Source organism: Sciurus carolinensis, chromosome 7, assembly GCF_902686445.1.
Source record: "Sciurus carolinensis chromosome 7, mSciCar1.2, whole genome shotgun sequence".
Classification (NCBI taxonomy): domain Eukaryota; kingdom Metazoa; phylum Chordata; class Mammalia; order Rodentia; family Sciuridae; genus Sciurus; species Sciurus carolinensis.
The window spans coordinates 138,382,602-138,454,690 of NC_062219.1; the positions used below are offsets into that span (position 1 = coordinate 138,382,602).

Consider the following 72,089-nt stretch of genomic DNA (forward strand, 5'->3'; position numbering starts at 1 on the left):
AACTTGGAATGGACCTACCATTTGACCCAGCTATCCCACTCCTCGGCCTATACCCAAAGGACTTAAAATCAGCATACTACAGAGAATCAGCCACATCAATGTGGAACCAACCTAGATGCCCTTCAATTGATGAATGGATAAAGAAACTGTGGTGTATATATATATATATATATATATATATATATATATATATATATATATAATGGAATATTACTCAGCTATAAAGAATAATAAAATTATGCAAATGCAGGCAAATGGATGAAATTGGAGACTATCATGCTAAGTGAAATAAGCCAATCTCAAAAATCCAAACGACGAATGATCTCACTGATAAGCGGATGATGACACATAATGGGGGGTGGGAGTGGGGCAAGAATGGAGGAAGAAGGGACTGTATAGAGGAAAAGAGAGGATGGGGGGAAGGAAAAAATAACGGAATGAATCAGACATCATTACCCTATGTAAATGTATGATTATGCAAATGTATGTTGTTACTCCATGTACAAATAGAAACAACATGTATCCCATTTGTTTACAATAAAAATAAATTAAAAAAAAAAAAGAATTAGCCTCAAATGTCAATAGCACCAAAACTGAGACCCTGGTCTAACCATTATGCTTTATTATGTTACAATTCTTTTTTCTTGTTGTAATAGCTTTGTATTGGTAGGACCTCTTTGTTCTAATAGTGTTTTTTGTTTTTCTTTTCCAGATTTTCCCTTGATATATTAAGATAATATAGTTACCTTCACCTCTTGTGTTTTCCCTAAGAGGCTATGAAGTGATAATTGACTGCTTGGCAGAGCAGTTACTCTGTGAGAAAGTGTGTCAGACTCGGATCTTCTGTGACAAGCTCTCTGGTTCCGGGGGTTGATACACTCATTCAGGTTTTCTGATACGTGCGTGTCTGTGTATTTTTTAAATTATCATATGAAGTTGAAAAGCAAAAAGCAATTCTTCTATGATTTCTCTGGCTTTTCCTACACAATCAAATATCATACCAGTTCTACAATAGCTTGAGAAAAGTTCAGGAGCTGTATTTCAGCTTCTATAAAAAGTTTTTCATGCTTACTCTTTTCTCTGTTGCTATTTTTTAAATACCTGATACCAAGTCTAGACTAGAAATGTATGTGGCTAATGATTCTGGAGGCTGGGAGGTCCAGGAGCATGTTACTGGCATCCGTGTGGCACCTTGAGGCCGTCTTGCTGCATCCTGACTTGGTGAAGGGACTCTCCTGGCCAGATGGAGCCGGCTGCTAGCTCAGGGCTCTCTTCTTCTGACCACTGATGCCATCATACGGCCCCATCCCCATGACCTCATCTAATGCTAATGACAATCCAGAGGCCCCACCTCCACACACCATTAACATAGGAATGTGGGGATTGGATTTTCAACACATGAACTTTTGCAAAACAGGTTCAAACTTTAGCCGCCACCTAGAGTCTCGCTTATTTGGGGCATATACCTTGCCTTTGGGTATCAGGCAGGGAACACACAGCTCCCAGACATCAGCGGGTGGCTTTTCCTTCTCTACAGGTTTGTTTGTCTGAGGTTAATATCTTACAGAAAAGAAAAAGACTTTCTTTTTGTACCGTTTATGAATTAAGGGGTGCTGGAAGACTAAGTTTTTGAAAAGATTTCACTTCCTCCTCACCACCATCCCTCCAAAATGAAAGCTAGAGACAAGTTTAGAAACTTCTAGAAAAGTAGAGTGGGGAAAATTTGGAAAAATAAAGGTCAAAACCAAGATTGCAGGATGCTGGAGAAATCCTGACAGAACAGAGAACTATGGGAACAGGTTATAACTTCCAATGAGACCTGCGGCTGAACAATGATATCTGATAATGATAGTTCCAAGCACTTCATGGGCAGAAGTATCTTGAAACTTGTCTAATAAATACAAAGACCCTGACAGAAGCACCAGGATGGGCTGTCCCAGCCTTCCAAGCACAATAGCCCTTCAGGCAACATCTCGCCTGAGCAATCTCAGCTCTGAAGCCCTGTGGGATTCTTGCTCACTCAGCTCAACTCAGGACCTGAAGATGCAGCCAGTGACAGACAGTCTCCAGGCTCCCCATGCAAGTGATCCACCCCCTCGGGATCTCATTCCAATGCAAATGCTGGTTTAGGTAGGTCTGGAGAGGACCTGAGATCCTGCCTGTCTAAGAGGCTCCCAGGCCACGCTGCCCCTGCTGGTCCTCAGACTTCACTTTGAGTACCAGGATCTAGTCAGGAAGTGAGAAGGACACTGATCCCTGCCAATCAAAGAGCCTCCTCTGGGCTCCCTGAGCCCTGATTTCTTCCCCACTCCAGTATCTTCTCCAATTGCTGTGAAGCCAGAGAATCTCAAGAGATTTTTCTGAGACACAAAATGGGATCACATCTTGTCCCTGCCCTCTGCTGCCAGAATGAAGTTCAGACTCCCAGCGTGGGGGTTCAGGACTCTGAGCAGCCTGGGGTGGGCTGGACAAGGTGGCCCTCAGTTTTGTCACTTCCTGCTCTGGCTACTTGGCGGCTGGCACCTTCTTCAGTCACTAAGCAGCCTGGGCTCTTCCTCGCTGTCTCACCTTCTCCTCTGCTCTGTCCTTTGTCCTCCCCCGCCAGACCCCACCTGCTGACCTCTTGCTCACCCTCTGACACCTGCCCCTCCCCTGCGGCGGTTTCTTTCCCTGGCTGTCTCCAAACACCTCTAAAACATAGTCCCCCCTTATCCGAAGTTTCCCTTTCTATGATTTCAATACAGGCCATCAACTACAGCCCAAAAATATTTCATGGAAAATTCTAGAAGTAAACAATTCCTAAGTTTTAAACGGCGCGCCGTTCTAGCAGCATGATGAAATCTGCCATCCCGCTCTGGACTCGGTCTTCTTCTTGTCTTTAGCCTCTCCATGCTAGGTACTCTACCTGCCTATCCGTCACTCTGCAACCATCCTGACTGACCACCCTGCAGTGTCCTAGTGTTTATGTTCCTATGACCCCAATTGTGCTTACAATGGCCCCAATAAGCAGGAGTAGTGATACTGGCAATTTTATTATAGTATATTGCTATTTTATATAGTAACTGGGTTTTTAATTTTTTTTTTTTTTATGTGGTGCTGAGGATCAAACATGGCGCCTCACACGTCCAAGGCTAGTCTCTACCACTGAGCTACAGCTCCAGTCCGATAAATATCTCTTAAAATGGAAAGAAGCAAAAGAGAAATGATCCTCCTACCAATCATTATCAACAGATGGTGTGTGTGTGTGTGTGTGTGTGTGTGTGTGTGTGTGTGTGAGAGAGAGAGAGAGAGAGAGAGAGAGAGAGAGAGAGAGAGAGAGAGACTGACTAGGTGGGGTGTTTGTCCCTCTCCAGTCCTTCTAACACTGACAGGTGGGTGAGGCAGCAGCAGAGGGAGGGATGGAGGGACCTGCATTTTTATTCTAGCTCAGCTGTCACTTGGCCTGCATCTTGGGTACTGGGATTCAGCTGCCTACCTGCAAAAGAAGGGAGGGGAGCCTAAGTTTCAAGACAGCTTGCCTCCTTTGAGAAAAGCGGATTCTGACAGGGATCTGGAGCACTAGCTTGGCCACAAGCTTTCAAGGGCATAGCCTCCTTCCTCCCCGGGGTGTCCTTTCCCTGTGGGTCCCGGGTGGACCGGGGTCTTCCTGTCTTCCCCCGGCAGAACACTTCCGAGTGGGAGCACATCCAGCCCCAGGCCTCCGCCTCGCCACACAGGTTTACTGGAGTCAAGGATGTTCAAGAGTGCCTTTTTTCTCTGTTACTTCTGTTTTTTTTTTTTAATTTTTTGCTTGTTACAATTAGTTGTACATGCCACTAGAATGCATTTATACAGTTTGATAAATCATACATAAATGGAGTGTAACTTCTCATTTTCCTGATTGTACATGTTGCAGGATCACGTGGGTCACGCAGTCATACGTGTTCATGAGGTAATAACGTCTGTTTCACTCCACTCCTTCCTGCCCCATACCCCTCCCCCCTACTCCCTCTACCTAAGGTAACTCTATTCCTCCCGAGCCCCGCCCCCTTTCTTGTGTTGTAACTGTTCTATTGTTAGTAATTGTTAGTCTCTTACTGTGGCTTGCTTAACAATTGAACTTGAACATAGGTATGTTCCTATAGGGAAAAAAAAACAGTGTACACATAGGGTTTGGTATGATCCACAGTTTCAGGAACCTAACAGGGGTCTTGGAATATACTGCTCATGGACAAAGAGGGATGCTGTATAGCAGAGATGCCATCATACTGGGGTATTTTATGTTATTCATGTATCCCCCACTAGGCTGTGATTCCTCTGGAGCAGGAAATTAAGGTAATCCCATTTCTGCACACAGTACCCAGCACCTGGAATATATTACAAAAAATGTCACATAAGTGAAAGAATTAATGTCACATACATTCCCATGTTTCCTTTCTCATCACACCCTCTTTTCTTCTTCAAAGGACTCTAAGGTCTTAAATGTCTGTGGTTATGTGCTTTAAGTGGTTTTTAAATCTTCATTATAAGGGATAACTTTACAGGATGCTTATTGTGTTAGACATCATTCTAATTCCATCCTCCATGTGTAACATCAGGGTTCTGCACTTTGCAATCCCTCAACCACACAAAACTACTGTTTGTAGCTGGAAAAAAAATAGATATATATATATATATGAATTTCTGCATGTTCTTGCTATAGCTCATCAGTACTTCCCTTACAAAAAATATTCTTCCCCTCCCTTCCCCACATCACTATCCACCTGGTCACCTTCTAAACATCCAGTATGACGTTTTAAGCCACTTTCATCTTAAGGCATTTAATCTTCATAACAATTTCCACAACTCTACAGAGTTATTATTATGATTACTACTCCCATTTTAAATATGAGGAAACTGGAGCTCAGAGAAGTGAAGTAAGTTGGCCAAAGTCACACAGCAAGGAAGGATCCAAACCCAGGCAGTGAGGTTAAACATAAGGCTGAGTCTTGGACCAAGACCAGTAAGCCCATGGAGTGACAACTCTGCACGGTTCTCCCTGACAGTCTTCAGACTTACCCACCTTACACCAACCCTCATTGAAGAATTTTTGTCACTGTGACCTCACAGTGGAGCTGTCCTGTGCCTTGCTGTTTCTTTCAAGTGCTGCTCAAAGACTTTCTTATGGATCAATGGAGTGTCAGGAGTGGCAGCCCAGTGACTGAGCCATCAGAGGGCGGAGGGAGGTGTCCACGACCACGCCGAGAGTGTGCAGGTGCCCACCTGCATCCTGACGCACAACTCACCCTCCTGCCAACTGCTGTGCCATTGAACCAGGACAAGCTGGCTCGCGGACTCCACAAGGTGGATCTCTTGAGCACACTTGGGGCTTGGTCTAGGTGCAGCCCCAGGCCCAACAGAGGGTTAACCAGAGCCATTCTTCCTCAGATGCCCCACCTCAACAAGGGCCCTCTCAGACATTCTGAGCTGGATTCCCAGAATACTTTTAGATGGCACACTCTCCCAGTGACATAGGCAAAGCGGGACAAGGTTCCCGTCCACATCGGCTGAAGATCTGGTGGGCCAGGGGACTGGGGGTGGCACATTGGCTGAAGATCTGGTGGGCCAGGGGTCTGGGGGTGGCTCAGCTTCTCCCTCTGCCCAGCCCTACCTCCTCCCTCTCCTCTGGCCTGGACTGCTAATAAGTACCTGCTCCCAACTCCATCTCAGCATCTGGACAGCCCGAGCTACAGCAGACGGGCCTTGGAATGGGATGCATCCTCCGCAGCCCCACCCTCTCCCTCTCCCTCTCCTCTCTCCTTAGTGAGCCCTACACTTCAGAATCTCTCGGTCATGCAAAGCTACTGTCTCTGCCCCCAAAAGAACATGACTTCCTGCACATCGCGCTCTGGTGTTGGTATGCTGCCTGCATAAACTGTTCCTCCCCGCCTTCCCCTCATGGTCCAGCTGGGCCCCTTCTAACTGTCCCGCATGGCTCAGTTCAAATGGCCTTCCTCTCTAGCTGCCTACACAGGCCCTCCTCCAGGCACCACGTGCTGTTCCTCACCTCCCTAAGCTGCACTCAGGTGCTAACTGCACACTTATGTTCTTGCTGGTCTGTCGCTCACTGCAGAGGAGGTCTGGACTCCTGTTACCCGTCTAGCCCTAGCCCTTGGCACACAGTAGGAGCACATGATAGTCTGCTTTCTGTTGCTGACACTGACTGCCTACCATAGACTGGGTGACTGATAAAGAATAGAGGCTTCCTCAGCTCACAGATCTGGAGACTGGGAATCCCAATAGCACCAACTTCCCTTCACATCTTTCAAGGGCCTCCTTGCTACCTCCTAACATGGCGGAAGGCATGACACAGTAAGCAGGAAGCATGCTAGCTCAAGTCTCTCTTCCTCCTTGAATAAAGTCACCGAAGCCATCACGAGGGCCCACCCTCGTCTAATCCCCATGACCATTCTGAAGGCACCACTACTGAATATCATGAACGTATGAGCATGGGAACTGTTTCCGACACATAAACTCTTGAGATTCACATTCAAACCATAGGAGAACACAACAAATGTTTATTCAACTGAATACATCTAAATTCACAATAATCAGAATTTATATTCTTACGTAAATAACTAATGCCAAAGCCACCCGTTCCTTGAAACCTCTCCTAACCCCACTGTAGAACAGGAGATCCACCGTGACACAGATGTGACCAACACACAGTACATACAACCTCTAAAGAGAGCTCAAGGTCACACACACACAAAGCTCAAGAGGGTGCCCACAACCCCAAACCTGTCTGGGTAGATTTCCATGAAGAGGTAACTACTACCACCTGTGGCCCTTCTTGCTCTGCACTCATGATGGTGACCTGGGGCCATTTCTCCTCTGCATTAGTTCATGTTCTCTTCCAAATCATAGCTTGGCCATGGGCTACCATGCATCTCTCTTCCTCTGGGACTTTTTGTGGGGAACACTGGCCAAGCCAAGGAAAATGTAAATATTCCTTTGGTTCCTGACCAAATATCATGTCTCAGCCTCCAGTGACATCACCTCCCCTGTCACGTAATGAGGAGCCAAGGTCAGAAAGAATAAGAGCAGGCTGCCTCTCCCTCCTGAGATGGCCCGTGTTCTCCTTTCAATGCCTTCGCTTTACCCAAAGGCTCTGCTTTTTCAGATGGTCCCCATTCTCCCTTGAACACGTATCTACTTTCCTAAAGTCCTTCCCCTCTGTTTATGCCTCTGGAGAGAAAAAACAATGAAGAGCAGACAGGAAACTCAAAGAGAGATGATTTCTGGAATATGGATTTGGGGGGTGAAATGCAGGCACTGTGAGCTGAATGATGGGGTCTCCCACAAAATTGACATCCCAAACCCCAGTGTGATGGCCCTGAGAGGAAAGAACTCTGATAAGTGATCAGATCATTCAGGTAGGGTCCTCATGAACAGAATTAGTGCCCTTATAATGCACTCGTTTTGCTCCTTCCACCACCTGAGGTTGGAGTAAGAAGGCGCCATCTCTGAACCAGGAAGTGGTCCTCACCAGACCATGAATCTTCTAGTGCCTTAATCTTGAACCTCCCAGCCTCCAAAACTGAGCAATAAATTTCTGTCATAAAAGGTCATCCAGCTGAAGGTATTTTTGTTACAGCAGCCCAAATGGGTAAGACAATGGGGAAGAATCGAGAGAAAAAATATGCAAAAGTTATTTATCATTTGATAATCTACAGCAGGTTCATAAGATACATGCCTGGCACCAGACGGTGGAAATGCTTTTAATGAATGTGGGTGCACTTACAGTGTGTCAGGCACTGTTTAGGCACAGGGACAAAGCAGGGGCTTGTCCCTTACAGTGGTGGCCCCATCTTGGTCCATGGTAGCATTGAGCTAAATACCAGTTCAACATTCAAAGATGGATTTAGTTCTTTACTATTGTTTCTCATAAAAGCACCAAGAGGGACTTTCCATTCATTATGCACAACTCACTTTTAACTCCTCCTTCTCACTCTCCCATTAATCACAATTATCACAGTAACTGGGCCCCAAATCTCTGTCCCCCCAACTGCAAGTGCCAACTCCCTGTAGACAGCTCAGTCCTCCTTTAGTGCAAAGCAAAGGGTTGTAATGACAGAGTGGAAGAAAAAAAATCCAAAAAATTCTTTCTCAAAGTTGGCTTCCAAGTCAGAAGGAAGGCATCAAAATCCAAGGCCACAAAAGAGGGAGCCCTACACATTATTGGACTTCTTCAGAAAGAAAAAAAAAAAAAAAAAAAAAAAAAGCGAGTCCTTGGGAGGTCACCGACTTTGTCCGACATCATGGCGGCCAGGATCCTGGATGAAAGCAGCCTCCAGCTGGTATTTATCAAGGAAGATGGTGAGAAGGAGCTCCAGTGTTTACTGTGAGGAGGGAAAAGGTCCTTTGTCATTGTTTATTGACCATTTCTGACACACCAGTTGACCAGTGTGTACTCCATCATTTTGTTGGATGGAAATTAATTGTTTAAAAAAAAAATCTTTCATCAAGCTCTGAAGAACTGCCTTCTGCCTAAGGCATCCTGCGAAGACAAAAAGTTGGTAATAAATTTTGCCTGATGTTTCCATCCCTCATGAACCAGTGAGCTGGACAGACAGATGTTCAACACTTGATTCAGACTTGCAAAAAAAAGGAAAGGTGATCGTTATTCAGCCCTCTACCACCATCGAGAAATATTTTTCTGGGGGCTGGGGGTGCAGTTCAGTGGTAAAGCACATGCCTATCATGTACCAGATCCTGGGTTCCATGCCCAGCTCCACAAAAAGAGAGGGAAAAAAATTGTTTTCACAAAGGTTCTGCATCTCAGAAGAGGGAGGGGCAACCTTTCTTTTCGCACAGGGAAGTTCCTCCACAGCTCAGTCAGGCCAGGTCCACATGGAGAAACTTCCAGTAGAACCTAACAACTGGTCACTTTCCTAGGGAAAGAATATCATTTTTTATTAGTAATACACCAAAAAGACAAATGGGCTAGATGATCTGGAAGTTTCCTAGACAGTCCCAATTAGAAAATAGGATTCAAAATCCAAATTCTTCTGTTTCTAGATTATTCTTTGGCACTCAGACCTCTGAACCTCTCATGAAAAACTTCAACCCTTTCTCATTTTGCAAGGCTCAAATCAACACCATTTTAAATATTCACTACCCACCCCACAACTTCCTATTTAAATTTTAAACAAAGAATTCTGCTTTTTTGTTGTTAAACATGTAAGTAAAAGATGAACTACTTAACTGGTGATGGGTTATTCTGACATTGTTGTAACAAAACTATAAATCATGGTTATTGTCATTTTTCTAAAATTATGTTTTATTTCCAACCCTTGACTCTAAATCTTTCATTGTTTGGGAAATAGTGTTGTAATTTAGTGTGGAACATGCAGACAAGTAGATCTTATCCATTACAGTTCAGCATTCACTTTGGAAAAATTTTCAAAACTTGTTAAAACATTAGTATTAAACTGAGGTCTTGGGGGAGTGCTTTCCCTTTGCTCTTATTTATTTGAAAACAGAATTAGAACAGTAGTTTAAATAATCAAAGCATAAAAACATCTGGAATGGCACCAACCTAGCAAATGAGTTCTTGCTGTTTTCTATTCCAGATGCACACAGAATTTCACACATCTGCAATACTGCCTGGACATTTTCAACCCTGCTGGATACAAATACAAATTGTTTTTTATATGAATTATTAATGAGGGTTAATTTGTTCTTTCTTCATCTAGTAATACCAGTGACTGGGTATTTATGCACCTGATAGCCTTACTCCATATTAATTGAACCATGAATATTTACATATGCTTTGAACTTTTTCAAAATGCTTTTATAGGGTTACAGGTGTGGCTTGTTGGTAAAACATATGCTTAGCATGCATAAGGTTGTGGGTTCAATCCCCAGCTCCCAAGAAATGCTTGCATATCTGTTATCTCACTTCATTCTTCCGGTAATTTAATGAAGTTTTGCTGTTTTCATAAATGCCAGAAAGAAGTTACGTCATGCCAACAGCTACCTTATCAGTGCACTTTTTCTCTGAAAGACCAGAGAGTGAACCAGTGTCTGCAGGTCATGTAAACTGTTGGAACCACTCCGCTCTGCCATGGAAAAGCAGCCACAAACAATATACAACAAATGAAGGCGCAAGCTGATGTTCCAATAAAACTTTATTTGTGGATACCAAAATTTAGTCATAAAAGCAAATAGAGACGTTATACAAATGAATGAGCATGTCAGTATAACAATAAAACTTTATTCGTGAACACGGAAATTTGAAATCAGATCATTTTCATGAATCAGAAAATATGATTTTGCTTTTGATTTTTTCAACCATTGAGAAATGTTAAAGCCACTCTTAGCCTGTGGGCAGTACATCGACAGGCAGTGAGCCCATTTGGCCTCACTCTGGACATGGTTTGCCAACCCCTGGGCTGGAACACAGACTCCTGAATTAGGAAGGACCATTAACGAGCTCTGATTTAATCGCCTCTGCTTTCACGGATGAAGAATCGAATGCCTGCGGAAGGTAGGGGTGGTTTGCTACCCCTGACTCTTAAGTTCAGTGCACTTTCCACCAAAAAGCAATGCTTAAAATAAAAGCAAATAAGATGCCAATTAAAAACTGCAAAAAACTGCTCAGCATTATGCCCCAAGAGGAGAACACCCCGTGCTGGCTGCTCAGCCTGTTGCTGCTTATGCAGACAGCTTTTGGCACACTTTCAGAGGGCTTGAGAAACGATAACTGGTTAGGCAGAAAGAGTTCCAAGAAACAGCACAGTGACTTTTGCTCTGCTACTTCCTTGCACTACCGCAATTTAACTCCTCTTCTGCCTGAGTCGTGAGATCCAGAAAATAAGGAAATCGGTACTTGCCATTTTAACGTTTATAGTAGTTTCACTTTTTGTACCAGCTTGGCTAGTCCAAAAATAGAATACAGCCATCAGGCAGAGCTTCCAGGTAGGAGTTAGCAAAGACTTCGGTTGCATAATGACCACAACAAAATAGTTTGGCTCTGTCTCCCTCCCTTCTCTTTGCTTGAACTCTGGGATTTTCCTTCCCTCATTTTCCTTTGTGATCTACTGTTTCAAGAGAAATAAAATCTCCATCATGAGAGATGGTGAGACAGCTGCCCCACAAGTCACAGCTGAGTGAGAAAAGCACTTCCCCACGGAGGACATCTGAAGCTGGCATGGAGCTGTGTGTGTGTGTGTGTGTGTGTGTGTGTGTGTGTTCGTGCATCCATGTACCCATGTGCATGTACAGAAAAGGGAACTGGGGCTAAACTCTTCTGTTCTCTGGGAGAAGGAAACAATGAGCCAGGCAGAGCTGAGCTTTAAATTTCAGTCAACTACCTGAGCTCTAAATTTCACCTTGCCACGTGGGCAGACAAAAGAACACTCCGCATATTCCTTCCTCTTCTCTGAATTGCTTCCTGCATCAGCCTCTGCCCTTGGTTCCTTGTCAGTGGCTATCTCTGTCTCTCTGGCCTGGCTACCCTGAGTCATCAGCCTGCCTGACCCAGGGGCCAAGTGACTCTCCAGCCTTGGCCCAGCCCCCTCCTTTGAGCTCCTGTTGTTCTGGCCTCATGGCAGAGCATGCGCTTAGGAGGAAGCTAGGCTTGGGCCTACCAGGGAGCACCTGCTGGCCTCCACTCCTGGCCTGAGAGCCCGTGAGACCAGAGACCCTGTGTCTTTGGCCCATCACTGGGTGCCAGACCCTAACAACATGCCTGGCACACAGCAACAGAAACTTTTCTAACTATTGCTGAGTGAATGAGCCTCATTCCAAGAGGTGAGCCTGGTCCCAACTGTCTCATGAAGGCTTTATGACTGTCTCATAAGGGCATGCTGCCCCCATGGGAGCTGGACTGAGGAGGCGTCCACTTTGATCTCCTGGGGCAGAGACAGATGTGGGACCTTCTGGGGGTGGCGAAAAGTGCTGGGAGTCATCTACCTGTTTGCCTCTGTTTGATAAGAGTGGATATGCTCACCTGGCAGGAGCCCTCAACAATCCCAGGATCCTAAGAGTTCTCTGAGGTGGATGAGTAGGGAGTAATGCCATATCCACTGAATTCATCAACATGACCTTTGGTGGAACTTTCTAAAATATCCAGAGAAATGAGTAAGGAACAAACTGGACAAATCCAAGAAATGTGCCTACAACATGTCCTCCCTCTTCTTCAGTTTCTTCACTTTGAAAATAGGCAACATGACCATCTTCCTCCTGCCTTATTCCCTAACTTGAAATATCACCCAGTATCTAGTAGTGAGGCTTGATTCGGAAATTTTCTCATGTTTTGGCTTTTCAACATTTATTGAGCATCAACTATATGGCAGGTGCTGAGTTAAGTTCTATGGAGGGAAAAAACAAAAAGGAGGAAAAACAGAATCACTGCCCCGGAGATACCTGCAGTCAACAAACTTTTATTAAGCATCCATTAAATGCCAGATGTGGAAAATAGGTTATGTGAATCAATTAGGTCCATAACTCAATGAAAAAGATAAGAAAATAAGCAAAGAACTGCAGCGTGTTTTGTACGGCACAAAAAGTTTGCTCTGTATGGAGGTCAGAAGAACCATCACAATGTGAGTTTTTAATTGTACCTTGAAGAATGAATAGGAAGCATGAGGGTAGGGTGGGAAATAGGGCCAATTTGGAAGGAGAGATCTTTTGGACTAAGTATTTAGAGTCCAGCCTAAAATACTATTACTCAGAGAAGAACAAGTACAGCCAGCCCTGAGTATCCGAGGGGCGTTGCTTCCAGGACCCCCACAGATACTCAAATCCTCAGATGCTCAAATCCTTTATACAAAAGGGCACAGTGTTAACACAGAACCTATGCACGTTCTCCGGGACGCTTTAAATCATCTCTAGATGACCATGATCCCTAATGTAATATAAATACTATATAAATAGTTATCTTGCAAATTGTTTAGGGAATGATGACAGGAAAAAAGTTCACGTCTTCAGTACAGAAGCAGTTTGTTTTGTTTTGTTTTGTTCTGACTACTGTATTTTCCATCCACAGTGGGTTGAATTTGTAGATGCAGAATCAGCAAATGCAGAGGGCTGATTGTACACATGGGCTTAGGGGGAAGCTGACCGAAAAGAAGGGAAGGCCATGCCATGCTAAAAATAAAAATGGTAACGGACCCCACATGCACGGAGACCGTGGAAGGCTCTCAAGCCACAGAACGTAACCACATGCTTGGGAAAGAAGAATAAAAGGACAGGGCACAGGGAAAACGGAGCTCAAATTCCAGCGCCCGCATTTTGACTCCCGTTCAAGTGCCCTTTGTATCACACCCAGCAAGCAGGGCAAGACCCAACAGGAAGCCACCGAGGAAGGTAGCTGGGACCTTCTGCAAAGCAGAAGTAAGGGAGGGGCTGGGAGGCAAGACTGTGAGCACAGAAAGGTGGGAAGTGACGTGTGTTCCCAGATGGCCGGGGGTAACCTTCTCAAGGGCAAATCTGTGTTTTATAGATCCAGGCTCCGGAAGGTCTTGCAGAGGGAAGGGGTGTGCTCCTGGCAGCTCATAGAACGAGCACACCCAGGCACCCCAGAGCCCTGTAGTGGGTGAGAGCTACAGCGCCCTCCCCTCTGCTGACCCTCCTTCTCAGCACCATCCGCATAAAAGTCCTTTGCAACTTCCAAAACTCTGCCCCACATTTTGTCACGTGCAACTGACTCTTGGAGCAGATGTGGATGGGGAAGTCTGCTGAAATGACTAATTGCTGTAGAGGACGCTGGAAAGAGAACCCAGGCGAGAAATGAACGACGGCAAAATGATGTCACAGCAGCTCAGAAAAGAAAGGACCATTCATGGCTGACAGGTGTGCGACATTTGCAACTCAGAGGTTTATTAACAATGACGGCCCCCAAAGCATTCCTACTTGTCCATCAAATAAAAATCTCGAAACAAATGAGTTCCACAGCTCTTATCAAATACATACACAGGCTGTAGTTATTAGGAAAAATCAGAATTTACATTTTGCTTTTGCATCTAATTCTTTTTCTTTCTTTTTTTTTTTTTTTTTTGGTACTGAGCATTGAACCCAAGTGTGCTCAACCACTGAGCCACATCCCTAGTCCCTTTTTAAACTTATTATTATTATTATTATTATTATTTGAAATAGGGTCTCACTAAGTTGCTGAGGCTGACTTTGAACCTCAATCCTCCTGCCTCAGCCTCCAGAGCCACTGGGATTACAGGAATGTGCCACTGCATCCAGCTTGCAAGTTCTAAGTTTAAATTGGAAAAGATTTCCATATCATTGTTAAATGCACTGTAGGTTCTGGTGTTTTTTGAAACTACTGCCCAATACAATACAGGTATGAGTATTAAAAAAACAAATACAATAATGCCAAATCCAGGGGCTGGTGATATAGCTCAGTTGGTAGAGTGCTTGCCTTATAAGCACAAGGCCCTGGGTTCAATCCCCAGCACTGCAAAAAATAAAATAATAATAATAATAATAATAATAATAATAATGCCAAATCCAGTATCACAGATTTTCATTCAAAAGTCAAGTACCAATAAAGCAGCTGGGTCAAAAGATTATGATGTAATTAGACTTCGGTAGTTTGTTATAATGACTATAAATTATTAATATGATTCAATTTTAAGAGTTAGTTAAACATTCACTAGACTATTTTAAAAACAAAACAATCTCAAGGCATAAACTTGAGTTATCAAAAACAAGTTGGTAAAATATTCTAAAATAAGGAGGGAAATCATTTGTTCTCTGCTCTGGGCATGCATGTCCTTAATTGCTAAGTGGTCTTCTGAGGTTTTTCATTTATGCTTATTGGTTTTTCAGTTATTTCACTGAATGTCAATAAAATCAATGACTAGTAGGCAGACTGCAGCAAGAGGATTTCAAGCTCACGATTTGTAGACCAACCTGGGCAACTTGGTGAGACTCCCATCTCAAAAAGAAAAGAAAAGAATAGTAACAAAACAAAACAAAAACATAACTCTTACTCTGGTCAGGAACATTTTCTAGAAGGAGTATTGAATGGAGAATTCTGTATAACGAATTAGACTTGTTCCAAAATTTCGTCATTATATCGTAACTAGAATTTTCCAGGGCAAATGTGAACATTTTTATAATTTTTGACACATTGACAAACAACTCTTTAAAGTTATGCCTATTCACATTCCCACCTGAAACATAAGAGAGTAATCTCACAGCATTCCTGCCAGCACTAAGTATTATCATTTTTAATCTTTTCTAGAAGATTTTTTATACTTTTCAAAATAGCATATATGCTTATTTGAAAGTGGAAGGTCCTTACAATATTAGTTTGCATTTCTTTGAGTCTGAGTGACACAGGACATTTTTAAACCATTTGTAGTTCCTCTGTGATTTTTTTTCCACACAGGTTCTTTGTTCAGAATTTTTTTTTGCGGGGGGATGTTTTTTTTCTGTTTTGTTTTTTTGTGGGAGTGGTAAGTTTTCTTCCCAGTGTACTTGAACTCCATGATTACTTCCTTTATTTTGCAAGTGTTTAATGAACATCACAAGGTATAAGACAAAGTTACCTAAGCACTGGAAAATATAGAAGAAATGGTCTTTCCTCTTAATGGAGTTTAAATTCTAGTAGTATTTGAGATAACTAATTATGTTAAGATATAATTATAGTGCTGTGTGTTTTTTAATGGCACATGTTACATAATGGCTTCATGCAATGAACTCTCAGCATGGGGCTTAGCTCTATGTCAGCACAGCACTATGTGACTGAGCACACCACACACACACACACACACACACACACACACACACACACACCTTTTCCTTAACCAGTGGCTAACCTGGACTGCCATCCACTCCAAAAATCCTGCCTAGATCAGTTACTGACCTTCAGCCACACCTCTCAAAGATTTTTCACAAAGCTCCTACATGCTTTCCTCTGTGAAGCCAACCCCAGAGCAAGATCAGTCTTCAAGAATCTAAGCCTCAGAATTAGTCAGAGCAGAAGAGAATTCAGGCTTTAATATTTTGGCATAAACAAAAAAGCAAATCAGAAACTGGGAGTCTTCCAAGGCAGCCTGGGGTACAGATTCTGACCATAATAGGCCTCAAGGGCCCAGTCGCATCCGAGCCCCCCAAAGAATTCCAAACCTTCCGACTCAGACCGGGCATGCTTCCTGGCAAAGGGTCTCTCTGATACAAGACCGAAGACTCCTCTTGTTCCAGAACCCTGAGCCACCTCAGGCAGAGCCAGGTGTGTGTGTCTCTCTGTGACTCCTCCTGCCTACAGCGCAGCTCTGTTCTACCTCCACCAGGTGCTTCTGAGACAGGGCCCCATCTGACACCCTGGCTGCCTTCACGATCTTCCCTCCTGTGCCCACCTCCCTGTCATCTCCTTCCTGCCGCACCCTCCTCCTCCTCGTCCCACGTGCTGTGGGCCAACTTCCCCATCTTTCCATGTTGCAGACCCCACCCACATATACACACCTCTATCTTCGGCCCCCTTGGTCTCCTTATCAAACACCTCTTCCTCTCCTGCCTTTTCTCACTCCCCATGGACCAGTGGCAATGGTGAATGTAGCTGGCCTTCCTTTTGAAGCCCAGTGCTCCTTCTCATCCATTACCTGGCCTTCAGTCCCCTGCCACCCACCTGATTGGCACTCACCAAAGGGTAAGCTCTGCCACAACCCAAGATCTCACCCACGTCCAACCCGACACCTGTTCCCCCACCATCTCACACCATCTTCAAGTCCCATCTCTCCCCAGGGCCATCTTTGTGCTCTGGTAACCCCTTAACTCCTGATCTTTCCAGAACCTTCAGTTACTCAACCCCTTTCTCTATTTGCCAGCCCTTTGCCTTCTCCTACGCACCCTCCCTGGAATTCATCGTCTGTTCTGTCCTTGGGAACCTTGACTTCTTCAGACCCCTTCCAGCCTTTAACCAGTACAGGCAGCTCCAGCTATAGCGCTGTTAAGGGCCGCAGCCACTCGGACACGTTTTCATTTGTCAACACCCATTCCAATCTTTCCTCCTACAAATGTCTATCCTTCCTCCACCCACCATTTCTACTTCCAGCTCTGCCCCTCACCATCTCAGTCAGAAGGGTGATATCCCACCATCTGGCCTTGTCCTCTGGCCACAGGTGACTGGACATATGGTAGACACCTGCCTTAGGAATGCCTAATGGAGTCCACCTTGTTGGAGGTACTGAGTAGCCTGTTGGAGAGTAATGTTGAGTCCTAGGCACCACAGCCCGAATCCACACACCCAGGAGAGAGGCCTTGGGAGGACTCAGTCTTCCAGGAAAGAGAAACCAAGCCGAATGCCCGAGGGGGAGAGAGCAATGGTCAGAGCGGGAGGATCTGCCCAACAGTCCTCCAGTTCCCATGAGGTCAGCCTGAGATTCCCCAACAGCACACGACAAATCCCACTTTCCTTAAGCCAAGCAGGCTTTTGTCTCTCGCCACTGGGCCATCCTGGACTAAGACACCTTTCAACACAGCTGCTGGTGTCCCCCCCCCCCCCCCCCCACCGCCCACGTCTTCATCCTTTTCTTCTCCCGGAATCTGTTTGCCCGTTTCTATTGATACAGTCACACAGCACACAGAGCCTGATTTTCCCCTTGAACAAATGCTTCCTGGCTTCGTCCCAAAGAGAACAAGCGACCACCCCATGACTTAATCACTCGACAGGTGAGCCGGTCTGTGCCAGCATTTACACCAACTTGTCTCAGACCTGCTCGAATTCTCTGCCTGCTAGAGTTTCCCAACAACAGTCCACTTGGATGACTTTGTGGAATATCCAGAAGTTTGTCGCACCTGTGGCCCAAGAGCTGCGGGAGGCTTTCTGGCTGCCAAGACAGAGTCGTGTGTAGGAAGAAGGGGACAAAATGTGTTCAAGTGAACATTCTTCTTCTCAAATCACTTAGAACTTCAGCAATGAGATTAATGGTTTCCATGGCAACCAGTAAGCCCAGAAGCCTAAGGAAGTCTGTAGCTTTTTCAAAACTCCTGGGGACAAGGGTACCCACCTTCTAAAATACCCATTCTGCCACAGGCTAGGAAAAAAGTTAACTTTTTTTCTTTTTTGGCAGTACTGGGGATTGAACCCAGGGGTGCTCTACCACCTACATACATCCCCAGCCCTTTTTATATTTTTAGTTTTTATTTTGAGGCGCAGTCTCGCTAAGTTTCCCAGGCAAGCCTCCAGCCTTCTGCCTCAGTTTCCCAAGTAGGTGGAATCACCAGCATGTGCCACCAGGCCTGGTTTCAGTAACCTTTTCCTTACACATTTTATGTCATAGTCTAGAATGATCAGTTCTAGAGAAAATTTGCTTTTTTCTCTTGGGGCTTCTGATTCTACACTATTCTGTAGCACCCAAAGATGGGAAGTTCCCAGCTGTTCTGGAATTGCTCTGTCAGATGTCACAGTTCCGGGGTATGGAAGATGGTTCCGCCTGCTTCGTTGGGTCCTGCTCACCATCTTTTTCCCTCCTCCCTCCCTCCCCCGCCCTCCTCTCCCAACCCATGTCCTGTCACTCACTTTTCAGATAAAACACTAAATGTCACATGACTGTGGATTTGAATGTAGCCTTTCAGGGGCACTTCCAAATGAAGGGGACAGACTCTGGCAAGCGTTCAGCTCCAACAAATGGCAGGTACTTTTCCCCCTTAGATAACACACTGGGCTTTGGGAATCACAAATCATCTTACACAGACCTCCACCATCCATGCTTCCTGGCAGCCTATTCTTGCAGGGACAATATTTGAAATAAAGAATGGTACTCCATAGTAGAAACAGCAAGAACACATTCTTTTGGTTTGATTCTTTTTTTAAAAAACATTTCTGACTTCTAAAATTTTTTCAACTGATACAGTAAAACATAAAAAATGTACATATTTAAGGAGTACCATGTGATATTTCCATGTATGTATGCATCATGCAATTCTTAAGTCAGATTAAACCTATCTATCTCTTCAAACGTGTAATTTCTTTATGGTGAAACCTGAACTCTTTTCTTCTAGTTTTTTTTTTTTAAATATATAGCCCATTATCATTATCTATAGCAGCACTACTGTGCAACAGCACACCAGAACTTCTTGCTCTTAGCAGTAACTTCAGTACCTATTGATCTCCTCTTAAAAGAAGAAAATGTTCATTTTGGTCAGTTGGGAGATCTCAGTCCATGATTGATTGGCCCTGTGGCAAGGCAGCACATGGTGGCAGAATCATGCCATAGCAGAGCTATTCACCTCGTGGCCAAGAGATGAGAGAGAGAGAGTGCCAGGCACAGGGGTGCACACCTGTAATACCAGTGGCTCAGGAGGCTGAGACAGGAGGATCACAAGTTAGAGGCCAGCCTCAGCAACTTAGCGAGACCTTGAGCAACTTAGTGAGACCCTGTCTCAAAGTAGACAACACAAAGGGCTGGGGACATGGCTCAGTGGTTAAGCACCCCTGGGTTAAATCTCCAATTTTAAAAAAAAGTAAGAAAATAAGAGAGAAGGAGCTAGGGGGGTCCCATAATCCCCCCTGAAGGGTATACATCCAAAGACCAGAAAACCTCCCCACAAGGTCCCACCTCTTAAAGTTTCACCACCTCCCAGCAGTGCCAAGGCAGGAACCAAGCCTTGAACACAGGGCCTTTGGGATCATTCTGGACACAAATTATAGCAGTGGGCGAGACCATCACAACGATCATTTTGTAATTAAGTTTTTAATATCACAAGGTTTCTCAGGCACACACCTGCAATCTTATTAATAAACTAATGCAGGATGAGCTCTAGCAGCCAGGTGGTGGCTTCTGGTTGAGCACATTTGACTGTATGCACAGGTCCCTGGTCAGGAGTCGATACTCGTCAGGGCACCACTGCCGAATGACTGTGTTCCCTGGAGACTTTGTTCCTTTGGTTCTAACTCTCCATATGTCAAGTAAACACCTGCTCTTCTCTTTGGTGCAGTACATCAAGATCCGCCTAGAGGAAGGACCTTGGGCAAATGATTGTTCTTGAATTTCAAGCTCTGTATCTTCAGTAAAAAATAATTCCCCTAACACAGAAAGATATTCCCAATCTACTGTTAATTAAAATATTAGTTTTGTGAAGGATGCACGTCAGGATTGACTAGAAAAGGAGGGTAGGGTGGCAAAAGTAGATGAGGAAAAAAAATACAAGGAGCCTTTTGCAATAATCCAGAGGTAATAGTGGCCTGGACCAGTGCACTCAAAGGTAGTGAGAAGCGTATATGTTAATTGAATTCTGATTAGTTGAATCATAAATCATTGAAGTTTTCATGTAGGTTATTTGGGTTCAAGCATACCTCCCTTTATATGCTTGAGACTGGATGTTAGTTATTGTAATCTAAGAGGGAGTGACCAATTTACCATATCAGTCAGGATAGGTTAACATAGGTTTATATAACAAACAATCCCCTCATCTCTAGGGATTAATTAGCAAGTTTATTTGTGTCTCCCTCTTCTGCTCAACACAAATCAATTCACCTGTCATTCAGGCACCCAGGCTGATGGACACATCTCAACACATCTTCCACAATCACCATCAAGGGGGAAAGGAAGAAGCTTGGTGAATTACATCACTTCTCACATTTAATTGGCAAAGCAACACCTACCTGTTTGATCAGCTGGCTTGATTAACTTGAGTCAGTCCCCTAGATAACATTTGACTGATAAAATCCAATTTCAGAACAAAAGAGTTTAATGGTTCCATTAAGGAGAGGCACCCTCTACCTACAGTAGTCAACACATCTGCCCCTGGCATTCCTTCCCACAGACATAATAGGAATATATGTGCACAGATGTATGTGTATATACACATAGGTGTACAGTACTGGAAAAGCCATAGACTATTGAGTTAAAATGTTTATGGACCCTGTAAGAAAGTTTTCTGAATAAACACTTCACAAAAAGAAACAGACTTTGAAATCACACAGACCTAGCTCTGTGACTAGGCAAGCTAAATGACCCAGCCTGTCAGTTTTAGCATCCTCATACGTAAAATGCACATGATATCTACCATGACCTGTTACCGAAAGCTCAGTCCTAGTCCCCCATGCCAATCCAATAACGAGGACACAGTTTTGAGAAAAAGGAAAAAGAAGGTTTACAGCTTTGCTAGCAAAGGAGAAGTACTGGGGACTCCTGTCCCAAAGGCTGTAACAGGGGGCTTTTAAAGAGGTGACTCACAGGCTACATTCCAGGTGTTCTCTGTTGGAGTCGTAACTCACTTGTTAATTTGGGAGAGAGTCATTTCTGAGAGCTTCTGGTGCCATCCCTAAGGTCTGGATTACTTTGTTCCTATGGTGGGTGTGTCCTCAAGGACAGATTAACTCTGCCTAGGATAGAAAAGAAAGGTAACCCTGTTTCCCTGATATTAGAGAGGGGGAGAGATGAGGGAGGAGCAGGGAGAGAGGAAGAGAAAGAAACGTGTCCATTTAAAAAATCAGTTGATTGTTATATCTTGCTGATGTAGGGGCTGCAAATTAGTGCAGCCACTCTGGAAAGCAGTGTGGAGATTCCTTAGAAAACTTGGAATGGAAACACCATTTGACCCAGCTATCCCACTCCTTGGCCTATACCCAAAGGACTTAAAATCAGCATATTACAGAGATACAGCCACATCAATGTTCATAGCTGCTCAGTTCACAATAGCCAGATTGTGGAACCAACCTAGATGTCCTTCAATTGATGAATGGATAAAGAAAATGTGGTATATATACACAATGGAATATTACTCAGCCATAAAGAACGATAAAATTATGGCATTTGCAGGCAAATGGATGAAACTGGAGAATATCATGCTAAGTAAGATAAGCCAATCTCAAAAAACCAAAGGAAGAATGATATCGCTAATAAGTGGATGAGGACACATAATGGGGGGTGGGAAGGGTTAGTGTTGGGGTTGGAGTTGGGTTTAGGGAGGGGGGCAGGAATGGAGGAAGGAAGGACTGTATAGATGGAGGGGAAGGGTGGGAGGGGAGGGGGGGAAGGGAAAAAATGGCAGAATGAATCAAACAACATTACCCTATATAAATTTATGATTACACAAATGGTATGCCTTTACGCCATGTACAGACAGAGAAACAACATGTATCCCATTTGTTTACAATAAAAAGAAAAAAAAAAAAGAAAACCCAAAAAAAAAAAAAAAAAATCAGTTGAGTGATGGAGCAGCAAGGGCTGCCTGCAAAGCATGAAGTGGACCACGGTTACAGTCCTGTTGTAAAATAAAGTACCTACAAACCAACAAGCTGGTAGTTATTGTTTATTTCATTTTGTTAACTAAAAAATATATATGTTGAACACTTGCCTTATCTTGTTAAAAAGGGGCATCTATAAACATTCCTACTAATAAACATTTCTGATTAAATGGATACTGGTTAATAAACATGTTCTGACACTTTTGTTAAAAATGCATGCTAGTGTTCAGGAATACATTCTCTGATTTCCTTAAACTGGGACAATTCTGGCTGCATTTGAACCAGAGTAATTAATTCTGTTGAAATATCAGAGATAGCATTCTGCTCTCATCAACTCAGCCTTGGAATCATGAATAAATTTTTACTTTGGGAGTTATTTATGTAGTTCACTAAAACATTTCACTTTGGAAACTGTGAAGATTCTAACAGATCATAAAATCATTCAGCAACATACCGAATTACTACTCTAATAAGATAGTAAAAGATCATATATCCTGTTGTCCCTGCAACTAATATTTTCACTTAATTTCAATTAGTCTTTTTTTGAAGTGTCAGTCTTCATTCATTGGATGATGCAAGCTAACCTCGCCATCCAATGGCCCCCCTCATCTCCTTCCCTCTGAATTCTGTAGACAAATGTTGCAACTGTCTATTCCAATTTTAATTAGTCCATTATGGGTCCAGGATAAGTGTGTGATTGGCATATGGTGATGTATATGATTACACATGATTCTTCAAAGGACATTTAAAATTGCATCTGTCATAAAAATGGATTCTTTAATCTGATGATGATACATATGGAACCAGTCCAAAAGAAAACAGTGCTTTCTGCTTTGGGCCTGTAATAGTGTCTGCTTCAGTGCCTAGATATACAAATCTAAATCTAGAATAGCATTTACCTACCCCACCCCAGTCAAGACCTATGCGTATCCGCATAGAGCTGGAAGTTCATGGATCAAAATGATCCATGGCCAACTGTGGGCCAGACTAGATTTTTTTGGTCTCTGATATTCTTGTTGACAAATAGAACGTGTACTAGTCACGTTATGAATTTGTGAGAGATTACATATGACAACTCCTATTTAAAATAATGATTGAAACAAACAAAATTCCTCTGATCATAACATATGTGAGTTCAAATTTCCTGTGACCTTGTGGAGGTTTTCAGTGAGTGCACATCATTGACATCCAAATGACACCTGATCAATTAGGCCAGAGAGAGAAGGCAAGAGGACTTATTTACCCTCTCAAATCCACCATTTCATTTCAGTCTGTCACTATTCCCAATGGACCTCCGCTCTTTCCACCCTGAAATTTTGATAACGGAGGCCTGCGTGTCATCTGTTGGTTTTTATTAGCAAAGTTTTCTCTGGCTGATCGGAACTTTAGCAGGTGTGCTCCAGGACCGCGTTCCCTTCACATTCTTCTTAGTCTTCTGGGAAGAGGAAGAAAGATGCCAAAGACAAAAAGGTTCAAACCTAATTTAGCTTAGTGGTGCCCTGTGTCCCTCTGTCAGATTAAGCCTCTCAGAGGTAGGAGAAGGGGCCCTGGATCAGCTGCTATCTTAACAATGGGAAAGAAATGCCTAGGTCCTCTGCTGGGAAGGGGGGGCCCATAACACTTTAACAGGTCCTCTGTGTTAGTTATTTATTTATTTATTTATGTACCAGGGATAAAGCCCAGGAGCGTCTAACCACTGAGCCACATGCCCAGGTTTTTTTGTGGGTTTTTTTTTTTTTTTTTTTTTTTTTTTTGTATATTTTATTTAGAGACAAGGTCTCACTACGTTGCTTAGGGCCTCCCTAAGTTGCTGAGGCTGACTTTGAACTCAAGATCCTCCTGCCCCGGCCCCCAGAGCTGCTGGGATTACAGGTGTGCACCCTCATGCCCGGTGGTCCTCAGTTTCTTTATCCCTCCCGATCAGCAGTCCCAGCTGTATCCCTGTAAACCTGCGCTGGTCACCGTTTTCTATCAGATGTGGGAGTCTCCGTGGTGGCGCGTCCACTGACTGTCCCCTACCACATAGACATCATCGCATAATGAAAAAAGCAAAGGATTTTTTTGAGACCAGAGGAACTCCGAAGTTCCCCATCCTAAGAACACACCTGTCTTTCTTTTTATCCATTTTTTTTTTCTTGTTGTCGTGCTATCAATAGACCAAGACTGACTTCACCCGTGGAGCATGGCATGACTTCCTTCCTGGGAAACAAATTCCTTTAACCTCTGAGCCTTGCATTCACCACCCAGGAGCTGAGGCAGCTCCTACCTACCCTGCCCACCATGGGAGAGGTTGTGAGCATCAGTCGGATGTGAATGAGCTTCAACGTGAGCAGCCGGGCGAGCAGCTGGGCGAGCCGTCATCCCCACCCTGTGTCAGCCAGTGCAGCTTAGGCTTCAGACAGACACTGGCATCAGGAGCCATTTGAGTCAATTAGAAAAGATCTTCTGGGGTGCGGGGAGGCATGGTAACTTCCATGAGGCAGAGGGGCAGGGCCACAGGGTGAGGCCTCGAGATCCCTCCATTTGGGATCTGCCCATACCAGGTGCCAACACAGTGAAGCCTCCTGCCCACCCTCGCTTCCTCCCACTTGGCCCGCTGAGAGCGTTAGGACCGCAGGCCTCCCAATGCTCTGCCCTCCCCTGGCCTCTGATTTGTCTACCTTGAGACTTAAGTGATGGATCTGGTCCTCTCACGTGGGCTTCAGACAAGTGGCCCATGATTGAGCAAGGACAACCAGTAAGAAGAAAGAATTTCAGAGCCTCCTTCAAATCACCAAAGCAGAGCTGGGAAATAGTCCCCTGTACCTCCTTCCGTCCCTGGCCTCACCTGGCACACTGTGACGTCCCCATCTTTGAAGGAACACAGCCTGGATTCTGCGCGAACCGTCTACCAATGAGGTAGACCTGATTTTCAGGTGCACTGACCACACGGTGTAAACAGTTGGCTTCTCATCTGTGCTCTGTTTTAAGCTCAGCATCCCTGGAGAATCCAAAACCAGGGCCTCTGGACCAGGAGGAAGATGAACACATGTCCATCTTGCTGCTCCTTAGCCAAAAAGAGGGCTTGACCCTAAGGAATAAGGGCATCCTCTCCTCCCTCCACCTTTTGTAGGGGGTATAGAGTTGGCCCTTCACATCTGTGGGTTCCACAGTCATGGATTCAACCAACTGTGGATCAAAAATAATCAGGAAAAAAAATTCTGCATCTGCACTGACCAGTACAAACTTTTTTTTTTTTTTTTTTTTTTTTTTGGTGCTGGGGATTGAACCCAGGGGTGCTCTACCACTGAGCCACATCCCCAGCCTTTTTTACTTTTTATTTTGAGACAGAGTCTCACTAAGTCATCTAGGACCTTGCTAAATTGCTGCGGCTGACCTCTAACTTGAGATTCTCCTGTCTCAGCCTCCCAAACTGCTGCGATTACAGGCGTGAGTCACCACACCTGGCCAGACTTTTTTTTTTTTTAATCCTTGTCCTTATTTCCTAAACAATACAAGATAACAACTGTTCACATAGTACTTACCTTATTCTAGGTATTATAAGTTTTTTAGGGAGGATTTAAGGTATATGGGAAGGTTATGTAGGTTATATGCAAATGCTATGCTATTTTGCATAAGGGACTTGAGTATCTGTGGCTTATGTGTCTGCAAGGGTCCTGGAACCAATCCCTTGTACACCAAGGGAAGGCTGTAGAAGATCGAATTCAGATTCATACACCTCACTGTTAAATGCAGATGGATCACCATTGACCAAGGAGGGTGTTCATTGATTTGAGATAAAGAAAAGACCCCAATTTCTGAAGTACTGGCCCTAAGAAGGACGAAAGCTCTGCACCGGGAGCCATGCGCATAGTGAGGGTCTCTGCCCAGGAGAGTTCACGGATTAACATACCTACAGCAGAAGCAAAACGCGTTTCTCCCATACGGCATGTTGTTGAGATCTTGCTCTTAATGGTATAAATCTTTGTAAATCCTCTAGATTGAAAGATGAATTGAGGGAAGCCGGTGTGTGGAGCAGGAGGCATTTCAGGATGCCTGAGGATAATGTGACAAGCCCAGAGACTCATGAGCAGAGGAACCTCGTAGAGGGTCCTGCCAGAAGGGGCAGGTGCAACTGCTGCTGAAGACTGTCCCTCAGACTGTCCTCTCTGATAATCACTAAGTCAGGCAGCTGCCCAGCCCAAGCCCACCTGTGGGCATCTGTCTGCACTTCCCCAGAGGAGCCTGCAGATGACAATGGGGCCCAGTGGAGACTGAACTTGACCCACAGTTGTGATCCCAGTGCCTGACACCAAGCCAGGCACACACATCCACTGCACGAACAAGTCAATTAACTAAGGCACCTGCAGAAAAAGAGCCCCCGAAAAGAGTTCAAATTACAGGATAACCAAGAGAAGCATCCTTGGTCGCCTTTACAAATGTGTCTTACTTAGGTCACCCTGGAAATACGCAATCACTGAGTCCTACTGTGTCCAAGCCGGGGGGGAGTCTCAGATATCAGTTAGTCTAACCAATTCCTTTGAAAAATATGATCTATTCCACTGAGCATCATCTTAACTACTTATCAAAATAAGACCTTAGCAACCTGAAAGGAAATCATTTCCACAGGTAACTGAGGACCAGCTAGACATGAAGGTCCCCATTAGGAGATCTTTTCAGATCTTGACATTCTAAGTCCCTATCTTGTAGTGAACTCTACTAGTTTCTGGAGTATATTCATGGATGGGAGACAGATTAGCTTAGATTTTTTTAATCATATTTATTCTAGGTTACAAAGCTCTATGTAGCAATAAGTAATTCTTTCAAACTTCACAACATTTAGGAGAAGATGTTATATGCAAGACCCTCCCACAGGTCCTAGAGGGATCCAAAGGTGAACTCAGTTTCCCTGCCACCAGAGACTCTCATTTCATGTGCAACCAGATAACTAGGTGCAGATGATCCTGATGCAGGTTGGACCGCAGCACCCACCACATTAGGGGAACATGGCTCAGAGAGAACAGGAAATGGAAGGCCTGGGCCCAGCAGGTGGAGGGAAGGTGTAACTAGGCCTCAAAGAGGGGTGGAAATTCAGCAGGTGGACAGAAGAAGGCAGGGCATGTCGCCTGAAGGAAGTTTTTATCCTGCATTAATCACATGTTGGACATTTGAGAGACGTAACATCTTTTTATCCTCATGACAACCCAGTAAATTAGGTATCACTACTTCCATTTTTCAGAGAAGGGAACTGAATCTAGGGAAGATTAATAATGTGCTAAGTGAGGGTCAAGGTTATATATATCACGCCTGAGGCAGAGCCAGGTTTAAAACCCTGCAGGAGCCAGGCAGAGGCACACATGCCTATCATTCCAACGACTTGGGAGGCTGAGGCAGGAGGATAGCAAGTTTGAGGCCAGCCCCAGCAATTTAGCAGAGTCCTAATCAACTTAGCAAGATCCTGTCTCAATCTAAAAAATAAGAAGGTCTGGGAATGTAGCTGAGCAGCAAAGCACCCTGGGTTCAATCCCCACTAACAAATAATAAAACAAAACCCTGCATGACTGATTCCAGCGCCGGGGTTCTTCCTACTTACTGAGCTGAGGGCAGATAGAAAGTCATATTTTAGGGACATCAGCTCAGTTTGGCCAGTGCATGGGACCAAGGGGGAGAAGGTAGAAGAGGAAGGGGAAAGGGTTGAGAGAACAGGAGAATGCTAGAGATAGGAGGGAGGGAAGAGTAGGACCAAGGAAGGACTTTGTTTCTGGTTGTTTCTTAAGAAAGAAAATTAGAGGAAGGCGTTAGGAACACAGGTGGAAGTATTAGCTTTGAAACTATAAGAACAAGCCCCAAAGGGGATGGAAGAAGAGATTGAGAAATTACCCATGTTGGCGGGGGGACTATAAGAAGGAGGAGGAGGAAGAGGAGGAGGAGGAAGAGGAAGAAGAAAGAAACGTGATGTGGAGGGATGACTTTCTTGGCGGATCCAGGGAAGAGGTCTGTTCTGCAGGGAGGAGAACAGGTCAGCCAGGACTTGAGCAGAGTGGAAAAGATTCAGAGCAGCTGTCGTGGGAATCTGATAGGGAGCTAAAAATGGAGTTAAGGGAAGATGCCCTGGGGCTCTGGGAGAGTCCGCGGCAGGACCGAGCAGGGGGTCCAATTACCACCGGCGCACAAATCTCTTCAACGGGATTCAGCAGTTTGGGATCAGGAGATGAAAGTGTGGTCCAAGGAGAGACTGCGCAAGGTCAAAGGGTAAGGAAGGGAGGTGCTTTTGAGAGCTTGGCCAAACCAGCTCACCAAGCCATCCAAACTGGAGAGGGAAGGAGGCGTCCATACAGCCAGGATGAGTGCGAGATGCCAAATAATAATAATAATAATAATGATGATGATGATGATGATGATGGGCTCCAGGGTCCTCTGTGAAGGCAAGGAAGCGGCTGAGCAGCCATGAGTGGAGGGAGCGCAAGTGGAAGGGCAAGGGGCGTGGCCGCAGAGGGCACTTCAGAGATGGAGACTTGGAAGGTGGAACCTCCCACAGGGCGGGGGGGGTGGGGGTGGCTGTGCCTGAGTGACAGAGATGCTCAGGATAAGGACGTTCCTGGGACTGAGGAGGTCAAGAAAGTGAAGGAGGAAGAGAACTTGAAAGGAGGGCTGCCCTGATTGAAAGGCAAGCTCAGCTGGATTTCTGGTGAAATGCAATCATTCCCCAGTGTATGTGGGGGATCGGCTCCAGGACACCCCAAGAACACCAGAATCTGCGGATGCTCAAGTTCCTTATGTAAAACGGTGTCGTTTGCCCATTGGTGCTGACCCCCACCCACCCCTCCAACAGAAAAGGCCAATGAAGCAAGCTCCGTAGAATTTTCCCACAGTCTGCACAGGGGGAGGGAGGCAGGAGCGAGGACAGAGGGAGACAGAGGAGGAATGGGGCCATGTGTGTCACAGGTGAAAGTGTGGGGCCAAGGTCTTCAGGTTTAGAAACCTCTTTGATCCCATGCCTTAAACGAAGCCAGCTGCCCTTCTAGCCTATGTCCTGAACTCTACAAAAGGCCTCTGGGCATCATGACCCCTATTTACCGCTAAAGTCCTGGACCCACCCTGAGGCTGTCTTCGTCATTAGCTCCTGATCCAGGTTTGGAGGACAGGTTTCCCCACCCATCCCTAGGTGCACCCTCCCCTCCAGAATAGGTGTGACTCCAACTCATTGGACCTTGGGACACAGCGTTAGACCACTCATGACCCCCACCACCCTGGCCAGGACTGGCCTGCTTCAAGAGAGCATCTAATAATAGCTATGATCTAACAATGCCTGGTCCACACAATGCATGGGTTAGAGAGGGCCACAGAGGTCGATCCGTTCCATTCCAATTTTTCCTATAACATTTCCACCCAAAACTGTCCTGTTGCTGCTTAAATACCCCTGAAGCCTGAGAATTCACTCCACGTGGCATAGACAGGTGGCTCTGCGGGAAAGCTCCCAACCCCATCTCTGTTCTTTCCCTCACAGTCATGCAGAAGAAGCTACGTTCCTTTCCTATCTGACAGGACTCTGAAGACAACCGTGATATCTCCACCACGTCGCCTCCTTTCCAAGACGAGGACCTCCAGTCCTTGCCTTCTGCTCCCCTGCGACATTTGCTGGACCACTCCCCGTGTCAGGCTCCCTCTTAAGATGTGTCCCTTGGCACTGTAAGAGGAAAGTGCCTAGAGGATGCTGGCCCACGCCTGCCCGGCACTTTCTAAGCCCTTAGTGGATATTAATTCATTCAATCCTTACAATAATGCTGTGTGCTGTTTGCACCTTTATTATTATCATTTTGTATATCAAGAAACTGAGGCAGAGTGGGAAAAAAACTGGCCCAAGCCCACTACCAGCAGCAGAGTGGAAAGTCAAGTACAGGCCATCTGGATGTGCTCAAAACCCCCATGCCAGCTCTCAAACCTGGCAGCTCCTGGAATCACCCCAGGAAGTTCTAAAAACTACTGAGCCTGCGAGCCACCCCTGGAGATTCTGATTTTATTGTACCACATGTCATCTGGGCATCCAAACTTTTCAAAGATGTCCAGGGGATGCTTCGGCACAGCCAAGACTGAGAACAACTGTTCTAGCTGTCAAAATACCACACCCCCAGGGCAGTCTGATCTGTGCAGGATAGAGTTGGATTAGAGGGGTGCAATGGAAATTTCCAAGTTTGCCTGGTAGAGGATAACACTGGGACAGGCTCAGGCATGGGTGACGAGAGCCAGCCTTGCAGGAAGGCTACGTAAATAGAACAGTCACTCAAGTGGTGTGAGTTCCGAGGCACTGGGGGGACCCCATTCTCAAAAAAGAAAAGAAAAAGCAGACACCAAGGTCTCTCCCTACAGGACACTGGCTTCAAGGACTTCTTCTGCAAAATCTTCCACTAATCACAAGCCCACCTTGGGCGCAGGCCATCATTTCCTCAAATTAGCAGTGCAGATTCCTGACCTTTCAGGAGCTAGAGGTGGTCGGAGAAGAGATGCCAGCCCTTCCCGCTCCATACTCTCCTCTGGGTTGGTTGTGTGGATGACTGCAAGGAAACCCTGAGCTGCTGGGTCTACAGGTGAGGACAGGGTCCCTCTGGCTTCTAACTGAACACATTCTTCTGCCCCTCCCCCTAAAGGGCTCAAGGGACACTTCCAATCCATCCTGTATCTGAACTTGAATTCTCCTGTTGTGCTGCTCTTCATGATCCTGTCCCTTGCCTGCTGAGTCTAAACTCGACGTATTACTTTTAAAACATGAAGGTGTTCCATTGGTTAAAGAGAGATCACTAGATGTCCTCTGATTGTTGCTGGAAACGACTGTCCAGTTTCTTGAACTCGCTCTTAATCTGGTGCCAGGGCACAGGCGAGGACCTGACATTGAGCTACTTAGGGTTGCTCTTTTTCCTGCTTCCTCTGCCCAGAGACAGCTCTGAAAACCCCAGACAGCCATGGCAACCTGAATGTGAATAAAAGGGAAACGCCCCTCGCCCCCACACCCTATTAATATTTAATGCAAACATCTGAATGCAAATTGGCTTCCCTTTTGTTTTATCCTCTTTCCTCCACGCCCCTGTCTAAGGTACAGGGCTTTTCATCCAAGACAGCAGTGGTCCTTGATCGGCTAGAATCTGGGAGCCAGGATCAGAACGGCCACGAAGTAACAGAATGGCACATGGTTGGAGTCGATCGGACAGTTTCAAGCTCTGTGTTTCCAGGACTTTTCCAAATAAGAGTCTGTCTCAGAAGCACTTTTACTCCACAGGGGATTACGGTGACTTGCTGAACCTGTAGGAGGAATCTTGGAAACAGAGAGAGAATATTAGTAGCCCAGAAGCCCCTGAAAGATAATCTTGTCCTCAAGTTACAAATCCTGTCTTTTTCTACAGCTAAGGAAAAGCAGATCGATGGGTCGACCAATAGCTCTGTTCCCATCTCTCCGTGGTCTATGAACCCAGCTATTTCCTGGTCTATGTTGCAAGACTGAGGTGCAAAGGATTTAGTGGGATGGGGGTGGGGAAGTGCATTAAATCTTAAAAGGAGAGCAAGGAAGGCAAAAGTAGTTAGAAAAATATTCGATGGCTTGGGATGGCAAAGGATTAAAGTAAGTGTCTAAGGATTAAGAAAATGGAACAGATCTGGGAAATTTATGGAGTCGTTTAAATTTCTGCTGAGAACATGTGGCTAGTTCAGAGTTTGCTCACTGTAAGGGTATTGTAAATAGAAGGCCTGGATGGTAGCTATAATTTTTGCAGGGAGTGATGATGATTCCAGCAAATGTCTACTTACTGTTGGGTACATTTCAATTTTTTGTCTCTCTGTGTTTACACAGAAACACAGTCAGTGGCTGTGAGAGTCGGACCTATCTCACGCAAGAGGTGTGTGTTTGTATACACAAGGCAAAGGACTTGGGGCTGGAGAACAAGTCCATTAACACAGGACTTCCTAAACCCTCACAGGATACCTGTAAGGACAAAGATGCTGGAATGCTTAGAAATTGCATTTTAGATTTAAAGGGAAGATGTGTAGTCCAGAGCAAAGGGATAAAAAAAAAAAAAAAAAAAACCCTAGTGGCTAAGCAGTGAATCCAGGTTCACACTATGTGTCGGGGTACAGCCCTGGAGAAAACCACTATCCCCCAGACTCACACCTGGACAGCTGTGCTTGAGATTAGGATGTGCTCACCCATTATGAGGGCAGGAGATAGTGACAATCAGTGACCACCAGTCAAGGAGACCTGGACTCCCAATGGAAGGTGTTACTCCTCTAGCTGTCCTTAACAGTCCAACAGTGACATCAGGCTGGGGGAAGAAAGCAGAAGGAAGGGGGACCAGGCAGGCAAAGGAGAGTTGCCAGAGTTGCAGGGGGTTATTCTTAGATCCTTGGATCTAGAAATTAATTGCAAAAACCCCAGCTAGAGAGCATAATTAGTAGCAAAACATACTGAAAGCAAATAGGAACTTGATTTACATTCTTAATACTTTTTTAATAGGAAGAAAAACTGAAAACACCTTGACTGTAACCATAGAAGATATTGAAAAAGTAAGATGTATAATAGCATCAGGGAGGATGGTTGGCTGCTGTTTCCCTCTCCAAGGACCATTCTACAGCAAGACTCAACTAAAGCAGTACCTGACTCAAGCTTTGAGAGTCATTGAAACAACCAACAAATGCCAACTTCTGTGGTTCGGATCTGGAATACCCCAAGAGTTCATGTTAAAAGCTTGGTCCTCAGCTTGGTGCTATTGGAAAGGGGTGGAACCCTTAAGAGGCGGGGCCTGGTGGGAGGAGTTTAGGTCACTGAGGGTGTGATTGTGGGAATTCAGCCCCTTCCTACCTTTCCGTCTATTCAGCCACCATGAGGCAAGAAGACTTGCTCAGCCACACCCTCCCCACCATGATGTGCTGCCTCACCACAGGCCCAAAGAGCAAGAACCAATCAATCATGGACTGAAAAGATGGTGAACCAAAACAAACCTATTCTCTTTATAAGCTGATTGTCTCAGGTATTCTGTTAGAGTAATGAAAACTAACCAACACACCAGCCTTTGACAAGGGCCTGTTTCAGCTGAATCACACTAGCTCATTCAACATTATTTGGAATTCTACCTTATCAAAGACTTGCATATACTCCATAAAGTTGCTGGAGGGAGTCATGGAGAATTTTACCTTTCTCATATGAAAATAGTGTGAGAGATATGAAAATAACTGTCAAGGAAGAAGAAGAGTGGGAATCCCATACAGTTGGAAAACACCTATTCAACACTATATATGTTAGGAATACTCAAGGTGATTTTTAGGAAAATTTCAAGCAGTTCTTTTTGGCTGACAGACCAGAAAATGGTGGTAGTCTCAATCAGAGGCCTTTCCAAATATGGAGGGGGCCAGTGACAAGAGAATGTCTGCATATTTAACAGCAGCAGATAAAAAAGATTAAAAAGCAAACAAACAAGAATCTCACTGACTAAAAGCTGCTCAGGCTATAGTCAGCTCCTTAGGGAGCTTGTTAGAAGCAGGGGGATCTCAGGCCCCACCAGGACCTGGAGAATCAGGATGTACATTTCATTAGGATCCCTAGGGTATTCATATGCACATCCAAGTTGGAGAAACTTTGAAGACTCTTTTCTGCATATCAGCAAATAAATTCAGCCCAAACCCACCGTAGTGTATTAGAAAAGAAGTTTCATATCCAATAAGACTATTGAGGTGTTGGAGGAATTGCTGACAAAAGCCATTCCACTTTGTCCAATGTAATATTTGTTTTTATTTTTGGTTCTTTTTGGCAGTGGGGATGGAGCCCAGGGGTGTGGAACCCCCGAGCTACATCCTGTCATCCCCCTTTTTGATACTGCACACAGTCCTCAATATTCAAGTTACTTGATGCTCATTCTCATGACAAATTCTCAGTGAAGTCTGCTATTATCTCTTAAATTATGGGAGTTGACATTTGGCCCAGTTTTTCTTCACTATCATGAACATCTATGCCTTGAATCTCTTCCGATATAGGACACCTCTACACATGTTCACAAACGTGTCATCACTAGGATTTGCTTTTGCCGCTTGTTACCCTGTGATCCCATTTTGCATTTGTTAAGAATCCACCCAAGAATTTTATTATGGCTGTTCATAAATGACCCATCCTAACTTGGCTTGGCTTTCCGCTCTCCTTCCTTATTTAGGTGGTTGGGGGGAACATTTCTAATTCTTCACTTTTATAAATACAGATTTTGTGAATATTATCATCCAAAGTCCCAAATTTTCCTGGGACATATTCTCCCAAAGAAATAAGGCATAATTCCCAATATGAGGGATCTTTTGAGAACACGTGGGAGACAAAGATGGGTCTGATCAATGGCCATGAGGACATGGTGGTCTTGCCGGGCAAGTGTCTGCAAAGTGGAACCTAAAAGGCAAGAACGAGTTAGCCCGGCATGGACGGCAGAGGAAGAAGCAAATGACCAGTGCACAGTGGGAAGGTGTGGAGAACCTTCTAGAGACTTGGGGTGGTCAAGGCATGGAAAACACATGACTAGAGAGAAAGGAGAAGGTTGCCACAAATGCTTCCATAAACTAGGGCATCCACAGAAGAGGAATTTCACATAGCTAGCTGTGAAAAGTTCTGTTCACAGAGATTTTTGTGACTTATTACATTCATTCAGTGACACCATTCCTTGTATATAGGCTAAGCACGACGGTAGGTAGGGTGTCAACATATTTCTGATCAAATGCCTAATGACTCTAGAAAATGCCTGTGGGTAAACACAGCAAAGAAGAGAAAAAAAAAATTTTTTTTTATCCATAGAGATTCTCTATGATCTCAAATCATAGAAAAAAGACTGGAAGGAAAAGAACTAAAATATTTACTGAATTTTTCTTTAAAAGATGCATTTTTAGTCATATTTTTCTTTGTATTTTTTTGTGTTTGCCAGGTCACATTTTTATCAATGTTCTGTATTTCCCTTTTTTTAAATGCAAGATTATTCTCAGAAGTCTGAGGCAGGAGGATGGAGAGTTCCAAGCTAGCCTCAGAGACAGCGAGGCACTAAGCAATTCAGTGAGACGCTGTCTCTAAATAAAATACAAAAAAATAGGGCTGGGGATGTAGCTCAGTAGTTGAGTGCCCTGAGTTCAATTTCTGGTGCCCCCCCCATAAAAAAGCAGGATTATTTTAAAATTTTGGGCTTAAGATAATATTTCCTTCATAAAGGAAGAAAGCACCCGATAAAACTCAGAAGCACTATGACATATGTTGTTCAAATTTTTCATCATGCATTTTATTCACAGATAACCTCTCAAACTATCTTCAAGATAACCCACACCTGTTGTCCCAGCTACTCGGGAGGCTGAAACAGGAGGATCACTGGAGAACAGGAGGATCACTGGAGACCAGGAGTTTGGGCCCAGGATTTTGAGGTTAGCCTGGGCAACACATCAAGACCCTGTCTCAAGAAAAATAAACAAATAAAAATGTAAAGCCTAAAAAGAAAAAATACAATAAATAAAGACCCAAAAGATAACAAAGAAGCAAGTTCTTGAACCTTCCACAGTAGTCCTAAACCCTGGGAGATTATACTGGATTGTTGAAGTACCTGCATCTACTCCTCAGCCTCTGTTTCCAAGCCTCACTCACCTGGTCTGGCTCATGACCTGGGCTGTCATTCACATCAGACTTGAGTATCTGCTCCACAGGTTTCTTGAGTTTTCTACCCAATGCTTAGTGAAGAATCTTAGGGCTTCCACCCTCCGCCCCACCCTTGCCTCAGGTTCACACTGTCCTGTTGATTGATAGCAGCTGGTAATCAGCACTCCTCACCCTGCCCCTGCTTCCTGGTCTCCCCAGCTGCTTCAGAAGGAACATGCTCACCTCCACCCTTACTGTAAGTTCCTGGTTTCTGTCTTGCTGTGCCCTGCCCTGCCCTGCTGAATGCAAATTACATCTTCAAGCTGACATCATCCAGAGCCTCCACAGGATGTGGCAAGTTACCTAAGTTTGACATCCACTGCTAACTGTGAAATTTTCAGTTGCCAGCTAAGAGCACCAACTTTTAAAGTGGGGCCCTTAGGGAGAGGTTTATTTTTAAAGATGACAAATAATATTCACATTGAAGAAAAACAGGCATTTAATAAAATCCAGGAGACAATCCTAATTTTGAAAGGGTGACCAAAAGCTATGAAACGAACGAACATCATATCAGACTAGGAAATGGCAAAGTTTTTTCCCTTAAAATCCAAACTATGACATAAATGCTTTCTTCACCAAAATTATTCAATCTACTTTGGCAAGTTCTCACTAACGTAATAAGACAAGAAAATTTAAAAAGGAGTATAACCATCAGAAGACTAATACATTTACATATTTAAATGACTCTACACATAAAAAGGGGAACAATTCTATCTTTAAAATCTATTGTAAGAACTGGGGCAATTTGATAAGGTAACTACATACAATAAATTTATGAAATTCCAAAGCTCTTATTTATGTTAATGATAAGCAGTTTAAAAATGAATGGTGCTGAGCATGCCCATATAATCCCAGTCACTCAGAAGGCTGAGGCAGGCAGATTAAGAGTTCAAAGCCAGTCTGAGCAATGTAGATAGACACTGTCTCAAAAACTTGTAAAAAAAAAAAAAAAAATTGGAAAAAGGAAATTGAAAAATAATCTCATTCAACATAGTAAAAAACACAAAGTGTCTGTGAATCAATGTAACAAGAAATAGATATGACTTATACAAAGTAGGCTACAAAATTTTATTAAAAGACAAAAAATGCCCCTGGATAGGAAAAGTTAATAAAATAATATAAGTCTTCCAAAATGGATATGATGATTTGTTAAAAATTCCAATCAGAATACCAAGAAAATGTCTATGTGCTAGATAAGATAATCTTAACATTTCCATGGAAGTTACCAAAAAAATTTAAACTAAAATGATGGGAGAGTTTGCCCTTCCATACATCAACATTAATGATTAAAGCCATTGTAAACTCTGTAGAATCACCACAGGAACAAGTAGATCAGTGGAAAAGAATGGATCCCAGGAAATAAGAACACATACCATATGGTAAAGGAAGCACGTCAGTTTAAAGAGGGGGAACTGATTATTTCATACACACTGTTGACATAACTGGAAACTCTCTGGAGAAAATAATTCAATTATACATACCACTTTTCCCATCTCCTATTTATAAATAAATTTCAACAGAGAGCAAGGGTTTGAATATCAAAAATAGGCAATAGAAGTTTTAGAATAAAATGGGGAAGAAGGATATCCTTGCCTGAACTAGAGAAGTTGTTTTAAGCAAGATTGTCAGAAGCCAAAAAAGATCAAGAGATTTGATTGCAAGAAAATTTTTCTGTGGTGTCATGGTGTCCACATGACAAAAGCTGTGGACACCATGTGGTCTTTTGACCACAAAGTCAAAAGACATGCAATCAGCTAGAAGAAAACACTACATGTTATGGCAGCTGGAGCTACTATTCCTAATACTTTAACTCTACTAATCAATAATTTAAAAAGAAACAACCCCCTCAAAAAATATGAAAAATAATAGTCCAGTCCCAGGAGAGAAAATGCAAATGCTTTAAGTGTGAATTGCTCAATTTTTTGGAAAGTAAACAATCAATATGTATTCAAATTGGGCATACCCAGCAAACTCACTGCGAGATATCCATTCTCTAGAAGTAAAAGCTTTGTTTGGTGTTTCTGTGTACAGAATTTCTGTTTCAGCATCATTCATGGTAGAAAAATCTGGAAACAAGTTGAGGGTCTCTCAATCGGGTTTATCTGAACAAAAAATAGCACATTTTCATATGCAGTATTGTATAACTCTTAAATGAGTTAGGTCTCTATGATGATCTGGAAAGTTATCCATGCTATACTTGAAAGTGAAAAACATTTACAAATATATGTACAGTAGTCCCCTCTAATCTAAGACCTCCAGCAGATGCTTGAAACTATAGATTATGTCAGGCTCAGTATATTCTGTTTTGGGTTTTTTGGGGGGTTTTTGGTGGCAGGGTATCAGGGATTGAACTCGGGGGCACTCAACCACTGAGCCACATCCCCAGCTCTATTTTCTATTTTATTTAGAGACAGAATCTCAGTGAGTTGCTTAACACCTTGCTGTTGCTGAGGTTGGCTTTGGACTCATGATCCTCCTGCCTCATCCTCCTGAGCCGCTGAGGTTACAGGTGTATGTCATCGCACCCAGGTATATATCCTGTTTTTTATTCCTATCCACACACACCTATGTTAAAGCTTATTTTCTAAATTAGACACAGTAGGAGATTAAAAATAGCAATAAAACAGTTATAACAATATACTGTAATGAAAGTTATGTGAATGCAGGTATTCTCTTTCTCTCCCCAAATATCTTCTTATATTGTACTTCTTCCTGTGACGATGTGCGATGACCTGGTAAGAAGTACTGAGGAATAGACACTGAGACATAGCTTAGGCTACTGTTGACTTGCTGATGACACACCAGGAGGACCATGCCTATTGACCATGGGTAACTGAAACCCAGAAGCAAAGGCAACTGTACTATGGCTCCAGCTCTTTAAAGTAAAACCACCTGATATGCAAGTCATGTTCCTATAAAATAGGAACACAGAGGGTTCATGTGCAATTCCGTGATTCTGGGAGCCTGGGGAGAAACCAGGGGGGAAGGGAGAGGTTGAAGCATTTTTTTATTTATTGTTCTGTGTTGTTTTAAGTTGTTTCAATCAACATGTGAGGTTTTTATAGTTTTATAAAAATTATAATTTTTAAAAAATTATAAAATTATTGTTTAAGAATTTTTTTGTACCAGGGATTGAATTCAGGGGTACCTAACCCCTGGGTCACATTCCCAGACCTTTTTTTGGTTGTTGTTGGTTTGTTTTTTATTTTGAGACAGGACCAGGGTCTAAGTTGCTTAGGACCTCACCAAGTTGCTGAGGCTGACTTTGAACCTGTGATCCTTCTGTCTCAGCCTCTTGAGCCACTGGGATTAAAGGTGTGCACCGCCACACCCTGGAAAAAATATATATTTTTTTAAAATTTATAAAAGGCTAAGAGAATTGTGTACCAGTAGAAAGAAGACTGTGCTTTTTTTAATATCCATGATCCGAAATATCACCATGCACAGAAAAGGGGAAATCCAGTCATTGGTGTACGTGTGGGCAGAGGGAGGAAGGAATACCTTCCTTGGGTTGCAGGGTGGACATCCACAGGCAATCTGCATGGTGTCATCGCCCCACCAAGCCACCAGGCCTAATCTCACCGGCAGCACCTCCCTGTGTTACCTGTCCTGCTTGGGGCAGGGCAAGAGTCCTGAGACGAGTGCCAGCTCTACGTCTCCACTCCAAGGTCACACTGCAGACCCCTGTGCCCTTGACTCCTGAGTCTACCTATCCCTTAACCTTCCTCTTTAAAGAGAAATTATATCTCAGCCTCTTGTAATTATAAACTTAAATTTGTGTTATGAAATTCCTTTTAAGAAAGAAGTAATATAGCCGGGCACAGTGGATCAGGCCTGTAATCCCAGAGGCTCAGGAGGCTGAGGCAGGAGGATCTTGAGTTGAAAGCCAGTCTCAGCAACAGCAGAGGCACTAAGCAATTCAGTGATACCCTATCTCTAAATAAAATACACTATAGGACTGGGATGTGGCTCAGTGGTTGAGTGTCCATGAGTTCCATTGCCAGTATCCCCTCCACACCACCCTACCCCCTCCCAAAAAAAAACAAGAAAGAAAGGAGTAATACTTATGGAGGGACCCCGTAACATTCTGCTTACTCAGTGCTGTGTGTTGGTTAATGACCTTCAGCTTACCTTTGACTTTCCTTCCTGAGGAATCACCCGTTAACCTGCTGCATATTTGGCTAATCATAAACTAAGAATAGTGGTCAAATTCACAACAGTGCTTGTTTAAAAAAAAATCTTTTTTTTTTTTTGGTGGGGGAATTACAGCTTATCTCACCCATTTGATTATTCATTTGTTGAATTTAAATTAAAGAGGAATTTGAGAGAGGCACAAAGAGAGGAGACTTTAATGGAGACTTCCATCTGGGGAGCAGATTTACGAGGCCTTTTTGAGACCCGGAATAGCTTTCCTGTGACGAAGCACAAGGCAGAACTAGCCCACCAAACTGAGTGTGTGGGCCTCAGGGAAACTGAAAGGCAGAAAGATCCCCAGAGAGAAAGGCCCATGGGGTTTGGGGGCATCAGACCTGAATAAAGTCAATCTTCTTTTTACAATGAGTTAGTAGAACTGAGTTATTCTTGAAGTGCTGGGTGGTGTGTGTGTGTGTGTGTGTGTGTATTGTTGTTGTTGTTGTTGTTTTGTTTGTTTTGCTTTGTTTTGTTTTGTCTAATGACTTCTTGACCAGGCATCTGCTCAGGACTTTGAAAGCTCAATGTGAAATACAGGGAAGGAAGTGACAGAGAGTGATGGAGCAGGGCAGGTGCCAGTCTCAAATGAACATGTGCAGAATGTTTTAAAGGCACAGAAGAGCTGGCAGGAGCCCCAGCGTCAAGCCAGAGTGGGTCACTCCACTCTCCACAGCCTCCCCTCCAAACCACAAGTCAGCCCGTAAACAGAAAGAGCAACTGCTCAGCGTGCCCTGCAATGGGATTCCAAGTGGGTACTCTGACAGCAAGGCTTGTCCAAAAGAGAGGTAGCTTTTCCTACAAGTTTATAATCACAAACATTCTCTGATAATTTTTTTGCTTTGCTTTATAATATAGAATTTAAAGAGGACCCCAAAGTGCTCCTCTGGGAGACTGGAAAGAGTTTGAATCCTCAGAGCTAAAGGTGACACAGGACATAAAGATGAGCAAGACTGAAGCAGGGACTTGAACAGATATTTGCACACTCATGTTCATGACAGCACTACTCGCAAGAGCTTAATGTCTACACTGGCAGATGAATGAAGAATGGGTGGTATACACCTGTGATGGATCTTAGTCATTCTCTTTGAGAAAGGAAATTCTGATACCTGCTATGTCATGGATGAACCACAAAGGCATTGTGCTAAATTAAATAAGCCAGACTCAAAAGACAGCTGCTGTATGATTCCACACGCCTGGGTACCTCATGCAGTCAGATTCAGAGATGGTGGTCAGGGGCTGGGGGAGAGGAAATGAAAAATTAGTATTTAAAGGATACAATTTCAGTTTGAGATGATGATGAAGTTCTGGAGATGCAGGGTGTGGTGGTTGTACATGACTGTACCTAATGCCACTGAACTGGGCACTTTAAATGATGAGTGATGAGGATGGCAAAATTCAAGCTATATATGTTTTATCACAATGAAGCAAAAAGCGATCGAGGTCACACTGTGCATGAATTCACCAAACCCCACTCGAGCGCCAATTCCTTGTGAAGCACAAGCATGTAAGCAAAGCCACTCAGGAGAATCCAGAATGATCCCTCTGTTTCAGGCCTTGGAAGTTGGCTCAGTGGCTGAGCCATCCCCAGCACCATCAAATAATCTGATTCAGGGTTTGCCTCATGTGCTGTCAAATAGCTCAATAAAAAAGAAAGAACGTATACTCAATTCTTTGAATATGTCCCTCCCCAAGTTTGAAGTCCTGAAGACAGAATACATACTTCCAAAACTCTGATTTGCTTTTGTGCTAATTTTATTTCCAGACTCTCATCATTTTAGCCTGTGGCCCAAAGACACACTTGCAAATAATCAATTTAAATGTTTTCAAGGCAGCAAGCACATTCCTTTCATAAATGTAACCTTGAACCCACTTACCTGCAGAAGACACTGAGCCACTGGTCCTTCAAGCTTTCCCACTTTGGTCCAAGAGAACAAACCAGATGCAGACAGGCTTCCTTCTGCCAAGAGAGAAAAACTCAAGAGTCTGAGAAGGGAAGAGTCATCTCAGTGACTGGATAAGTCCAAGTTAAAGATAAATCCAGTTCTCTTTCAGTTGCAAGTCATGAAAAATTATATGGCCGTGTGCAATAATCTTGGGCATGAACAATTTTCTCAAACTTGCAGTTTCAAACTTCAAGTCTGGGAAATACATTCATCCCTTGGTATCAGTCCCGTGGATACCAAAATCTGAGGCTGCTCAAGTCCCTTAGAGAAATTAGCATAGTATTTGCATAGAACCTATGTACATCATCTCTAGATGACTTATGAAAGCTACTATAAGTGCTATGTCAATCATTGTTATAGTATATCATTGAGGAAAAAAGACAAGAAAAACTTCTGTATGCATTCAGTACAGATGCAACTGTTTTTCCAATGTTTTTGATCCACAGTTGGTGGAATCCACAGATGTGGAACCTGTGGATATGGAAGGCCAACTGTGATCAGAAGTTCACAGGATGAGTTCCCAAGAGGCGGGGGCTGGGGAAGGGAGGCTGCACTGTCCCTCTCCCGGCTGCTTCACAGAAGTTCTGCAGAGGATGGAGAGGCGGGCTACAATTGACGCCAACGCATACACATTTTTAATCACCTCTAGTAATTAGAATACCATACTCTGCGTCTATCGGAGGATCTCTCTCATTGTAACTTCAGAAAGATTTAATGAGGAAAGATGTTAAATACATCTGCAAGAGTCTCTAATGATCAGCCCATATTATTATATGAGCTTTTTTAAAAGTTCCTGAACAACACACTTTCAGTTCTGGTTGGGGCCTATAATCCATTTTGCATCCCTTTAAATCTGTCCCTGCAAAAAGTCCTTCCACATACGATGCTCAAAGAACGTATTCACTCACGGGAGACTTGGGGAAGGGGGTGCCGGGAATCGAACCCAGGGCCTCCCACAGGCTAGGCACCAGCTCTACCTCTGGGCCCCACCCCCAGTCTCCACAGGTGATTTCTTCAGCATCATCTAAGTGCACGTGAGCTGGGCCCTGGTCACCTGCTGCTGGCTGAAGCAGTGGGAACCACACAAGGGACAAACTTACTTCCTAGAGGGTGGTTCACAGGCCTGCAGCTGTGGCCAGTCCCTCCTCTAGCAGTTGGAAGGTCCCTTATCTACTCTGAGCTATGCTGGCCACCAGTCTTGAGGCATCCTCTGTGTGGGAAGAGGAAGGCCCTGAGAGCTCAACCACCCGCTTTTTCTAGCCATAACTCATATCGCCTTTACACCCTTGAGTGACTTGGAAGTAAACCAAGCCAAAAGGAACATGGGCAGAGCCTCAGAGGTTGTTTTTGCTCCTTTGAATCCAGAGCTGAGCTCAGGAGGGCAGAAGCCAAAAAACCTAGGAAGGCAACTTGGGGTCATGGTAACAAGTATAAACATGCATGTTAGCAAGATGTGGCTGTAAATACTGGCTGTGTCACTTAGAGCTGGGTGTCCTTAGTAAAGGAATGTCACCTCTCTGGGTCTGGGTTTCCTCAATCTATAAAATAGAAAAAGAAAAAAGAGTTCATAGGATTTTGTAAAAATGAGCTGAGACAAAGCACACAAAGACCTAGCATCTAGTAATTGCTCAATAAATAATCATGAGTAATATCAGAAGAGGGAGAGGAAAACTTGCTGCTCACAGCATTAATACTACCACTCAGTGGGCATTTGCTCTCTGAAAGGTACTGGGCTAAAAGTTTTATATATGAACAATCTCAAGTCTCAAGGAAATTTTAGGAGGTATCCTTTTTGTTAATGAGAAGACCAAGCCTTAAAAAGGTCAAGTAGCCTGCCTAAGACCACAGGTGGAGTAGTGAACAGAACCAGGATTTGAAGCTGGTGTACAGTACCTGAAACCACTATCCTGTTCCACCTGAGGCAAGGTATTTAACCCTCACTGTCACATAAGTATATAATGACAGTGCCCACTTGACCTTCATCAAGTGCAAGGGTCAAATGATCTGATGGATTAGGAAGGAAGGTCTCTGGCAAGATAGGTACAAATGCAAGGTGAGGTCATTACTAACATAGATGGACCCTGCTTAATAACCCCATTTTAGCAGGGAAGACAGACGAGAACACACGTCACTATAACCCACGTAGGTAAGGATCCACCATTTGAGCAATGTCAATCAAAAACGAAGGGAGAGCTGGGCACAGTGGCTCATGCCTCTAATCCTAGCTGCTCTGGAGGCTGAGGAAGGAGCATTGCAAGTTGGAGGTCAACTTCAGCAGCTTAGCGAGACTGTCTCAAAATAAAAATCAAAAGGGCTGGGGCTATAGCTCCAAGGTAGAGCACCCTTGGGTTCAATCCCCAGAACTGCAGAAAACAAAGGGCGCTTAACATAATTGCTTTGGCTTCACTTAGATTCAGTAAATGAACAGAGAAACAGCTGTAACTTACTGACATGGAATATCCTCTTTGTATTTGTTTGAATTAAATTTTTACAACTTAACTGAGGTTAAAATAGACAAAATAGGTAAAATAAACAAAAAATTACATACACTTAAAGAATGTACATTTTAGAATCACATTGTGACTCTTTGGTGTACATTGACCCCCCTTAGCCACAGGTTCTGCATTCTCAGATTCAACCATCCTCAGGTGAAAAAAAATTTTTTTAAAGTGGATCCATATTGAACATGTACAATTTTTTTCTTATTGTTACCCCTAAACAACACAGTATAACAACTATTGACAGAGCATTTACATTGTATCATATATTGGAAGTCATCCAGGAGGATGTACATAGGTTCTATGCAAACAGTCTACCATTTTCTATGAGAAACTTAAGCACCTGAGGATTTTGACATCCACCGGGTGGGGATGGAGGCGTTCTGTAAGCAATCTTCTGTGAACACCAAGGGATGACTGTACATATTCATTACAAAATGTCTACCACAGTCAAGTCACTTAACACCTCCATCATTTCACATAGTCATCACTTTGCGGTAAGAACACTTAGGATCTACTGTCTTAGTAAATTTCAAGTACACAACATAGCATTATTAACTAGAGTCATCATGCTGTATATTAGGTCTCCAGGACGTATTCCAGATTCATTCCTCTGGAAGCTTGTACCCCTCACCAACATCTCCGGCATTTTCTGCCCCTCTACCCCTGATAACCCACCCATTTATTCTCTACCTCTGTGAGTTCAACTTTTTAGATTCCACATGTAAGTGAGACCATGCACTGTGGAACCATGAGACACCCCACATAACCAAAGCAATCTTGAGAAAGAACAAAACTGGAGGCATCAAACTTCCTGGTTTTTTTACTATTGGACAAATCTATAGTAATCGAAATAGTATGGAACTATCATAAAACCAGACTTGTCACATGGACCAAGGGAAGCAATGACGGAGCTCAGGAATGAACCCATGCATGTATGTTTAACTAAACATTGACAGTGGTGCCACCAACACACCACAGGGGGAAAGATGACCTGTTCAAAAAATGGTGCTGAGAAAACTGGATATCCACATGCAAATGAACACTATAGCCCCAAACCTACTGAATCAGGTTTCATTCAGACAATTTCGCATCCTGATTGACTTGCCATTTACCTGTGGAATAGCAGAGGATTGAGCAGGACAGTCTTTTCAAGACCCCTCCTGCTCCTGGCAAGAGAGGATGAGGCAGCCTTGTGAACAGTAAGGCAGGATCTGGGACCTTCTAAACCACAGCGTCAGAGTAGGGAGGACCATCAACCGAGGTCCATGTGGTCCAGACCCTGCCCCACCCCCCGTCAATGCTCGCGCCTCTCAGCAGGAGCACTGGTCTGCCATCCTTCAACCTCTGCTGGAATATTCTCAGGGGACCCACCAGGCATCCCCCCTTCTTACATGAAATTGCAATCACTGCAGCTTCTGACCATGTAACATAGTTAAACCCCGGGTATAAATCTCCTTAGGAGTGGCTTTGGGAGTATGGTCACAGATTAGGTGCTTTTACTGGCACTCAGGAATTTACAAGTAGGGATGGAATTCTCTTCACTTGAAAACAGGTCCCAACAACATGTGTTACGTATAAACACCCCTTTCCCGGGCAGACATGGTGTTCTGCTGTTTTGTAGCTTATGGGTCCTTCTGCACCGGTCCACTGTGGCCTGGGTCTGTACGTTGCTGTCCACAGTCATCCTGCTTTCACAGCTGAATCCCGCAGACCCTTCTTTGTGAGCCCAATTTTAGTGTCCAGGACCAGGCCGGATCAGCCTACGGCAGGAAGGTTTATGGACCATCAGCCCAACCCTCTGACACTTGGCACCCTCTCCCTCCTGCTTTGTCCGGCTGTTATTCTACCCAGCTACAGTCTTGTTGTGACTCCACCCCCTACACCCCACCCTATATTTCAGTCCCAGAAAAGAAACTCACATCCCATTCCTCTTATCTGGAAGTTTCTAGAAATCTACTGAGCATCCTAGTCCTTGTGATTCCCTCTAGGGCAAAGGCTCTGCCTTACTTTTATAACAGCATTTGCTTTTATAGCACCTCTGAGGGCCTGCCATGCCCTGAATACATCCACAGGCAGCTCTGGACACCTGCTCTGCCCTATGTCACTTTCCACCTTGGTCTTAACTGACTGGACCAGATACCAGACATTACCCAAAAGCAGCTTCCTGTAGACCCACCAAGAGGTGGGTTGAGGCTCCACCTATCATGCTCATCTCCAAACTAGGTCTTTATTCTTAGAGACTTAAAATATGATAAAGAGAATCAGCAGATGGAACACAGACAGGCAGCAGAGTGGCACACAGAACTAGAAAGGACACAGTAATGACAGTAAGCAGAAGCCTTGGGGTGGCAGGGGACTAGGGAGGCAGGCAGAGAGGGAGCTCATGGCAGGGAGAGAGAAGCTAAGGCAGGACGCACCGATGAATCGTGACAGATGGAAGCCCGTGTGGGGAGTGGGCTTCTGGCCCACCCCACTGTCAAGGGAGGAGTGACCCCCCACCACAGAGTGCTTCCTGCCTCCCTTCCTCCCATCACCTTGACAACCTGTCTTGGTCTCTGCTGTCCACTACCTGAAACAGCAAGGGTCCTCTCCGGGCCCAGGGTCCATCCTGAGCCATGGCTCAGCCACCCCACCACGCAGTGTCTGCTGAGCACCCCCTGAGCATGGCAGCTGTGCCCTCACCAATGCCCAGAACCAGCACAGGCCTCCGAATGCAAGACCTGGGCTCCGCAAGCTGTCCCAGCCTCTTCAGGCGTGTTGTTCAATATTCTCAGTGGTGAATTTCCTCATCCAGAGGTTGAAAGTGATTGTACCTGCTCCACATTCCCACAGGGATGCAGGGAAGATCAGATAAGGTCACGGTGTTTTTGAGCCCCGCAGCTGCCTGCATGTGGGAATAGCATTGGGCCGTGATCGAGGGCCACCTCCCACCAGCGCCCTGGTGCACCACGCAGCCCTCACGCTCCACTCCACGCATGTCCCTTCCACCCTCGACCTTCACCTGTGCAATCTCAGGGCTCCTGTCCTGCACCTCTTGCCCACCTGGTCAGCTTGTGTTCTGTTACGCTCCATCAGGACCAGTTCTCCAGCCTTGTTAGTTGCTACATCCCTCTTTTTCTTCATCTCTGCAGAAGTTGGACTTGGTCCCAGAAAAGTCTGGCTTCCTTGGGATCGCCATGACCCAGCTTCTACCCCGTGGATTCCAGAGGTGTACAAGGAGGTGAAAACTTTGCCAACATTTGCCACCTTGGGTCCATCAACTCATCAGCTTCTTCTAAATGTCACACTTGACACCATCAATCTCTAAAAGACACCTGAATCAATAGCCCACTCTGGCTCCCATTGACCTCGTTGTGCTTCGAGGGGTCCTGTGGCCAGATACTCAATCCCCAGTACTCAAAGTGAGTTCCCTGGACCAGCAGCAGCATAAGCATCGCCTGGGAACTTATTAGGGATGCAAATTCCCATGTGCCACCCAGACCTTCTGAATCAGAATTTCTGGGGGTGAGGCCTAGCACTCTGGTTTTAACAAGTCTCTCCCAGGATGGTGGGGGGATGTTCTGATACCACTTAAGTTTGAGAACCACTGTCCTATGTTTTAAACGTCCTCATTTTTCTGTACCGAGTCCATTCATTGGACTCCCACTGGCGGGTGGCAACATCCCCTGGAAGAAACAGGAGAGTCTGACCCACTTCAGACCTCTGAAAGCCAGGCACAGGCGGCTCTAACCACTGCTCTTTCCCCTGTGCCTTATGTGATTTCCTAGAATGGCATCTCCAGGTGCCCTCTGCCTCCCTAGGCGCCCATCCTCCTCACCCTCCCTTTCAAAGATAACAAAGTCTTCTTCAGATCTTGAGAAGGCAGCTGGAATGCAAAGGAACAGGCTCTGTGCTTGGATCTGAGCCCCAGGGGCCACCTCATCCTGAGGTGTGGGCTGAGGAAAGCTGGTTAGATGGGCTGCAGGTGTAAGGTAACTGACCCAAGGCTCAAGCCATCCCCAAAGGTCACCTCCCAGGATGGCTCTCAATACTCACCGACAAGGACTTTTAACCTGACAAATGGACGCAGCTCTCCACCTGACTGAGAAAACTCCACTGGATGACCTCCTTCCAGTTATCATCCTATCCTGCTTCATCTGCCAGTTCCACAAGCAAACGGTCCCTGCCTCAATAGTAGGACATCTATTTTCTCAAAAATAAAAAGCCCCTCCAAGGCAAGTGCACCACCCACTGTGGACCAGCCATGCTCAATGCCTGCTGCAGAACTCTGGCAAATAGTGGTTTATTCTGAAAAGTTCATTACTGTTGGGTAAACAAAGGAGGATTCTTCAAGGAACACTGCAGTATCCATGCAACAATAGATCAAAGGAGAGCCCAAATAAGCCAGAGAAAGAAGAAAGGGTTGATTCTGTCCCAGCTGGGAAACACCTGCCCTATTACTAGGGACCTGAAGGGATCTTTTTCTTTCAGTGGCCCAGCAGCTGAAAGGAATTCTGCCTAGACCTGAAGCAGTAGGCAGACGGGATGAGAAGAACATGCGTGCGTCTTAGGGAAACGTGGAGGAAAGCCTGGTGGGCAGGACCCCGTAGCTGAACAAGGAGCCAGGAAGTCACTGCTCTGAGTCCTTGCTGACACCGGAGGAAGCTCTGTGGACCGTCCCTCCCTGTGTTGTAGCCTCACACACTCATCCCCGTAGCCTGCAGGTGTTCTTGAATTCAAGCCAGACTTGAAAATAACTTGTTGCCCACCACTAACCCTCCAATCAGTTGCTCCACAAATATTTTATCAGTGCCTACCTCATGCTAGGACCTGGAGACAGCCATGGCCATGACCCGGCCCCTGACCTTGGGGAGCCCAAAGTCTAGAGAGGAAGAGAGCAAAACCAACCACAAAGCCGTGCCTGGGATCTAAAGAGAAATCAGAAAGAAGGGGACACAGTATGTCACCATTATTATGGGACACAGGGATCTCCCTATGAGACAGAAGAGATGGCAAAGCATGTGGTCTTGAGACCTCAAGAGTTCCATGTGATGAAAGTGGGAATTCACAGGGACCTCCCCTGCTGAACGATCCCTTTCACCCTTTTCCCCACTCCCCTCACAGTTCACTTTACTGAAATTAGGAAATCACAGACCACCAAAAATAACCATGGGTGGGGGAAAAGGAGATGGTGATGCAGATTAATTAAATATTAAAAAAAGATGGCCAAATTTGATAATTGTTGAATCTGTGATGGGTACATGTAGGTTTGCTATGCCATCCTGTGTGTGTGTGTGTGTGTGTGTGTGTGTGTGTGTGTGTGTGCGTGCGCATGCGTGCATGCATTTTCCCACAAAAAGGGTTAAAAATTCGACTATCGATGACTCTGAAGTGTCACCTTAAATTCCCCAGGATGCTCCCTCCCCAGTTACTAATTTGACTGGAATCCACCCCACACCCCACCTGGAATCTCTCTGTCATCCTTGGACCCTCCAGTGATCACTGAATGGAATGCTGGTCATCTCTAGGGCCTAGAGCCAAAAGCAGATCTTCCCACTCTCACTGACACACCAGAGCTCGAGGGCATCCAGTCCACATGCCCAAGTGTGGATCCAGATAACCCATGAACTGCTGCTGGTTTCTCAGGACTAGAGTTGCAAGAAAAGATCATGCACGTGTGCCCCAAGACAGGTACAAGGATGTGGATAGCAGCTTTATTCCCATTTGCCAAAAATAGAAACACCCAAATATCCATTCACACTCAGCAAATCGGTAAATAAGTTATGGTATAATCATATAATGGAATACTCTATAACTGTACAAAATATCAAACTTCAGATACATACTGCACCATAAATGAATCTTCCTGACAATGTTGAGAGACAGAAATCAGACACAGAATAGTACATATTGTCTGATTCTACTCATAGGAAGCCAAAATTACTTGGTTGGGCTAAAGGAAAGGCTACTAATCAGAAAGAGGCACAAGTGTTCTAGAAAGTACTAAAAATGTTATAGCTTGTAGCTACATAGATGCACATATATGTTAAATTTCATCAACAATACACTTAAGATCTCTGTACTTTAAGCTAGACCTCACTTTTGCCTTTTCAATTAAGAAAAAAATTTTCTAAGAGTTTTACATGTTGTATAATCATTGCATTTATTTGTTCCAATACGGGGAGTTTTAAGAATAAAAACTGTGCTAGTAAAAAATGTCAGGACAACAGGGACAAGCCAGGATTCATGGCCACCCGCCTGACTGACATTGATTTCTGGGAGACTCTTTCTTGCCTGGAATAATGCTTCTCAACCAGTTGGCAGACTAGTCAGTTCCGTAGCTTTTTAAGGATTCCCTACCCGGGAATTTTGTTTTACTTGGGAATTCCAGTTTACTTGATTTAGAGTAGGCCCTGGTTGTCTATATTTGTTTTCTTTAAACTTTCCAGATGGTTCTAAAATGCAGTCAGAAGAGACAACATTGACCCAGCAACACCACGATGATCCTCCACCAAAAAGGCTCAGCCCGTCCCATCAATTGGAAGGTTTGTTTTCAGCATCGCTGCCTGGAGAAGATAAAGGGCAATTCAGTTACATATGAGTTTGTATTTGTCTTGGGGCGGGGGAGATCCTTTATGGCACATGATCCTCTACAATGTTTATCTTTTACTTCAAAGGTAAGTATCCCATTTGCTCATTCACACATGTTGGGTTTTTAGCTCTGACATTTATGTCTGATGTTGCTGATTTTTTATTACATGCATGAGATCTGAGTTCAATACCCAGCACCATAGGAGTCTAATAGGATTGATTCTTCACACAAGGTGACCAACCATCCTGGTTTTCCCTGAACGAACCTAGTTCTCACTCTAAGATCCCATGATCCAGGAAACCCCTGAGTTCCCAGAAAAGGGATGACTGAGCAATCCCCACAGATCCCTAGAATAGTTGTGGGACCCACATGCTTTGGGGAAGAGAAACCGAAGATCTGAAAACTGCTGAGAATTCAGAGAACCCTCTGGTCCTGGTATTGCAGATACATAGTTCCATAATAACTCTCTTCTACCTTTCCAAATTCCTGACCGCTGTGTGCGAGAGGCTCTGCCCCAGGCTACCCTGGTCAGCATGGCTAACAGGCCCAGGAACATTCCTGATCTTGCCCATCTTGCCTCCCTTCCTTGTAAAGTGCATGAGAACAAGACAGCTCATCCACCTCTAATTCCAAGCTGTTGCACATGATCCAACATAGTCTACCCTTAACAAGCCTGGTTTCATTTCCCAGCACTGAGGAAGCTTTTTTATCACCAGACTCAGCTCTCACACCTTGCACCTGGAAGGTCTCCTGCCTGGTCTTTTCCTGCCCTGAAGATCCAGTTCTCACCTGACTGTTCATAAGTTCCACGTTTAGTCTCTGAAAGCACATCCCCAGATTATGTGGAGTATTTTTTTTAAGTACCATAGGACAGAGCTTTCCATAGTAGATGGTTTCTACTGACACTTTGCCATAGATTCAGAAGGATTGGACAACAGAAGACACACAGCTATTGAAAGCTTCATGTATTGGAAGTGAACCGTTTAGCAGACCCCACCCCCCTCTTTTTCATAATAATCCCCTTATTTCGTCAGCATGTGAAGCCCTTCTTCCAGGGAAACTCATTTCTACCCACTTTGATATGTTTAAGAAACTGTACTGAGCCAGGTGGTGCATGCCTATAATCCCAGTGGCTCAGGAGGCTGAAGCAGGAGGATGGCGTTCAAAATCAGCCTCGGCAACTTAGTGAGGCCCTAAGCAACTTAGCGAGAGCGTGCCCCAAAATAAAATATAAAAAGGATTGGGGATGCTGTTCAGTGGTTAAACCCCCCTGGATTCAATCCTCAGTATGGAAGGAGGGAAGGAAAGGAGGGAAGGAGGGAAGGAGGGAGGGAAGGAGGGAAGGAGGGAGGGAAGGAGGGAGGAAGGAAGGAAGGAAGGAAGGAAGGAAGGAAGGAAGGAAGGAAGGAAGGAAGGAAGGAAGGAAAAAGGAAGGGTACTTAGTTTCTGCCTGGTACCTGCTCAGGAGGGCCATTTCTTTATGGCTAAGAAAACGTATTCTCTCCTCCTTATAGACAATTTCCATTTCCTTGTTGCTATATTAAAGAAGCTTCACTGGAAGACACTGCACCCAGAAAAGAATAAACAAGGATATTATTTATTAAAAAAAAAAAAACACTATTATTTGAGGGGCAGCAGGCAGAATAAAATTACTTGAACTAGAATTGATTATCAAAATTGCTACTAACCAGGCATCTCTTGTCTCTCCATACCTTGGTTTTCTCTTCTGTAGAACAAAACATTGGGACCAAATTATCTCCACGACCTTCCTTCTGCTCCAGAATGCTGCCATCTTTCCAGATTACTGCATCCTCTTTCGTTCACTGGTTATTTCCAGTGTACTATTAACAGGAATTAAGTGTATGCTAAAAACAAAATAAGATGATTGATTACAATGCGTGATGTATTAAAGATTAAACAAGAACACTTTTTAAATGTAAAAAATAAATGTATGCATTTCAGGGAAGAAACATGTTCAGCTGAGAAATATATGAAAAGATGTCCAACATCACAAGTAATCAGAAAAAATTAAAGTGAGATGCCACTTTTCCTCCATTAAACTGATAAAAATGTAAAAGATTAATACTATTAATTGTAGGCCAGGATGTAGGAAAAGGAGAGTGCAGTTCAGCAACTTTTTAGGGGCAGTTTTATATCTACCAAAATGTAAATGTTTAGTGCTCTTTGATCCTAATCTATCAACCTATACCATAAAATATTTATATGTGTTGCACATATATACATAGTTTGGACACATTTTAACTGTCTTTCTACAGGAGAGTTGTTTTGAATATTTCACCCAGAAATTGGTAAAAGGCACTTAGATTCCCTTTAAGAATCTTCACATTGAACTTCAGAATTTAAAATTTTTTTTAAAAGTTGAGGCTAGTTCTTTTGTCAGTCATGAAGTCTAATTTGCATTTGGCATCGGCTGCTAAGAATTCGTGCTTCCCTCTTTCTTGCATCAGGTATAGATGACGTTTTAAGGTAGAAGTTCATTTCTCTGCCTTCTCTGCCATTCTTCAAAACAGGAGAGAAGCCAAGCACAGTGGTGCACACCTAGAATCCCAGTGATTAGGGGAGGCTAAGGCAGGAGGATCACAGGTGCAAAGCCAGCCTTGGCAACTTAGTGAGCCCCTGTCTCAGAATAAAAAATAAATAGGGTTGGGCATGTAGTTCTGTGGTACATTACCCTTGGGTTCAATGCCCAGTACCACAAAATCAAAAGCAAAACAAAAGGAAAGAGAAATCAGAATGAAATCAGGTATGTAAAAATCAGGTTTTTTCCCCCTGTGAAAAGACAGTCTATCTGGTTGAGAATTTCTTTCATGTCTGTAAGATAAATAATGTGCAAATCAGTCTGAGAAACAGAACATCCCAATTAGAAAAGTCAAATGTCTCTCCTGCAGGTGATTTCGGTCTGACCTTCAGTATATCTTAGGGTCAAAAAAGGCACAGGAGAAGAAGGGGAAATTCTGACCAGCTACCACACAAAGAAACAATCCCTTCAGAATGGAGGAAGTTATTCCGTCTTCAAGTATAAACAAGACCTAAGCTCTTGAAAGAGGTCTCTGCCTAGCGAAGAAGGCAGTATGCACAAGGGATCCTCAATCCTGTCCAGAAAATGTGCTTCAAAATGGAAGGTGAGGGACTCAAAGAGTGTTTGAGGCAATAGACACTTGTCACATGAAACAAAAATTTTTAGCTTCAAATTCCCAGCTTTTCCCAGTGCATTAAATATTAACTTGAAAAAGAAAAGAAAAGATGGGCCCGTTCTCTTTCTATTTAATAACCTGAAGTTTCTGGACATACTATTCTCCATCTAAATAAAACAGAAGACAATCTGTCTAAAGGCAATTAGAAAGTATTTTTATGGAAATAAGCTGGATATGGACATTAGGCTGAATGAGTCACCATTAAATACACACACAGAGATACCTGCAGATTCAGTGTGGCCAATTACCACACCAAAAACTAAAAGTCTTTAACATCCTGGATGTGTGAAGGTTTTCTCCAGGAGCCCAGTATTTTCAGACACCGTCTCATTTCTATACCCCCACATTCCTAGAATGTACCTAGAAGCAGCAACTTCCCCCATTTTCTAAATATACAGAAATGGAATGCCAAAAACCTCACTGACTTGCCAAAGTTCACAACGTTCTGAGTCAGGTGCTATGTGCCAGTCCTGCAAACAGAAACACAGAAAACAATCCACACGTCTCAGGGGCCAGCACCATCGACTCAAAAATCGTAGCTGAGCATTTCCATGATCATTTTAGATAAGTTCTTTCGCCAAACCTCATTGCAATAGAGCTATCGCTTTTGTTTCAAGAATGTTCTTTGATGGGGAAGAATCCAACAAGCCTCTTCCTCCCTCTGAACTAGTTTGTCCAGACTCTTAACTCAACAGGTGGGAGGAAGTGAAAACCCTGGGAACCAGAACCTGCCGACAGAGCCAACTCCAAACAGAATCCAATCATCACCCCGGCAAGCTGTCCCAACCTAGATGTTAGATTGATCCCCATTCTGGGCATAAGTCAGAACCTTTGCACTCAGTGTAAACAGCAACCAACCAATGAAATCCCAAGACATGTTCTCAATGCCCTGCAGACTAATTGCTCATTCATCCCCACAAGGCCATTCAGGATCGAGTCCCAGCTCTTGGTCCCAGTTGTCCTGAACTGATACCAGTCAGGGACTGTTCATGCTCCCTGCTCTCTCTCTCTCTCTCAGGGCCCTCAACTATGCTGCCTCTCCATCCAGAAAATTCTGCTTGCCTCCCTCATCTTCACCACTACTCAGGCACCTCACCCATCCATCAGTTCATATGTCACTTCTTCCAGGAAACCCTCTGACCTCTTGCGAGTCTATAATCACTCTGTTCTTCCCCTAGCATAGACCTCGGGTGACATTCCACATGTAATTCATTACCTGTTCACGTGTCTGCATCCCCCATCCAGGCCTTAAAGTCCACAAGGGCAGTGCCTTGCTCTGTGGTCCCCTTTGTATATCACTGCCCAGTTGTGAATAATTGAATGAATATTCTAAATCAACAGAGGCTGTGGATGAATATTATGGCAGGCCTGCTTCAAGACACTGAGAAGAGAAAGGTCAAGAAGGTACGGCCACTGCCTTCATTTATATTTTAATGTATTCACCCATGAAGATTTTTATCTTTTTTTTTTTTTTTTTTTTTCATGTAGACCTTTACAAAACCACAGGTACTCCTTGGGTAATATTTGAAAAGGGACACAGTGCCCAGGAGCCTGTTGCCCGTAGACAAAGAATGTCCTTCTCTGTGCTCTTAGAGATGTTTCTAGAATGTTTGGACTCTCGTGTGTGGCCTTTCCTTTTCTTTGCAACTGTCCTTTCCATTAAAAAAAAAATTACAAAAAATATAACTTCCATCTCTTCTGCCTCCAGTCAATTAAAAAGGTGCACAATCCTCAGGTCCTTCACCTGATCCTCCTGATCTGTCTCTGAACCAGCCCCTTCTCCCCCTCCTTGACAGAATCACCCTAGTCTGGATCTCAAAGTTGGTCCAGGGACAAGGAACACCTGAGTACAAGTTAGAAATGCAAATCCTCCATCCCCTCCCGCAAACACTGAACCAGAAATTCCTGGGCTAGACCTGCCCACCTGTGCTTTATCAAGCCCTCCAGGTGATTTTGATGCACGCTCAAATCTGAGAGCCACTGTTCCTTATCTTCACAGCACTTAATTGCAAGCCGAGTTGTCCTGTTTATTTATTTAAACACCTTGTTTAGTTCTTGTCCTTCTTCACGGGGGAGATTCCAACTGCATGGAAACTGGGACCTGTCTGTGTTACTCAGGGGCTATCCCTTCTCTGTGTTCAGTAAATATTTGTGAAATCAATAAACAAATCCTCCAATATCTGGTTTTCCTCATTATCCCAGGAGCTAGCTCTGAACAATCCCTGAAGGAGTTAAACCTCCCTCGTGAGTCATCTGGCCAAGCTCTGGTTATCTGTCAGTGTTGATAATGCTCCAAGGACAGTAGGTGAGACACAGCACAGCACGGCTTTTTATCCTCTTTGCCTAAATCCTGGAGGCTGGAAAGCTGGTTAGAACCATTCCGTGCTCACTCTTCCAAATTCCAGGGGCCTGAAGCGATTTCATAATGGAGTCATTTGGGGGCCCACATGTGGATTCCCTGTGCAGGTGGATCAAATTCTCAAAGCCCATCCTACCGGTGGTCCTTCCATCCCAGTGGTCCTTCCCTCCTCACACCCTAGGAAGTGGAACCCAGTTGTCATTACAACATGAAATCCCATTTCCAGGTTCACAGCAGCAAGGTTTGCAAAGTCCTTCTCTTATTAGGCTGAAGGGGCAGGCCAGCAGAGAAACAGCCTTTCCTTCACCCTACACTCACTCTCTCCTGCGTGATCCTCACCGACACCCAGAACACTGGGAGAGTTCTGCCATCTCAGAGAGCAGCTCTCCCAAGGTTATCCAGGGGACCTTCACCTCTAACCCAGTTCCGACCCCGAAGCCCCCGCTTCCTCTCATGGGCCAGCTGCAGCGTTCACCCAAACACCTGAGTGGCAGGGAAAGAGAAGATGAATTTTCAGGAGAGAATAAACTGGGTGTCTGAGAACTCGTGGCTTCCAGCTTCGCCTGTCCGCCCTGCCCTGAGTCCACCACGCCTCTCTCACTGGATTTGCCCTGGGCCTGCCTGGGACAGTTAATATTAATCCCGGGGCTGACGAGCACCTTTGCCACGTTCTCAGGGCTCTGTGGAAGGGGGGGGATGCTGAGTCACTGCCTACGTGGCAGCCTAGTTTCCACACCTCCCAGGCAGCCTCTGCATCCCAACCTTGGGGCCCCTTCACTCCTGGAAGGAAGGGGAATGTGGCTGCTTTCACTTGCTTCATGGAGGAAGGAAGGATGAAGGGCACATTAGCAAGGAGGGAGAAGGAATCCCAAGCAGCTTAGCCAAGAGAGTCCCCGGATGGGCTCTCTGCCTTTTACATCTCCTTTTTACTCGCATCAACTAACGGCAAGGGGAGGGTGCACTGCTGTGGAACTGGATTTATAAAAAGCAGGCTGGCACCTACAGGGAAGGTTTAAACACTGCCCTGAACGCCTGTAGCCCCTCCATCAGGCCCCTGCAGGTTCCAGAGGCAAAGAACCCAGGTTTCTCTGCCTCTCTGCTACCCCCCCACCCTCAGGTCCAAAGTCCAAATTCACCTCTTCCCTTGAGGTTCTCATTCCCTGGAGTGAGCATGTTCCAAGATCCCAGGTAAGGACGTGGAAGTGGGGTGTGGCACACCTCTCTTCCCACCCCCGTGTGCCTCCCACCAAGGGTATTGGGACAAGTGATGTGCAATGGGGTTCTGGAAATGGGTAATTGGCAACTTGACATGCATTGCCAACAGCAGGGTCTTGAGAGAGTAGGACCTACCTATGTTAAATTGCATTATCCTGAATGGAAATGACCCCGCTGCTTCTCGGCTTGTCTTTAACCCTGAAAAGACACAGCAATGCTGAGGTGGGTTTTGGTGTGTGGGCTGGGGACAGCCATTCTCTTGGCTTTGATGTCCCCAAGAGTGTTTGAAACCTCAGTAAGTTCAAAGAAAGCACTCTCCACTCCTGAGCTACTGATGCGGGAAGGTGGAATTGTGGCAGGGAGCGAGGAGAGAACCCACACAGAGCAGAGAAGGGAGAGTCCAAGGCACCCGCCACTGTCAATCAAGGCTCAGCCCTGAGACTGAGCCCTGACTTTGGGGAGCTGAAACTTCCATAGCTCCTGTCCCGCTCAAACATGCTGGGATGCCCCACGCTGAGGGCACTGGCTGATCGCCCTGCTGATTCACACCATGATTAAACGGGCAACTTGGGCCAGAAGTAAAATCATCCAGGGCAGAAAAACTCTGAGAAAGAAACAGAGAATGCAAACTCAGAACAGAGACAGATGGGTAGATAAATGGCACGACCGGGCAGCACAAACCAGGGGCTGTTCCAGACGCCATCTTCATTTACCCATGGAGCAGAGGAAAACTAAGCACAGAGGCTGAGCTCTCTGGACCACTTTGGCTTCTCCAGGGAGGTACCAGTACCCACTGAGGTTCACACCGTGTGTCTACACCCTGCTGAGCTGTGACATCCCTCACCATCCTGTGTCCTGTACAGGTCGGAGCACGCGGTTGACATCAGGCCCACAGTCTGGGTCAGCCGTGCTGGGGGCCCAGATCCTGTCCCTGCCGCACATGACCCCGGTTGCAACAGTGGGTTAAAGTTCAAAAGCAGCCTGGTGAAAGGTTCCTGGATCAGCTGTACCTTCCCTGACAGATAACCCGACAGGAGAGAAAACATTCTACAATACCTCTGAGCTATCCTTCCGGCAGCCTCCCTAACAAAGGCCCCAACCAGTCTTTCTGGTACTGATCCCCAATTACAAGTGGATTAACAGAATCTTCATATTTTTTTTTTCCAAAATAAACAATGAACCCGGTGGTTTATTTTCCAATGCACTGCTTCAACATCCAGCTTATTTTTAGTAAAATAAACCACCGGCCTTCCCAAGGGTGTATTCACAGGTAAACCCAAAGAAGTTTTTCTCCTTTCAGATTGTTCATGGAATCAGGGTTTGGGATCCACCAAGGAGACCCAAGAAATATTGCTCTAATGACTCAGCCCTGAGCCCAGGAAATGAGCACAGAGTGCTTCAGAGAGGAACTGAGCTTTGTCCTCTTGTCAAAATGTTTAACTGAACCCAGAATCTTTAACTAAGGATCCCATAGCATGGACCAGTAAAATATTCAAGGAGGAGGGGAGAGTTACTAGGTCTAACTAACTTAGAGTTAAAAAGGGACAGGATTTGGGTTCCTTACTGAGCCAACAGTGGAGTTGGAAAGACAACAGCAAAACTCAAAAATAACAGAAATACCTTTGTTGCTGGACCCAAGACATCTCCAGTACAGTGCCAGTTTAGGTGGAACAGACACACAGCTTCAATTTTTTTAACGGAGGACATGCATAGAGGGTGGGGTAATCGTTGTGGGCTGTGGGTTTGGAAAAGGATCATGGGACAAAGGACTTGAGTAGGATTTGAATCAGAGTGGAAACAAGCTGTGATTCCTCGGGACTTCACATGCCCTCTTTGTTGTGTCTCCTTCTGCACACTCCCCTGGGCCATCTCTCCCTCAGCCTCCACTACTACCTCAATACAGTGACTCACAAGTCTTTATCTTCAATCTTACTCTTTCTCCTCCATGCCTGGTTCCAACGCTCTGGGGGTTAATTTCTCCACTGTCTCAAAGAGCAACTCCAGCTTACCACCTTTCCCCACCTCTGAATGTACCTGCTTTTGTTCTTCTCTCCCATCCACATGCACCCAAGGGGAACACCCAAACTGGACAATGTGGGTGTCCAAGCCCAGCTGGCTCTACCTTCTAAATGACCCACAGCCAGCCCTGTTGCTGCCCCTGTGTCCGTTCTACTCCTGTGTCAGATCCTCATTATTTCTGCTGCCCTCTACCTGGTCTCCCAGACTCCAGGTCATTCTTACTGAAAACCGTCTTCTACAAAACCATTCTTTGCAGGCAAATGCTTGTGAAACCCTCTTTTCAAAACATGACCATCAACAAACAGACCCGGGCTTTGCCCCAAGGCACAGAACCTAAGTGTGTGCAGCATTTTTAAATAATGATTTTAAAAGCTTAGCATGTTCTTAGCAAGACTAATTATTTGAAATAGGAAGCAGCCACATGGTAGACATTGTTAATTACACCCATTGGTAGGCCATCCAATAGCACCCTTAGTTGATCTGGAGATGCTGTCCCTGGGTTCCTGCCCTTGTACCGGTGTGGCTAATTTTGGCTTTGCATATGAGAATTTCAAGGTCAGGCCCAATGACCTGTTGACCTTCAGGGACAGCAAGTTCCACTCAAGTTTGCAACACTCATGAACATCTGAGTGGATGTTGCTCCGCACCCCCTTGTGCCTGGGCGTGATGCAGTTCTCTTTGGTTTCCCTAGTAACTCAGTGATTCTCCACCAGGGGAAATTTTACCTACCCCCCGGGGGACATTTAGCAACATCTGGGGACATTTTTATGGTCAAAATCTGGAGGAGGGAGAGTTGCTAACAATGGCATGTAGTGGGTAGAAGCCAGGATGCTGCTGGACATTCTGCAATAGACAGAACACACAGGATGGTCTGGCCCCAAAATGTTAATAGTGCTGAGTTTGCACATCCTGGTCCAGATTCAGATCAGTTCAACTCTTACCCACCTGCTCCCCAAAAGCTCTCCCCTCCTCTATGAGAGGAAGAGGAGCAGGTCCTACCTCAGGTGCCTCAGGTCCTACCGTGGTCTGCAGCAATTATGTCCACGTGGTTGTTTCCTTCTCTGTCCCTCCTCCAAGCTCCTTGAAGGCAAGGGCCATGTATTCTTCCTCCCGTTATGTCCCACACTGTCAGGTCTCAGGGACTGTCATGCAAAGAGAAAAGTCACTGAGTTCGATGGAGGCCAGCAAGTGTTGCTATAATGCCTCTGAGAGATGTCCACCCACTGAGACACACAGTCTCTTACTGCCAGTGCCATTGGTGGCATTTAACATGTAAAGACTGCGTGTGCTCCGTATCACAGACACAGATGTTTAGACATGATTTATTTTTCCCTTCAGTTCACACAATAAAAATAGCTGGGCGAACCAGTAGATCAAGGCCAAAAGAGTACTTCAAATACCAACTATGGCTCTTGACCAACCACAGAAAAATACACAGTCATTCCCGTGATGTGATGTCAAAATCCATGGCTGCTCAAGGTCCTTATATAATGGTGCCGTATTTGCATGTAAGCCTACTCACATCCTCCTGTACACTTTAGATCATTTCTGGATTACTTGAAATGCTTGATACTACGTACATGCCGCCAGTGGTTGTTGTATTTTGTACAGTTTAGGGAATAAGAACTAGGAACAAAATCTGTCCATGTTCAGGACAGATGCTTTCTTTTTCCTGACTATTTTCTCTCTGAAGTTGGTAGAGTCCACAGATGTGGAACCCACAGAGGCCAAGAGCCAACTGTATACCTGCTTTTGAGAAAAAGTGAGGAAATAGAGGGAGGGAAGTCCCTCAGAAGTACAAATCCTTGGGGTGACCGGTATGAAACAAAGAGCCCTCAGAATTCTAGGAATTAGCGCCTTCCCTCCCGGTCATAAAAAAAAAAAAAAAAAAAAAAAGGAAAATGTGTGAAAGAAACAAAAAGCAAAATCTCCCCCAAAGCAAAGCCTCCTCTATGTAGTCAGCTCAGCAGATTCCAGAAGGTCAACCCAGGAAGTGTGAACGCACTATGGAGAAAGTAAGGAGAGGGAAGACAAACCTGCTGCAACCAAGGGTCTTTTCTTTTTTCTTTTTTTTCTCAGAGACTGGGTCTCACTAATGTTAGGCAGCTTGGCTCAAAACTCCTGGGATCAAGTGATCATTGCCTCAGCCTCCAAATAGCTGTGACTATAGGCACTGGCCACTGATGCACAGCCAACCAAGGCTACCAAAAAGGATGTTTGGGATGCAGATACCTACTCACTGTCACCTCAGACGTTGCCAGTGTCTCAGTGCCCCTTATCCAAGAGCCTCGACCTCATTCAGTCAACCAGAAGAACTCATGGGAAGGAAGTATAAACATCAAGATCAAAATGGGAAATAAGCCAAGCACAGTGGTTCACATCTGTAATCCCAGTGACTCGGGAGGCTGAGACAGGAGGATGGAAAGTTCAAGGCCAGCCTTGGCAATTTAGCTAGATCCTAAGCAACTAGGCAAGACCCTGTCTCAAAAAAAAAAAAAAAATTTAAAAGGGCTAGGGATGTGGCTCAGTGGTGTAGCGACCCTGGGTTCAATCCCTGGTACCAAAAAAGAAAGAAAAAAAATTAAAATAAATTGCAGAGAAAAGACAAAGACTACAAACCTCCCCCTCTCCACCATGCATGGATTTCATGGTCAGTTTGCAAAAGGGATCAAGACACCACACCTGTTGCTGAGAGCCTCAAGGTTCTTGCTGAACCCCAGCAATCTGTGGAAACCACATAAAAGGGCCATGCACATTGCTCACCCAGACGATGCAGCTTCCTCACAGAGTGCTGCTGCTAATAGTCCCCACCACAGGCTGTCATGAGCCCCTTAAGATGAATGTGCATGATAGCAACTAATGTTGAGCTGTTACTGTGCCACAAAGAGCATTAGATAGGGACACTGCTTCATGTGATAACATCCCCTAACAATTAAGAGGGCAAATCAGCAGGGTGACACTGGTCCATCAGAGTTGCATCTCACACACTAAAGAACACTCCTCTGTCCCCAGGTGCGGCAGCAGGTCCTAGGATACAGTAGCTACACTTGCTGTTGAAAAAGAATTTCCTGTTTCTTCTTCCCAACAAACTCAGAATATGGGTTTGTTCTTTGTGGGCTGCGTTGGTTCCTTTTCTTTTCTTATAACAAAATACCTGAGGCTGGGTACTTTATTGTTTCTTAAAAGAGGTTTATTTAGTTCACAATTTTGGAGACTGAAAATTCAAATAACATGCCATCAGTTCTGGCAAGGGCCCCCCTGACGACATCACCTCATGGCAGATGGTATCAGAAATGGGGGGAGCCAGTGTGAGAGGAGAGATCACATGACAAGACAGAGCAAAGGGTGTGTCCAGCTCTTCTAGACAGAAATAACTCAGGGGTCCAAGAGCGCTACCTTCAGCCCTCTTGAGGGCATGTCTGCAATGACCTAAGGACCTAAGGACGTCCTCCCACTAGCCCCACCTCTTAAAGGTCCCACCACCTCTTAAGTTTACCACACTGAGGACCAAGCTTCCAAAACATGAACCCTTGGGAAACAAACCACATCCAAACTATACCATGAGCTTTCACTCTTCTTCCAATGGCTTAGAGTTCTCTTGTTGGGGTGGGAAAGAATCAGCTTAGAAGCTGGACCTTCCTGTGGCTCAGCCTGACAGGATCAGTCAGATTCTAGCTAACTTCAAGATTCCTGCCCTGGTGTCTCTTATCACCCTCCCGAAATGCTGATCTTCTTTTGTCCAGTCTTCGTGGCGGGTGGGTGACAAGCCAGGTACAGCAACAGAAACTAGGTACATGGAAAGTCAGCATGGGATTTGCAGGGCCACAGAGTCAGGTCTACATTCCCCAAGCGAAATGAAGCTGTGGACAGCCATCCAGATGATTCTGATGAAAGTGTTTGTTTATTATGCTCTGCTCTGAGTATTTGGGTGTATGGGATGTTGGCCTAAAATAGTGGTTCTCAAAGTGTGGTTCTGGGGATACCATCACATACTGCAAACCTGTCAGAAATACAAATTCTCAGTCCCAGCCCAGATACACTCAACCAGAAAATCTGGGTGGACTCCAGAAAGCTTTATGATACCCAGCCCTCCTTGTGAAGGATGGATGAAGGCAGGTGAGGAAGAGAGGAAGAAAATCACAGAGACAGAAAAAGGGATCTCCCTAAACTAAGACCCACACCAGGCAGGAAGTAGGTGTCCCACAGCGAACATCTCTCTTCCAGGTCTCGATGTTGACCACATCCTCTCCCTCTTCAGGAAGGTTTACATACACTCTCAGTCATGGCTGTCTTCCTTTGAATACTTTTACCAATCGTTGACAGTGAAGGAGGAACAGGGTGCAGTGGGGAAGAGCATTTCACCAGGACACACGTGTGCCCTGCATTTTATATGGGACTGGTGGATTTAATACAGCAATGAGATGGTTATAACAGTCCAGGCAAACTATAATGTGCTGAGAACTATGAATTAGAAGTACTATTTCTGTTTCTTTAGGACTTAACACCATTCACAGTAGAGTTTGAAAATATTGGTTGAATAAGTTAATGAGTGCTTACTCCCCTAAGACACATCATTACAACAGAATTTCTTCCAACTTACGTCACTTCCCTTCTCCCTCCCCCTTTCTTCTTATTTGGGTGGCATAAGCCTGTCGCCCACACGGGGATCCACTGTGGTTCCATCCAGCAAGCATTTGTAAAGCTCCTATTATGTACCAGGCAGAATGCTGAGTCTGAGAAATGAGCTACCAATCAAAAAGTTTCTAGTCCAGTAAAGAGGCAGCTCCCGGTTAAGTATCCCCTAGGCTAAGTATTTCAGATTTTGGACATTTTCACATTGGGGAATATTTGCATAGAATTTATCAGTTGTGCATCGCTAATCTGAAAATCCAAAATGGTAACAAAATCCAAAACTAAAAAATTAATTGGATATTTAAATATAAAATAGTTGGTATCTGTGAGAAGACTCCTCTAAACAAAGCAGGGTCACTTAAAAAAAAATTATTCTGCCTGCCACTGACAAGAACAGCAGCAATCATACTTTCATGGAACTGAAATTTCCCCTCTTCTCCCCACATTATTGCAGGAAGAAAAGAGTTCATATACTGCCCAGTTTTAAAATCTAATCAGAAAGAATCTGTTTCATGACCAAACCACCAAACACCTCTTCCACCCCACCCTCCAGATGCCCACACAGTTTAAAGAATTTAAAATTAAAGCAAAAGTTCAGGCTTATTTATTTCCAGTGCAACAAGTTAACATGTAGATCAAAGAATAATTTTCTGTGCTAAGTTCAGCAAACTTATGAAATAAATGAAGAAATCAGTTTTGCTATTGGGTATATAACTGCCATGTCATGTTGGGGCACACAGCCACAAGTCTGCCCACAGAGTGTGTTTTTTAGAGGAGAAGGTAGCTTTCCATAGAGCAAGGGGAGTTGTTTTGTCTTGGATCAAATATTTCTGTGTATTAAACCTCAAATTATCCAAATCCAAAGCTGTTATGTCCTTCAGGGTACATAGGAAAACACGAGGGAATAGATTCTGTCTGGCACATAAGGGTCCGGGTGCCCTTGCACCTTTTAGAATACGTGCCTGTGGTTTATTTGTGGCTTTAATTGAGCACCCAAAGGTGCCCAGTCAAGATGCCTTCCATTGCTGGTGGAAATGCAAAACAGTTCAGCTCCCCTAAAAAACAGCTGAATGATTCCTCAAAAAGTTAAATATGGGGGCTGGGGTTGTAGCTCAGTGATAAAGCGCTTGCCTAGCATGTGTGAGGCACTGGGTTTGATTCTCAGCACCACATATAAATAAATAAAATAAAGATCTATTGACAACTAAAATCAAAAATTTTTTTAAAGTTAAACATAAACTAGGCACGGTGGTGCATGCCTATAATCCCAGCTGCTCAGGAAGCTGAGGCAGGAGGCTCATGAGTTCAAAGCCAGCCTCAGCACTTAGGGAGGCCTTAAGCAACTTAGAGAGATCCTGCCTCAAAAATAAAATTATTTTTATTTTATTTATTAAAAGGCAGGGGATGTGGGAGAGTGGTTAAGCACCCCTGAGTTCAATCCCTGGTACAAAAAAAAAAAAAAAAAAAACCAAAAAACTGAAACATAAAACTGCTATGTGACTTAGACAGCTATTTGTACACCCATGTTCATGGCAACTCTATTCACAATAATTCCAAAGTACAAACAACCCACGTGTCCATTGACAGATGATTGGATGTACAAACTGTGACATGGGCATAAAATGAAATATTCTTAAGCATTCTGTGTGTGTATGTGTGGTACTGGGGATAGCACCCAGGGACACTTTACCACTGAGCTACATCTCCAGCCCTTTTATTTTACTTTGAGACAGGGTCCTACTAAGTTGCCGAGGCTGGCCTAGAACTTGCAATCCTCCTGCCTCAGTCTCCTGAGTCACAAGGATCGCAGGCCTGTGCCACCTCTCCTGGCTGTTCCTAAGCCTTTTTTTTTTTTTCCTAATGGTTCTGAGTTCTTTTTTTTTTTTTTTAAATTTGGCTTTTAATTTTTTACAGACTGCATTTTGATTCATTGTACACAAATGGGGTACATAATTTCGTTTCTATGGTTGTACACAATGCAGATTCATACCATTTATGTAATCATACATGTACATAGGGCAATGATGTTTGTCTCATTCCACCATTTTTCATACCCCACTCCCTCTCATTTTCTTCTACATATTCTAAAGTTCCCCAATTATTTTCTCATTCCCCACCCCCAGTCCCATTATATATCATCCTCTACTTAACAGGGAAAACATTCGGCCTTTGGTTTTTTGGGCTTGACTTATTTCACTTAGCATGATATCCTCCAATTCCATCCATTTATTTGCAAATGCCATAATATTATTCTTCTTTATGGCTGAATAGTATTCCATTGTGTATATATACCAGAGTTTCTTTATCCATTCATCTGTTGAAGGGCATCTATGTTGGTTCCACAATCTAGCTATTGTGAACTGAGCTGCTATAAACATTGATGTGGCTGTGTTACTGTAGTTTGCTGATTTTAGGTCCTTTGGGTATAAACCGAGGAGTGGGATAACTGAGTCAAAAGGTGGGTCCATTCCAAGTTTTCTTAGGATTCTCCATACTGCTTTCCAGAGTGGCTGCACCAATTTGCAACTCCACCAGCAATGTACAAGTGTGCCTTTTTCCCCACATCCATGCCAACATCTATTATTGTTTGTGTTCTTGATAAAAACCATTCTAATTGGAGTAAGATGAACTCTTAGAGTTGTTTTAATTTGCATTTCTCTAATTACTAGAGATGTTGAACACTTTTTCATGTATTTATTCATTGCCTGTGTGTCTTCTTCTGTAAAGTGTCTGTCCAGGTCCTTGGCCCATTTATTGATTGAGTTCTTTGTATTTTTGTTGTAAAGTTTTCTAAGTTCTTTATAAATTTTGGAGATAAGTGCTCTATCTGAAGTGCATGTGGAAAAGATTTTCTCCCACTCTGTAGGCTCTCTCTTCACATTCTTGATTGTATCCTTTGCTGAGAAAAAGCTTTTTAGTTTGAGTCCATTCCATTTATTGATTCTTGCTTTGATTTCTTGTGCTTTGGGAGTCTTATTGAGGAAGTCTGATCCTAAACCAACATGATGAAGATTTGGGCCTACTTTGTCTTCTATTAGGTGCAGGGTCTCTGGTCTAATGCCTAGGTCTTTGATTCATTTTGAGTTGAGTTTTGTACAGGGTGAGAAGTAGAGCTTTAATTTCATTTTACTGCATATGGATTTCCAGTTTTGCCAGCACCATTTGTTGAACAGGTTATCTTTTCTCCATTGTATGTTTTTGGCTCCTTTGTCTAGTATGAGGTGATTGTATTTATGTGGTTTTGTCTCTGTGTTTTCTATTCTGTACCATTGGTCTGCCTGTCTATTTTGGTGCCAATACCATGCTGTTTTTGTTACAATTGCTCTGTAGTATAGTTTAATGTCTGGTATTGTGATACCTCCTGTTTCACTTTTCTATTTAGGATTGTTCTGGCTATTTGAGGTCTCTTGTTCTTCCAGATGAAGTTCATGATTGCTTTCTCTATTTCTATGAGGAATGTCATTGGGATTTTAATTGGAATTGCATTGAATCTGTATAGTGCCTTTGGTAGTATGGCCATTTTGACAATGTTAATTCTGCCTATCCAAGAACATGGGAGGTCTTTCCATCTTCTAGGGTTTTCTTCAATTTCTTTCTTTAATGTTCTGTAGTTTTCATTGTACAGGTCTTTCACCTCTTTTGTTAGATTAATTCCCAAGTTTTTTTTTTTTGTTTTTTGTTTTTTATGCTACTGTGAATGGAGTGGTTTTCCTAATTTCTCTTTCAGAGGATTCATCACTTATGAATAGAAATGCATTATTTTAAAGGAAGGAAATTCTAACACGTGATACAACATGGGCAGTACTTGAAGACATTATGCCAAATGAAATAAGGTATTCACAAACTGACTAATGCCAGACGATTCCACTCATACAAGGCACCTGGAAAAATCAAATTTACAGAGTCAGAAAGTCAAATGGTGTTTTCCAGGGATGTGGGGGAATCGGAGTGGGCAGTTATTAATGGTAACAGAGTTTCAATTTGGGAAGATGAGGAGGTTCTGGAAATGAATGGTGGTGGTGGTTGCAGAACAGTGTGAACTACACACTTAAAAATGGCTAAAATGGTAAACACTATGTTATGTATATTTTACCAGGATAAAGAAAGAGAGGTGCCTTCCCTGAGGATACCCAACACTCCAACTCCTGAATAACTGCAGCCACCCTGGCCCTGATCCTAAAGAGACCTGAAAACCAGTTGCCTTCATCCATAGGCAGATGCTGAAAGGCTTTGGAGGGGAGCAAGCCACCCCAGCAGGGCGAGACTAGCATAAAGGAGAAAGGACCAGAAGAGACCTCATTCCCTATGACTGAATTAGTGACCCCAACAGCGTCTAAATAAGGCAGAGTGCTTGAGTACCTAGCATATATTACTGAGAGAACAAAAGTTTTCCAAGAAACCCCCCCCCCCCGATTAAGGGAACATAACTGCAACTCTCTATGGTTCTTCCTGAAATGAGGGAGAGGCAGGATTTTTTTATTGGGGGTGAGAGAGAAAGGACTCAGTAGAGAGAAAAGAGAAGGAGGCAAAAGGCAGGTGAACTCAATATGCTGTTGGGAACCAGGAAGGAAGCAGAGTATAGCAATTGTGTCGTAACGTGGTTGTCCAAGAAGTCAGAACTGGAGCTGGGAAGGACAACTTGGTATTTCTGTGAATTAGTTCCCAAATATTGTGTCCTTTTATCTCACATCAGCATTTTACACCATTATTTCAGCTGGGGAAAAAAAAAATAGTCCAATCAGTCCCCAAAAGCACTAACATGCAGCGGGGTGGAATTAAGGGTAGAAAGCACAGGAGCTTCTTGCAAGGGTACCAATTGACAGCACTTGCAGGAACCCTGGTTTATACAATGCAAACCAGCAAGGTAACATCAGATCCCATTCTCAATAACATTTCAAAAGGAAAGTTTTGTGCTTAATTAAAACAAACTTCTGCATGCTACTTTATAGATTTTTGTTACTCCTTTCACAAAACAATTTAAAAAATTTAAAAGATGCACAGGGAAGTATTCTGCAAGATTTAAATTGCTGTATAAACAGTAGGTTACTCATGCATCAGTTCCTTAGGCTGCCATAACAGAATTCCAAAAACTGACTTAAAAAACAGAAATTTGTTTTCTCATGGTTTGGGGGCCAGAGTTCCAAGATCAAGGTGCCTGCAGGGTTGGTCTCTGGTGAGGTCTGTCTTGCTGGCTTGCAGATGGCCTCATTCTCACGAGTTTTCACGTGGCTTTTTCTCTGTGTGCCTTAGGAGAGAGGGAAAGACATCTCTGGGGACTTTTCTATTTCTTATAAGAACAGCAGGCCTGGGGTGAGTGCACACCTATAGTCTGTAACCCCAGTGACTCAGAGGAGGCTGAGGCAGGAGGATCACAAATTCAAAGCCAGTCTCAGGAATTTAGTGAGGCCCTAAGCAACCTAGTGTGACCCTGTCTCAAAATTTAAGAAATAAACAAATAAAAAAGTGCTGGAGATGTGGCTCAGTGATTAAGCACCAGTTTTTTGTTGTTCTTGTTTTTTGTTTTTTGTTGTTTTTCTGTTTCATTTGTATGTTGTTGTTGTTTTGGAACTGGGGAATTGAACCCAGGGGTGCTTGACCACTAAGTCACATCCCCAGCCCCTTTTATTTTGAGACAGGATATTAGGGCTTTGCTAAGTTGCTGAGACTGGTCTCGTACTTAGGATCCTCCTGCCCCAGCCTCCCGAGTTTCTGGGATTACAGGCATGCACACTCACTTTTTATCCTCACAACAAATCTGCAGATAGACAAAGGCAGGCATCACCCCACTGTACAAAAGAGAAATCTGGGGGTTGCTTGTTCCAGGAACTCACCTGGGGACACCAACCTGGTAAGTGGCAGAATCCAGGGCTGCAGGACTCTGGGGTCCTTAACAAAAAATAAATAAATAAATTCCCAGATTCAAGTAAAATCATATATATTTAGGGCCTATTATGGTACTTTGTTGGGGGCAGTACAAAAAATGAGAGGTACTCTGGAGTGAAAAGCACAGGACTTTGGGAATCAGAAACATGGGCACGTGGGCTCGTGTGTCCCGCCTCAACGCCTGCCCCTTCTCCTTTCAGATACAATCATGCCCCAGCTAACCTGTCAGTCAGTAAAGGACCGCCCACATGACAGTGGTCCCATAGACGATATTGCCCAGTGACAGTGCAGCCATCTTGCTCTGTGTGAGGACACTCTAGATGTTCCAGTGGTGGCAGGAATCATGTGTTCCTCAGAAGTGTCTCTACAATTAGGTGACTCTTTCCTTCAGTACAGGATTTAGGTGACCCCCCTCTTCCCAAAAAGCCTTCTTGCTCATGATGTACTTGCCCTTTGAGATTCTTGACTCTCTCGTTCTTTCTAAAATCAATCCCTTCCTGTCTAGGAAGGACTTTCACAAGTTCCCGTTTCCCCAGCCCCAGTCATTCCCACCTGTAGATCTGTCCAGTTTACTTCTGCCACCTGCTCTCTACCAGTACTGCTCCAGGTTAGTTCTTGAAGCTCTCTCGCCTGAACCTCATCCACCTCCTGAGACAGAATTCTTTTATTGATAACAGCCTAACTCTCAGTGAAATCACAGCACCTCTCTCCCAAGATTGAAAAAACCACAAAGCAAAGAACCTAAGTCACCTCTAGCTCCAGGTCAGGATGCCACATTCTCCATTGTCTTGGGTCTCCAAAATAAAAGTCCTTCCAAGCTGGCACTTCCTGCCTACGGGAGGTAGGGTAAACGCCCCCTCCAGCAGCGCAGTTTGTATAATTATTTACATTCTAGGAACACCGAGCTGAGTGGTGGTTAATTGACAGCAGGGTAAATCCTGCACGTGAACTCGTGAACGACTGGGCTCCTTGGGGAGGGAAGCCCTGTGAGATCCCTCTCAATCTGGCCTACGCCAACCCTGATGCACTAAAAACGAAGACACTACAGACAGGCATTCTCTATGCAAGCTGTTCTCTTCGAACCTTTACCTCCTTTGGGTTAATAAATGCACTTCGAGGTTACAATAACACGATTCCATCGGGTAGACAAAATGCAAGCGTGCCTTTTGATTAAAGCAGGCTGGGTTTCCAAAGCTGTTTTTAAATTTTAGATTGATTTTCCCAATTTGCCCACAATTGAGAGTTCCCCCAAGCTGCAGGACTTCCCGTGGTAAAACTGGGAAAGTTCCAGGCAAAGGGGGCCAGCTGGTCACCTTATTAAATGATGGGAGATGTGGAACCCTTTGGAAATGACCAGCTTCTTCTTGGTTAAGTCACTTCATTTTTTTTTGTATTTAATCCTACTTTGTCCTAAAATAGGGATGTTATCACTAGCTTCAAAGTTCTGTGGTGGGGCAAAGGATTCCATTTGTGTGACTGTCCCCAGCCGAAGCTCTGCATGTCAGGGAGTAGCGAGCAGGTGTGAGGAATGAGGGCTCAGGTGCTCATTCCCAGTGTTCATAACCTGGCACCTGTGTGCAGCTTCACTTTGACATATGTCTATGCCAAGAAGGGATGTGATAGGACGAGTAAAGAGGGTGACGCTGAGGTCAAGGTCAAGGCCTGGAATGCCACATTGGGCTCAGGGGTTCAGAGAAGTTTCATACCTAAGTAGGGGTGT

The 72,089-nt window shown here is 44.4% G+C and overlaps 1 long non-coding RNA gene and 1 other non-coding gene across 2 annotated transcripts; one reads left to right on the top strand and one right to left on the bottom strand.

Moving 5' to 3' along the window:
- Window positions 1–14,361: 14,361 nt before the first annotated feature.
- On the top strand, window positions 14,362–14,436 carry Trnai-uau (transfer RNA isoleucine (anticodon UAU)). The gene has a single exon. It is a non-coding gene; the product is annotated as a tRNA-Ile (tRNA).
- A 26,720-nt stretch (window positions 14,437–41,156) lies between these two features.
- Window positions 41,157–52,903, bottom strand: LOC124989033 (uncharacterized). The gene is made up of 3 exons (XR_007109539.1): window positions 52,759–52,903; window positions 41,906–41,988; window positions 41,157–41,267 (listed from the first exon to the last, which is right to left on the bottom strand). It is a non-coding gene; the product is annotated as an uncharacterized LOC124989033 (long non-coding RNA).
- Window positions 52,904–72,089: the final 19,186 nt, after the last annotated feature.